The sequence below is a fragment of the Aegilops tauschii genome, chromosome 6, assembly GCF_002575655.3.
Source record: "Aegilops tauschii subsp. strangulata cultivar AL8/78 chromosome 6, Aet v6.0, whole genome shotgun sequence".
Taxonomy (NCBI): Eukaryota; Viridiplantae; Streptophyta; class Magnoliopsida; order Poales; family Poaceae; genus Aegilops; species Aegilops tauschii.
Window position 1 is genome coordinate 310455129 of NC_053040.3, and position 71474 is coordinate 310526602.

General features: G+C 46.8%; 3 protein-coding genes and 1 pseudogene across 4 annotated transcripts; 2 read left to right on the plus strand and 2 right to left on the minus strand.

Moving 5' to 3' along the window:
• Nucleotides 1-14945: 14945 nt before the first annotated feature.
• LOC109743003 (uncharacterized) lies at nt 14946-36860 on the minus strand (annotated as a pseudogene).
• Nucleotides 36861-36903: 43 nt separating this feature from the next.
• On the plus strand, nt 36904-42791 carry LOC109742996 (acetolactate synthase small subunit 1, chloroplastic). Of its 2 annotated transcripts, none has more exons than XM_020302092.3 (12): nt 36904-37209; nt 37358-37571; nt 39031-39114; nt 39225-39293; nt 39392-39475; nt 39594-39749; nt 40363-40449; nt 40722-40826; nt 40902-41024; nt 41106-41258; nt 41640-41705; nt 42406-42791. In XM_020302092.3, the coding sequence occupies exons 1-12, from the start codon at nt 37022-37024 to the stop codon at nt 42487-42489; spliced, it is 1413 nt and encodes a 470-aa protein (XP_020157681.1). In that variant the 5' UTR covers nt 36904-37021; the 3' UTR covers nt 42490-42791. The 2 variants fall into 2 exon arrangements, with proteins under 2 accessions (XP_020157681.1, XP_020157680.1); XM_020302091.4 differs by having other exon boundaries at nt 36909-37209; nt 37346-37571.
• Nucleotides 42792-47200: 4409 nt separating this feature from the next.
• On the plus strand, nt 47201-48121 carry LOC120966474 (uncharacterized). Its single transcript, XM_040392546.3, has 2 exons — nt 47201-47441; nt 47766-48121. The coding sequence occupies exons 1-2, from the start codon at nt 47319-47321 to the stop codon at nt 47853-47855; spliced, it is 213 nt and encodes a 70-aa protein (XP_040248480.1). The 5' UTR covers nt 47201-47318; the 3' UTR covers nt 47856-48121.
• Nucleotides 48122-54735: 6614 nt separating this feature from the next.
• LOC109742998 (outer envelope pore protein 37, chloroplastic) lies at nt 54736-58593 on the minus strand. Its single transcript, XM_020302093.4, has 6 exons — nt 57923-58593; nt 57598-57687; nt 56702-56872; nt 56524-56618; nt 55768-55888; nt 54736-55139 (listed from the first exon to the last, which is right to left on the minus strand). Exons 1-6 carry the CDS (start codon nt 58544-58546, stop codon nt 55008-55010), a joined length of 1233 nt encoding a protein of 410 aa, XP_020157682.2. The 5' UTR covers nt 58547-58593; the 3' UTR covers nt 54736-55007.
• Between the last annotated feature and the right edge of the window lie 12881 nt (nt 58594-71474).

Here is a 71474-nt window from a genome sequence, read left to right on the forward strand (position 1 = left end):
ACCTCAACACAAGTGTAGGTGGTTCTCTCTTAGAAAATGGATATGGGGAGTGTAGTTTCGTCTTGGTTGCTCTCTTTGGGGGTAGGTGGTGTGGGTGGGGTATATATAGCCATCAGTAAATATATAGCCGTTACAAACTTTATGCACAACTCGATGACACCAAAAGTAAATCTCGGTGAGACCGGCCAGTCTAAAAGATTCATACGTTAGACATTCTGGTGAGACCGGATGAATCCACTTGATGGCTCCGATATGTGATGACCTAAGCACTTGCATCATTTCGGTAATTTCGATTGGTTTCACTTGGTTATTCCGAAATGAACTCGATTGGGTACAGAAAGTTTGCCAGTGCACCTCGGTGGGACCAAATGCCATCTCGGTGGAACCGAGTTTCTATGGTTTAGGCTGTAGCTTTTTCTAGTGTATCTCGGTGGGTCTGGATGAGTATGTTTCGGTGGGATCGAGGATGTGAGAAAGTGGTTGGGGTTTTCTGGATCAATATCTTCAAGCACTTGAGCAAACTGACGCATGATCAAAACCTCACCCCTTTCTAATAGTATTGGTTTTCATATGAACTCAATGTGATCTCTGATCACTTAACCGAAAATGTAGAGTCTTGAAGATTTTTCCAATGCTTGTCATTAGTGGCTTGAGGGTTCCACATCTCCATCCATCTACAAGCCTAGGTTGAACTCTTCCTGAAATATTTTGGATGAAAATGTTAGTCCAACAACATGTATGTTGACAGGAATTACCAAAACCACCAAAGGGAGCAAATGTGCTTTCACCGGGGTAACCAGTTGTCATGACAAACACGGATACTAGCACCATTATCCAACCGTCTAGACGAACGTACAATCTATAAGCGGTCGCTTGCCAAGACGATGTTGCATCCACCCCCCCCCCCCCAAAATAGTGTCCTCAAGGTTGCCATAAGGATAATATCGAGCTTTGAGAACTTGTGCACACAAACTATCCGGCTCAATAACGAGTCTCCATGTTTGACATGCGAGGAGAGCCTGGTTAAACAACCTATAGTCCCGAAAATTCGCACCACCTTTGTTCTCCGGCTGAAGCAAGTGCTCCCATGCTCGCCAATGCACTTTCTGTTGACCCTTGGTTGAGCCCCAATATAAATTCCAGAGCATTCTTGTGAGATCATCACAGATTGAGGAAGGCAATTTGGAAACACTCATCAAATATGTTGGTAGTACTTGGGCGCCCGATTTGATTAATGGAAGATTTCCTTGCACGACGGGACTATTGAGTAATAAATAACATCAAACCAATTGCGGTTTGGATTTCAAAAAGCACAACCGTACGAACTTTTTTGCTGATAACTATGAGTATTGCAGAATTTTGTAAAAAACATTGAGTACTGGTTTGGTTAAATTTGTATCATTTTATGATAGCTACGGACTACACATCCGGGCCACATGGCAAAAGAGGAGACATGGGGTTAACGGTTGTTAGCCAAGCCGCCTCCACTTCAAGCTACCTCCTCCTTTGAGTGCATCGACGCCTTGTTCTTTTTGGCTCGCTGAGCCACCATGACAGAGAACTTAGTGTTGATTGTGGTGGGACAAAGGCTTTGTGTTTTGAGCACATCCTTGATCTGACCTTTTAAAGATCTCGTACCTGGCTCCAATTCCTGTAACGCTGCTCGGCTTTTGGGAACATCTGATTTCCTTCTCTGATCGGTCTGGCCAAATCTTAGTCCGTGATACGACCCTCCCCACCCCTCCTCTACCCACTGGTTCGCCCGCTTTTTGGTGTGTTGATTGAATTGACCCCCTATGGAGTGATCTCTTCCTTGCGAACCCAATCCATCCTCATCTACTTCATTTTGTACCGAATCCTTTCCAAACTCTTGCCTATGGAGTGATTAGAATCTCAGATCGATTCCGTCAGGCGATCGCCTTGGAAGCAGGAGCACTAATACGAGCGTCATTTTCTCCTTTACCCTTCAGTATGAAAAAAATAAAAAATCTTCAGAAAGGAGTTTGAAACCGCACAAAAAATTGTTGTCATAACCACTTACTCTCGTCTGTTTCTCAATTAAGTGCTTAAAAATTTCCAGGTACTCCATATGTGCATGACGTACTCTTTTATCATGATTTTTGGGACTTTTATTTAACTAGCAAAAGGGCCCGTGCATTGCAATGGGAGAAAAAATTTCATAATATCCAAAGGACATGACAACATTTTGCTGCATCATTGATAACATTTTGGCGAATATTCTATTCAATTTCATTAAAATTTTCTAATACACGAATTCTTTTAAAAAATCATGAACATTTTTTGATTTCTCAAACATTTGTTTTCAAAGTTATGAACATTTTTTGAACATGTGAACATTTTTTAAACAACTACGAACATTTGTTGAATCCACAAACATTTTTTGATTTATTGAACATTTTATTTTAAAATTATATTTTTTTAATTTTTGGAATATTTTTGAAGTACCAAATTATTTAAAGGAGAAAAAACAAAAGTGGAAAATAGAAAAGAAAAATTAAGAAAAATTAAAAACAGATCGCCCGCACATGGGGCGGCACAAACGGGCGCACCGCATCTTCTCCCAACGCGCAGAGTGCAGTATAGGAGTTCTCTACTCCGTGGGCTGGCCCAAGCGAGTTATTCCCCTATATGAAACTTTTTTTTGTCACTTATAGGTGACATCGGTGGGTAATATTTTGTAATCTTGGGGCAATTTATGTGACATACCGTGAAAAGCATTAATGACTTTATTATTAGATATGTCTAGATTTTACATTCTATATTAAAAGGGTACAGACGAGCCCTGGTCAACTCTCAACCAAAAGAAGAGACAAAAATTACCGATCATATCCTCTCTTTTTTAATTTGCAACCCTCTTGTGAACGTGCCCTCTACCCTCCTGTGATCAGCGTGAAGCTCCGCCGCGACCCTATGGTACCGTGGTGTGACGCCTCCGATTTGACCGTACACTAATCATGCACGCAAATGTGTACGATCAAGATCAGGGACTCACGGGAAGGTATCACAACACAACTCTAAAACATAAATAAGTCATACAAGCATCATAATACAAGCCAGGGGCCTTGAGGGCTCGAATACAAGTGCTCGATCACAGACGAGTCAGCGGAAGCAACAATATCTGGGTACAGACATAAGTTAAACAAGTTTGCCTTAAGAAGGCTAGCACAAAAGTAGCAACGATCGAAAAGGCAAGGCCTCCTGCCTGGGACCTCCTAACTACTCCTCGAAGCCGAACTCCACGTAGAACCATCCTCGGGATCTCTAGCTCCTGGACTCCAGCATCTGGTTGCGACAATCCGGTATAGAAAGGGGAAAAGAAGGAGAAAAGCAACCGTGAGTACTCATCCAAAGTACTCGCAAGCAAGGAGCTACACTACATATGCATGGGTATATGTGTAAAGGGCCATCTCAGTGGACTGAACTGCAGAATGCCAGAATAAGAGGGGGATAGCTAATCCTGTCGAAGACTACGCTTCTGGCAGCCTCCATCTTGCAGCATGTAGAAGAGAATAGATTGAAGTCCTCCAAGTAGCATCGCATAGCATAATCCTACCCGGCGATCCCCTCCTCGTCGCCCTGTTAGAGAGCGATCACCGGGTTATATCTGGCACTTGGAAGGGTGTGTTTTATTAAGTATCCAGTTCTAGTTGTCATAAGGTCAAGGTACAACTCCGGGTCGTCCTTTTACCGAGGGACACGGCTATTCGAATAGATAAACTTCCCTGCAGGGGTGCACCACATAACCCAACACGCTCGATCCCATTTGGCCGGACACACTTTTCTGGGTCATGCCCGGCCTCGGAAGATCAACACGTCGCAGCCCCACCTAAGCACAACAGAGAGGTCAGCACGCCAGTCTAACCCTATGCGCATAGGGGTCTGGGCCCATCGCCCTATGCACACCTGCATGTTGCGTACGCGGCCGGAAGCAGACCTAGCCCCCTTAATACAAGCGCGAGCTTACGGTCCAATGCGGCGCGCGCCACTCAGTTGCTGATGTCACGAAGGCTTCGGCTGATACCACGACGCCGGGATACCCATAACTACTCCCGCGTAGATGGTTAGTGCGTATAGACCAAATGGCCAGACTCAGATCAAATACCAAGATCTCGTTAAGCGTGTTAAGTATCCGCGAACGCCGACCAGGGCCAGGCCCACCTCTCTCCTAGGTGGTCTCAACCTGCCCTGTCGCTCCGCCATAAAGTAACAGTCGGGGGCCGTCAGGAACCCAGGCCCACCTCTACCGGGATGGAACCACCTGTCCTTTCAGCCCCCTCATCAAAATCACTTGCGGGTACTCAACGAGCCGACCCGACTTTAGTCACCACATGTGTCATGTATATAAAGTATATAGTATATACCCGTGATCACCTCCCAAAGTGATCACGACCCAGTAGTATAGCATGGCAAATGGACAAGAGTGTAGGGCCACTGATGGAACACTAGCATCCTATACTAAGCAGTAGGATAGCAGGTAAGGGTAACAACTGTAGCAACAATGACAGGCTATGCATCAGGATAGGATTAACGGAAAGCAGTAACATGCTAAACTACTCTAATGCAAGCAGTATAGAGAAGAATAGGCGATATCTGGTGATCAAGGGGGGGCTTGCCTGGTTGCTCAGACAAGGAGGGGTCGTCTTCGATGTAGTCGAACACACGAACAGCGACAGCGGTCTCGGAGTCTACCGGAAAGAAGTAACGGAGGGGGAACACAATAAATAACAAAGCAATCAAATGTAACACAAAGCAAGACGCGGCGATACGTTGTGCTAGGGGTGACCTAACGTAGGGATAGGTGATACCGGCGAAGGGGTGAAACATCCGGGAAAGTATCCCCGGTGTTTTGCGTTTTCGAACAAATGAACCGGAGGGGAAAGTTGTGTGTTTGCTATGCTAGGGATGTGTGGCAGACGAACAGACTGCGTATTTGGATTCGTCTCGTCATTCTGAGCAACTTTCATGTAGAAAGTAATTTCATCTGAGCTACGGTTTATTTTATATGATTTTCTAAAGTTTTTAAATCATTTTAGAATTTATTTAATTAATTTAATTCGAAGTTTAATTAATGCAGCAGCATGACGTCAGCAGTCAACGTTGACCGTTGACCTGGTCAACCTGACAGGTGGGTCCCACCTGTCAGGGAGCTGTTAGCTAATTAACAGTAGTTAATTAGGTTAATTAGTTATTAGGTTAATTAATCTTAATTAGTTAATATTAACAGGATTAATTAAGTTAATTAATTATCTTAATTATTTATTTATATATTTTTATTAATTAATTTTACAATTTATTTATTTATTTTTATTAACTATTTTTATTATTTATTTATTTATTTATTTTTATGAATTATTTTTATTATTTATTTATTTTTATTAATTATTTTTATTATTTATTTAATTCTTTTTTCTTTTTACAAAACGTTCTGGGGCTGGGCCCCGTTTTGCAGGCGACGCCCGAACAGACGCAGCGGGTGCGGGCGTCCGACCCGGGCGCGAGGCAGGCCCGAGCGTCGGCCGCGCGGGCCACGGTGAGGCCAGCCGACGGCGACGAGCAGTGGCCAAAACAGGGAGATGCCGGAGTACGGCCACGGGCGGCCTTGGGACCAGGCAGCGCACGGCGGGAGGGGTTGGTGACACGGCCGAGCGGCAGTGCGCGCGTGCGTGACGACGCGAGGAGCAGAGGCAGGACGCGGGGAGAGGAGGAGGAAAAGGCGGCGGCTCACGGCGGGGAGTAGGGTCCAGGGCAGCGGGCTCGATGGAGGTTGATGCGGCGGGGTCCAGCGACAGCGGGGACGAGGTCGAGGATGGAGAGGACGGCGATGGTGACGTGAATCCCGACGAGGTCGGGGAGGCGGCAGCAGCGAGCTTCAGGACGGAGCTCCAGGCGGCGGCTTGGTGCTGGGGACGACGTGGATGCAGCCGGATCCGTCCTGGAACGGGAAGGGGCGGCGGAGGCCGGCCGGACTTGCTCGTTGGTGCGGCGGAGGTCGGGGCCGAAGGACGTGGAGGCGCGGATCCGGCCAAGTCCGGGGTGGGGACGGTGGTGCAAGGACGGTGGTTCCTCGGGGCGGGCACACCGGCGGGGGTAGGGCTCCGGCGCGGGGAGCGTGGCAGCGCTGGAGAAGCGAGAGGGAGTGGGGAGGGGAGCGTGCGTGTGGTGGTTGCCCCGATCCAGAAGGGGATCGGGGAGAGTGGGGAGGGGGGAGATTGCGTGGGGGTAGCAGTGGGTTAGGGTTTCGGGGGCTAAGGGGAGTGTGGGGGCGGCCTGGGCCAGATGGGCCAGCTGGTTGGGCCGGTTGGCCCGGGGGGGTTTGGGGGTTTCCCTTTTTCTATTTTGTTTCCTGCCTTTTATCTTTTCCTTTTTTTTCCTTTTTTTCTGTTATAGTTTTGTATCCTATTATTTTAGTTTTAGATAAATATATACTTTGTTTATAAATTAGTATTTCAACTTAGCCCATACTCAAAAATTTCAGTCCTCAATAAATTAGTTTGACATTTTATTAATTACAAAAGGTATTTAAATAATTGTTTTTGCTGCTGTTTTATTCATCTCATATTATTTAAACATTTTATAAAGGTGTGGTTTCTCCACCATAATTATCTATGCAATATTTGGTTCATTCCGAACATTTTAATTTTAATTTTTGAAAACTTTGTTGTTTGCCATATTTTGAATTTGAATTTTGATCCGGTTTTGAACTAACGCGAGATTATCAACACTAACAGAGGTGACGTGGCATCATTAGCGTAGGTTTACTGTAGCATAATTATCCGGGCGTCACAATTCTCCTCCACTACAAGAAATCTCATCCCGAGATTTAAGAGGGAAGTAAAGGGGGAAGGTTCGGGTTACGAAATTCTAGGGAGTGTTCCTGGTCTTGGTTGTTCTTCTCGAAGAGGTTGATCCATTACATTGATATCTTCATTCTGCTGTTTCAGGTCATCATGATAAAGTTGTCGTCCTTTCTTCAGGAACTCCATCGTACTTACGACAGAGTAAGGGGGGTATTCTGGAAGAACGGACCTCTACAGGGTTTACTATCTGGTCAATATCATCGGGGAAGGTGGCGGAAAGTAACTCTCGATCTAAATCTTAAGAAAAGCCGAGAGCAAGTAAGAAAGTACCATGAGAAGTTTCAAACGGGTAGGCAATCGTTCGAAGCCTGAAACAAAGTGTGAAAGGGGTTCAAAGCAATCGGAATAAGTATTATGTCTGATGCCAGTATAGATCAGTAGGACGGTGGTCCGTGGATTACATACGAGGCCACGCGCGATGAATAAATTTGGGAACAAGGGGTGCACAGGAGAGTCAGGTTTCGATCCTGTGGAACTGTGGGTTATGGGCCCACCATGTGGGTAAAAAGTAGGAAGGGCGGTGACATCTTGCACGATCATGATAGCAAGGCATGTCAGAGGGTAGCCTGTCAGTTATATGTCAGCAGCATCGTCGGTACCAAGGCGAGGGACGAAGAGAACCATTTTCCTGCTCGTTGAAACGAGGCGGACCATTAGGCAAAGTTCTCGTCCATCGGTGGTTACCGAAATGTCACCAACAATAGTAACAGGGTCTTACTGACAGAGTTGTACACCGAAGTGTTTACATAAGCAGGAGAATATTACTGCTTAGATCATATAGATCACCAGAAAGGTTAAACCAAACAATGGAAAGGAAAATATGATTATCAGATTAAACAGAAGAATGGAAAGGAAAATGTGTTTAAACACATATTTCAATGGTATATCCTTCCCAAGGACAAGCCAAGCAAGATATGCATGACAGGATATAATGTAGAAAACTCTTTGGGGTAAGCGGAGAGAAATTTCAAGACATTACCCATACAACGGTGTTTGGATAATTGAGCAGGAAACATTTAGCATTGGGCTCCAAATGTTCTTGTTGAAAATCGGAGTATCACAAACATGCTTCGAGATAGCATCGACATGGTCATCAGGTGAAGATTAGACTTTGAAATCACAAAGGATCCATCAAGAATAGTTTGTAGAATAAGTCTTACAATTTCCTCACGGAAGAATGGATAACCTTGCTGAAAAGGAATCTATAACAATAGGGCCAACCGGCCAGGTGTGCTAGGCACGACATCACCTTACTGGGTCACATAAGACCAATGTTATAACTCTTGGAAATATGTTCCAACCATCATATCTGACCGAGATTCAGATCTGATTGGTGTCAGGATAACTCAGACTCAAGATGCCTGAGAAGAAAGGTGCAACACAAATTGTCGAGATGACATTGTAAGATTCTCGAGAATTGAACTATGGAAGCGAGTTCCGAAGAGTTCATCATTAAATCAAGGAGAGGGTGAGGGGTGGCTGATGGACTCAGCGACAATTCCTCCAGATTTCCAAAAGATGGATTTCCACAAGTATGTCAACAAGGAGATAACATTTGTCAATTTAAATGGTATAATGATGTATGCTCGAGGAAAACATACACAATTAAACATTGGTTGAAAGGTGCACCCGAAATATGGGCTGGGTTGCACGACCAACGTCGGAATGGTGATTCAATAATCAATAGTCTAAGAATGAACGTCTGACCATTAACTTCAAAGGAATAGGGTTGCTAGAAGGGCAGAATCCAAACAGCACCGCCCACTTGTTGGTACCCCGGTTGGAATCAACACGAGGACCCCAGAAAGAATGGTGATGGTGAGAAGTATCACCATACCAAGAATTCTGAAGAGGTGGTGAAATTCTCACAACATAGATGACATAAGAGATGTTAATGTTCCAAGGTAAAGAAGAACAATTGCTGGATAGCAAGGAACTCAAGGTATAACACCAAACACGAACAAGCTTGTGTTGGTGGGAAGGCAATAAAGTGGTCTATGATAACACAGATCATCGAGGGCAAGGATGGTATTTCTCATCATGAACTCAATTGATATCCTGGAAGAGCTCATAAGGTTGATGATGATCACGACACATATGCCGACAGGTTTCATGAAGATGTAATCGAACAGCGCCTGCTCAAGCAGAAGGACTGATGCAGCAAAAGATTATTGGAACTACGGATACAACACCAACTAGGAATCAAGCTTGCCGTTCGAGGTGAAACAATAAGACAAGGGAGATCGACATAAGCTTAGCTCATCGTTGAAAGTTGTGTTCCGGGAAGGACCGGGTAGCGTAGTTAAAAAGTTTTCACGATAATGATATAGCCGATAAGGCTAGGAATGACTTGAAGGATTATTAAACTCGTAAGCAACAAGAATTACTTAGAGTTATTGAATCGGAGTGCGGAATCGATTCACTTATCGGTGTTCTCGAGTGACTAATAACTCAGAGCCCGTGGAAAATTGGAATCAGTGAGAATGTAGCACTTGATGAAGAACTCATAAGAAGTTATGCAGTTCCATGATAATCTCGAGATACCAGGGGGTAATACTCGACGACAGATCAAGGTAGAGGTTGGACTAGGGTATTGCTCTGCAGAAGACAAGTGCTCAAACTTGCACGAGAAACGGGATCAAGGAGAAACATGGTCGGAACCACGTCCACGGATACCAGATGAACTTATAACAAGGGGATAATTATTTTTAAGAGAAGCTTCCATGATAAGGTATACATCGTGTCCATGGGCATGAACACAGGGTTCAAGGTCGACTCCCACTTGTTCAACGCATAACCTTTCATTCACCTCTCGTATTTCGAAAATGACATTAGTTGTTGAAAGTTTTTACCTGGTGCAATACCAGATAAGTATGACCCGTGTAATCTTTCGGGTTCACACGGATTAGGGAAGGCGTAGGTTCAACCCATCAGGGCATCTTAGGAATATATATCACAAACTTCGGAGTAAATATTACAAGCTCGAAAGAAGAGCATTGTTCAAAAATAGATGATACAATTTACCAAAGGCATTATATACCCATGGAAAGGCTCACAAGGTTATTCAATATGAAGGACACTGTCGGATAAAATCCAACAAAGGAACCGATGGTCCACAAGGGATCTGATGCGAGCATCGGTACTCAACCAGAGGAAGAAGAATGCAAGGAGATCTGATTATAGAAAGAACTGACTAACTCAAAGTTCAAGTGCAAAACAATTATGATTTCCAAATCATGGGGTCAGAAGCAACGCTCTGATCAAGGATGGATAAGTTGAGTAGGCTTAGGGGTACAATCGATGGCAATTTGATAGGTCGAGATCCAACTCACGTTTAAAATGACGTCTGAGCCGGAAGAATGAATTCTAGGATATGATTGAGGATTGCAAGCATTCGCAACAAATTGAATCAACGGACTCAAAATGATAATGACAAGAGATGCCAATAAGATTACGAGACTTATGGGATTAACCATAATGCAAGCAAACAAGAATTTCAAGAGCAATAGGCTCCTGAGGATTTTCGAAAGATCGAATAGTATTTTGAAGACTATTGTGGAATACTTGAATCAACTGGGATGACCGGATACTCGGTAAGTGCGAGAATTATCCGTAGGGGTATTCAGGTGACAAAGAACAGCAAGGCAGTAAGCTCAAAGGATTCTCGGAACAACAGAGAGAATTTCGGGGTATCTTGTAATAACAAGATCAACTGGGAAACATTGTATGAATGGCGAGTATACGTGGTTATCCATAGGAGTTTATCGATGAAAGGGAATTGCAAAAGCGATGAACACAAGTTCTCGGGTTATCAGCAGAGAGTATCTTCAGGGTCTTCACATGCAGCAGACGATCATCAGTAATAAGGGGCTCTCCGGGTGAAAGTGATAACGAGATCCTAATGTTAGATTTAGTAAAATTCACTTAACCCGAATAGAAGAGAGATCAGAGTCCCAGAGTATAGGCAAGGAGTAAAAGATCCTAATACCACCCAATGGCGACGTGGGCCCGTAAGCCACACAGCCATGTTAGTAAAACAATTTTCACTGACTAGACTCGACTTCGGCCAAGGAGTGTGGAAGGGGGATTCCTACAGGCAGTTGGCTCTGATACCAACTTGTGACGCCCCCGATTTGACCGTACACTAATCATGCACGCAAATGTGTACGATCAAGATCAGGGACTCACGGGAAGGTATCACAACACAACTCTAAAACATAAATAAGTCATACAAGCATCATAATACAAGCCAGGGGCCTCGAGGGCTCGAATACAAGTGCTCGATCACAGACGAGTCAGCGGAAGCAACAATATCTGGGTACAGACATAAGTTAAACAAGTTTGCCTTAAGAAGGCTAGCACAAAAGTAGCAACGATCGAAAAGGCAAGGCCTCCTGCCTGGGACCTCCTAACTACTCCTCGAGGCCGAACTCCACGTAGAACCATCCTCGGGATCTCTAGCTCCTGGACTCCAGCATCTGGTTGCGACAATCCGGTATAGAAAGGGGAAAAGAAGGAGAAAAGCAACCGTGAGTACTCATCCAAAGTACTCGCAAGCAAGGAGCTACACTACATATGCATGGGTATATGTGTAAAGGGCCATCTCAGTGGACTGAACTGCAGAATGCCAGAATAAGAGGGGGATAGCTAATCCTGTCGAAGACTACGCTTCTGGCAGCCTCCATCTTGCAGCATGTAGAAGAGAATAGATTGAAGTCCTCCAAGTAGCATCGCATAGCATAATCCTACCCGGCGATCCCCTCCTCGTCTCCCTGTTAGAGAGCGATCACCGGGTTATATCTGGCACTTGGAAGGGTGTGTTTTATTAAGTATCCAGTTCTAGTTGTCATAAGGTCAAGGTACAACTCCGGGTCGTCCTTTTACCGAGGGACACGGCTATTCGAATAGATAAACTTCCCTGCAGGGGTGCACCACATAACCCAACATGCTCGATCCCATTTGGCCGGACACACTTTTCTGGGTCATGCCCGGCCTCGGAAGATCAACACGTCGCAGCCCCACCTAAGCACAACAGAGAGGTCAGCACGCCGGTCTAACCCTATGCGCGCAGGGGTCTGGGCCCATCGCCCTATGCACACCTGCATGTTGCGTACGCGGCCGGAAGCAGACCTAGCCCCCTTAATACAAGCGCGAGCCGACCCGACTTTAGTCACCACATGTGTCATGTATATAAAGTATATAGTATATACCCGTGATCACCTCCCAAAGTGATCACGGCCCAGTAGTATAGCATGGCAAATGGACAAGAGTGTAGGGCCACTGATGGAACACTAGCATCCTATACTAAGCAGTAGGATAGCAGGTAAGGGTAACAACTATAGCAACAATGACAGGCTATGCATCAGGATAGGATTAACGGAAAGCAGTAACATGCTAAACTACTCTAATGCAAGCAGTATAGAGAAGAATAGGCGATATCTGGTGATCAAGGGGGGGGCTTGCCTGGTTGCTCAGACAAGGAGGGGTCGTCTTCGATGTAGTCGAACACACGAACAGCGGCAGCGGTCTCGGAGTCTACCGGAAAGAAGTAACGGAGGGGGAACACAATAAATAACAAAGCAATCAAATGTAACACAAAGCAAGACGCGGCGATACGTTGTGCTAGGGGTGACCTAACGTAGGGATAGGTGATACCGGCGAAGGGGTGAAACATCTGGGAAAGTATCCCCGGTGTTTTGCGTTTTCGAACAAATGAACCGGAGGGGAAAGTTGCATGTTTGCTATGCTAGGGATGTGTGGCAGACGAACAGACTGCGTATTTGGGTTCGTCTCGTCGTTCTGAGCAACTTTCATGTAGAAAGTAATTTCATCTGAGCTACGGTTTATTTTATATGATTTTCTAAAGTTTTTAAATCATTTTAGAATTTATTTAATTAATTCAATTCGAAGTTTAATTAATGCAGCAGCATGACGTCAGCAGTCAACGTTGACCGTTGACCTGGTCAACCTGACAGGTGGGTCCCACCTGTCAGGGAGCTGTTAGCTAATTAACAGTAGTTAATTAGGTTAATTAGTTATTAGGTTAATTAATCTTAATTACTTAATATTAACAGGATTAATTAAGTTAATTAATTATCTTAATTATTTATTTATATATTTTTATTAATTAATTTTACTATTTATTTATTTATTTTTATTAATTATTTATTTATTTTTATGAATTATTTTTATTATTTATTTATTTATTTTTATTAATTATTTTTATTATTTATTTAATTCTTTTTTTCTTTTTACAAAACGTTCTGGGGCTGGGCCCCGTTTTGCAGGCGACGCCCGAACAGACGCAGCGGGTGCGGGCGTCCGACCCGGGCGCGAGGCAGGCCCGAGCGTCGGCCGCGCGGGCCACGGTGAGGCTAGCCGACGGCGACGAGCAGTGGCCAGAACAGGGAGATGCCGGAGTACGGCCACGGGCGGCCTTGGGACCAGGCAGCGCACGGCGGCAGGGGTTGGTGACACGGCCGAGCGGCAGTGCGCGCGTGCGTGACGGCGCGAGGAGCAGAGGCAGGACGCGGGGAGAGGAGGAGGGAAAGGCGGCGGCTCATGGCGGGGAGTAGGGTCCAGGGCAGCGGGCTCGATGGAGGTTGATGCGGCGGGGTCCAGCGACAGCGGGGACGAGGTCGAGGATGGAGAGGACGGCGATGGTGACGCGAATCCCGACGAGCTCGGGGAGGCGGCAGCAGCGAGCTTCAGGACGGAGCTCCAGGCGGCGGCTTGGTGCTGGGGACGACGTGGATGCAGCCGGATCCGTCCTGGAACGGGAAGGGGCGGCGGAGGCCGGCTGGACTTGCTCGTTGGTGCGGCGGAGGTCGGGGCCGAAGGACGTGGAGGCGCGGATCCGGCCAAGTCCGGGGCGGGGACGGTGGCGCAAGGACGGTGGTTCCTCGGGGGGGGCGCACCGGCGGGGGTAGGGCTCCCGCTCGGGGAGCTTGGCAGTGCTGGAGAAGCGAGAGGGAGTGGGGAGGGGAGCGTGCGTGCGGTGGTTGCCCCGATCCAGAAGTGGATCGGGGAGAGTGGGGAGGGGGGAGATTGCGTGGGGGTAGCAGTGGGTTAGGGTTTCGGGGGCTAAGGGGAGTGTGGGGGCGGCCTGGGCCAGATGGGTTTGGGGGTTTCCCTTTTTTCTATTTTGTTTCCTGCCTTTTATCTTTTTCTTTTCTTTTTTCCTTTTTTTCTGTTATAGTTTTGTATCCTATTATTTTAGTTTTAGATAAATATATACTTTGTTTATAAATTAGTATTTCAACTTAGCCCATACTCAAAAAGTCCAGTCCTCAATAAATTAGTTTGACATTTTATTAATTACAAAAGGTATTTAAATAATTGTTTTTGCTGCTGTTTTATTCATCTCATATTATTTAAACATTTTATAAAGGTGTGGTTTCTCCACCATAATTATCTATGCAATATTTGGTTCATTCCGAACATTTTAATTTTTAATTTTTGAAAACTTTGTTGTTTGCCATATTTTGAATTTGAATTTTGATCCGGTTTTGAACTGACGCGAGATTATCAACACTAGCAGAGGTGACGTGGCATCATTAGCGTAGGTTTACTGTAGCATAATTATTCGGGCGTCACACGTGGTGGCCTCAGTACGCAAAGCGTAAGGCCAACTCCACCGCGCGATCCCAAACGGACGTCCATTTTGTCCGGATTCTGTCCGTTTGAGTAAGGATTTGGGGTCGTGTCCGGGCGTGTCCTGGGATGCGGTGGCCGTGCGCCCAGCGCGCGGCCGCATCCATTTGCCCCATCCTGTCCGCGTCTACTTAAAAAACTAAAAGCAACGTTTCAAATGCCAAGCCCTAGTTCAGGCCAGCGGCCCCGGTTCATCACGCCGGCAACAGAGCGAGCGGCCTACACGTCCATCGCCGGCATCAGCCAGCGGCCGGCAACACAGTCAGCCTCCAAAATGAATAGTTGTCCTCGCCGGCAACACAGCCGGCCTCCAGAAATGAATGTTTTTCTCGCCGGTACACTGCCAGCGGCCCAGCGGGCGGGCGGCACCCATGCCAGCCTCCAAAAAGGAACGGCCGACGCCGATCGGACGACCTAGTTCAGTCCTTCGGCGTCAAGCATCTCCTTCTGCCTGGCATCAAACCAGGCCCTCGTCTTCTCGCTCATCTTCGACAAGTCCACGCTCATGATCGCAAGGGCCACCTCCTTCGCTTTGGTGGTGGCATTGGTGGCCTCGATGTCGAGCTGCCTCTGCCTGGCCTTGACGTTGTCGGCCTCGATGTCGAGCTACCTTTGCCGGGCCGCCTCCTCCATGTCGAGCTGCCTTTGCCGGGCCGTCTCCTCCATGTCGATCTTCCTCCGCTTGGCCGCCTCCTCCATCTCAAGCTTCTGTCTTTGAAGGTCCAGGTATTGCTTCATTTGCTCGTCCTTGCTTTGCCGCTTCTTCTCGTCCCTCACATCCTTTTGGGACATCATGCCATGCAAAGTCTCATGCAAGGCCATGGATGAGGCATCACGTATGTCGTCAACCTTGGAGTTGGTCTTGCCCCTCGGCCTCTTCAACGCCTCGCCATCTCCACCTCCGGTGAACTTGGTCGTCTTCTTGCCTCTCTTCCTTTGCAGTTCACGGTTTTTGTTGAGGATATAGACCTTAGAGTCACCCGCCAGGAGGGGCCGGGTTACTCTTCGGATGGTCATTGCCAGAAGCCTGGAGCCATGTTTCAATACGATGGGCCAGAGATGGGCTGAGACCCGGATATGGCTTAGGGCCTGTAGTTACAATCATTATTATAGTAGACTTGTAGTGTAAGGCAAGTATAGTTTAGAGTCCGAGCCGGATGTTCTTATGAGCCGGCCGGGACTCTAAGGGCTGCTGGGCGTCAGCCTCCCTATATAAAGGGACGACCCGGCAGCGGTTCAAGGGCGACAACAACCTCATCGAGAGCCGGGCATAGCTGTTTAGCTCCCTGGCGATCGTAACATTAATCAAGATCACCTCAAACTGGACGTAGGCTTTTACCTTCACCGTAAGGGGCCGAACCAGTATAAACCCTCGTGTTCCTTGTCCCGCATAACCCCTTCAAGCTTCCTGGTTGCGATGGCTCCACGACTAAGTCCTAGCTCGAGGACATCTGCCGTGACAATTCCACGACAGGTGGCGCCCACCGTGGGGCTCGCGCACGGTGGATTTGAGTTCTTGAAGGGCAGCTTCGAAGGGCTCAAGGGATACGTTGTGGGCCGGATGACCAAGACGCGTCGCGGCAAGCTCTACATCGACGATGCGGACTGGGGCCCCGACGCCGGCTCAATTGAGTACGGGTACCGGGTCCCCTTTGGTGCAATTCATGTCTTCATTGGCAAGATTGCTGAGCCAGGCCCCGAGCCGGATCTCTGCGCCGACCTCATCGAAACGGCTCAGCGCGCACAACCCGCCCGGGCCCGGCCTGCCTTAAGGCGCGCTTTTGTGGGATGCATCCATGGAGGGCCCTCTGATCCATCCAGGTCCGGTGATGAGGCGGCCGCCGGCTCTGGCGGCGAGTCGGCCACTGATGAGTCAAACTCGTTGTACCAACTTCAAGATGGCAGGCTCATGGGTTGTTCCGATGGCGACAGTATTCCGGGCCTTTTTGAGCCGCCAAGTCAGGTCGGAGTTTTTATGGCTGGAGCACAGCCTGTTCAGAACCCCGCTGCTGGATCGGGAAACCCGGTGCCTTCTCCGGCTCAGGTGCTGATGGATCTCACGGACAAGATGACGGCCCTGTTAACCGCCGCGGTTGACCCGGCGGATCAAGCTCAGCATGATGCGGAGGTGGCATAGTTAAAATTGGATCTGGTAAAAGCTAAAGAGGATCTGGCAGCAGAAGGAATCAGGCTGGCTGCGGAGCGGGCGGCTCTCGACGCCCGGACCCAGCTGATTCAGGCGCAGTCCTTCCAACTCATGATGGATCAGAACGCGGCCAACGAGGTCATGAGAAGGAGGCATCGGAAGGCCCAGTCTCGACTCCCGCCGGTTTACGATCCACGCAATCTCTTCAACACGCCGGGTGCAGGGTCTAGTAACCCGCCAGGGGTCATTGCGCCCGGGTCTGGACCCCTTATTCAGCCACGAGTGATGGGGCCTCCCCAGGTGCCCCCTGCCCCGCCTCAGTATGTGCCAATACCCCCGGGTCATTATGATAACCCGCTGGAGAACATGGTAGCTGCGGCAGCACGGCTGGCGGCTCTCCCCGTTGACGGCGATTCTCCGGCGGCCATTGAAACCCGCCGGGTCAGGGAACTCCTGCAGACGGCACTAGCGCAGCAAGAGGCGTACTCCTACAGCCGCGACAGGATCCACTCGACCCCCCGTCCAGGCCAGAGCCCGAGTTACAGCCGGCACATGGTCTCAGCAACCGGTTCCAGTAATGTACGACACCATGACCCGCCCCCTGGCCATGGCCCGGCTCATAATGGAGCCTTCTACGCAACAGACCAAGCGCGGCAAGAGGCGGAGCAGGCGCCTCAATTGACGGCTTATCAGACCCCCCCCCCCCCGGCTTATCCGACGACGTCCGTTGATGTGGGAATTTCTACCAGGACCGGGGGTGTCCCTTGTTTGGTACCAGCCATCCGTAATGAACGTCTACCTAAGGACTTCAAGGGCCCTAGGAAGGTGCCTAACTATACAGCGGACTTACAACCCGCAGCATGGATTGAGAGTTACGAGATGGCTATGGAATTGCTGGAGGTCAGTGAGGCGGCCATGGCCAAATATTTCACCATGATGTTAGATGGGACTGCCCGCACGTGGTTGAAAGGGTTACCGCCGAACTCCATTGGGTCTTGGGCTGAGCTGAAAGCCCGGTTTATTCAAAACTTCAAAGATACCTGCAGGCAATCTATGTCAATTGTGGATTTGACTAACTGTAAGCAGCAGGAGGGTGAGTCCACGACCCATTGGGTTCGCCGGGTCAAGGAGATCATACATTCGTCAGATAAGATGGATGCCGGATCTGCAGTCTTAATGTTGGAACAGAACTGTCGCTTTGTGCCCCTTAAAATGAAGCTTGGGCGGCTCAAGCGCGACTGCACCGATATGGGTACCCTAATGGCGGCTCTTGTCAAGTACGCCGATTCCGATGGTACCAAGGATCCCCCTTCAGACGATGAAAGGGCAGGGAAGGGAAAGAAGAATGGCAACGGCAAGGGTCCTCAGTTTAACCCGGGGAACCAAGGAGGAGGCAAGCGTAAGGCCGATGGCAGCCTAGAGTTTGTAGCCAACGCCAACTCCCAAGGTAATAATCAGCGACGCAAGGGGAGGCCCCCTCCCCGAGGCGGCGGGTCAGGTCCAACGCTGGAGCAGCTGTTGAATGAACCTTGTCCAAGGCATGGCTCTAGAGAGAAGCCGGCGACTCACCTGTGGAAGGATTGCGCGATCATGAAGGCCTTTAAGAGCTACAATGGCCCGGGCGGCGGCTCAAATTCCGGTCCTCAGAACGGTCAAGGGGGCTTTAATCAACAGTCTGGTCAGGGTCGTCAACAGCAGCAGGGGGGTTATCAGACCAACCCAAAGCAGCTTAGCGGTGGACAGTATCATGTGTTCACCACCAGTTTGTGCAAACGGGATCAGAAGCTTCACAAAAGAGTTGTTCATGCTGTTGAGCCGGCGGTTCCACGCTACTTACGGTGGTCTGAGCAGCCTATAGTGTGGAGTAGGGAGGATCACCCTCCCCGGGTGGATAACCCGGGCCACTTGGCCTTAGTGGTGGCTCCTCAGGTGGGAGGCTATAAGTTCACAAAGGTACTCATGGATGGAGGCAGCAGCATCAATATCCTTTATTATGAGACTTTCCGTCGCATGGGGCTAGTCGATAAGAACCTCAGCCAGTCAAACACTATCTTCCATGGTGTGGTGCCCGGTAAGTCGGCTTATCCAGTCGGCAAGATCGAATTGGAAGTGGCTTTTGGTGATGAGAACAACTACAGGGTGGAGAAGCTGACCTTTGAGGTGGTCAAGATAAGAAGTCCATACCATGCTATATTTGGACGGCCGGCTTATGCCAAGTTCATGGCACGGCCGTGCTATGTGTACTTACAGCTCAAAATGCCGGGTCACAACGGGACTATTACGGTTCACGGCAGCCGAAAGGTGGCTCTAGAGTGCGAGGAAGGAGACGCGGCTTATGCAGAGTCTATTTGCGCTACAGAGGAGTTGAAGTTTTACAAAGACAATGTTGACCCAACAGATATGACCTCTCTGAAAAAGCCAACCACGGAGAATGAACCAGCAATGAAATTTAAATCAGCTGATGAGACTAAACTTGTTGATTTCGTTCCAGGTGACTCGTCTCAGCAGTTTAGCATCAGTGCAAATCTGGACCCGAAATAGGAAAGCGCTCTCATCGAGTTCATCCGTGAGAATAGGGACATCTTCGCATGGAAACCTTCTGACATGCCAGGTATACCTAGAGAACTCGCTGAGCACACTCTCAATGTTGATCCAAAATTTAAGCCGGTTAGACAGTTCCTTCGACGGTTTAACGAAGAGAGGCGGAAAGCTATTGGTGAAGAAGTAGCCCGGCTCTTGGCGGCCGGGTTCATTGTTGAAGTTTTTCACCCGGAGTGGTTGGCTAACCCGGTGCTCGTACTCAAGAAGAACGGCACTTGGCGGATGTGTGTGGACTACACGGACTTGAACAAGGCGTGTCCGGCTGATCCTTTTGCTCTCCCCCGTATTGATCAAATCATTGATGCTACGGTAGGTTGTGCACGCTTAAGTTTCTTGGATGCCTATTCCAGGTATCATCAGATTAAGATGGCAGTTAAGGACCAGGAGAAGACGGCGTTCATCACTCCCTTTGGAGCCTTCTGCTATGTGTCTATGCCCTTTGGACTCAAGTGTGCACAGGCGACTTACCAGCGTTGTGTACAGAATTGTCTTCATAAACAGATCGGGCGCAATGTTCACGCTTACGTGGATGATATTGTGGTTAAATCCATCAAGGAGGAAACCCTGATAGATGACTTAAGGGAAACCTTCGATAATCTCCGGGTCTACAAGATGATGCTTAACCCGGCCAAGTGTGTTTTTGGTGTTCCTGCAGGCAAACTATTGGGCTTCTTGGTTTCTGACAGAGGCATTGAGGCTAACCCGGAGAAGATCAAGGCCATCACCTCCTTAGCTAAACCGGCGTGTATAAATGACGTTCAGCGTTTGGCGGGTCGTATCGCTGCTTTAAGCCGGTTTATAAGCCGTTTGGGTGAGAAGGCTATGCCCTTATATCAGTTGATGAAGAAAACTGATAACTTTGTCTGGAATGATGCAGCTAATACCGCTTTTGAGGATTTGAAAAAGCAACTGGCAGAGCCCCCCGTCCTTGCTGCTCCGGTCGATAAGGAGCCCTTGCTACTGTATGTGGCGGCAAACACACGAGCCGTCGGTGTGGCTATTGTGGTGGAGCGCAAGGAGACGGGTAAGGAGCATCCGGTTCAGCGGCCGGTTTATTATGTCAGCGAGGTGCCTATTGAGTCCAAGCAGCGGTACTCGCATTGGCAGAAGCTCGTATATGGTGTGTTCATGGCGAGCCGGAAGCTCAAGCATTATTTTCAGGGTCATCCCATCACTGTGGTCAGTTCTGCCCCTCTTGGGGATATTATCCAGAACAGAGAGGCTACAGGGAGAATTGCTAAGTGGGCTATAGAACTTGGACCTCATGGCCTCAAATATGTGCCACGCACTGCTGTTAAATCTCAGGCTCTGGTGGATTTTATCAATGACTGGACAGAGTCACAAGTGCCTGAGCAAAGGCCAGATAACACTTATTGGACTATTCACTTTGATGGGTCCAGACAGCTGGAGGGCTCCGGGGCTGGTGTTGTATTGACTTCCCCTAAAGGTGACAAATTCCATTATGTGCTACGGTTGATGTTTCCTTGCACTAACAATGCGGCTGAATACGAGGCTTTGCTCCACGGTCTTCGGGTGGCTAAGGAGATGAGCTTAAGCCGGTAAGGTGCTTTGGTGACTCAGACTTGGTGGCTCAACAAGTATCAGGCACCTGGGATTCTAAGGATCCTCTCATGGCGGCTTATCGCCGCGAGGTTGATGCCATTGCTGGGCACTTTCAGGGATACCAAGTGGAGCACATTGATCGCAGGAAGAACGAGGCGGCTGATGCTTTAAGCCGGCTAGGCTCCCAGCGAAAACCGGTGCCGCCTAACACTTTCTTGGATGTCCTGTATAACCCTTCGGTTCGGTTGCCTACAGAGGAGGACTTGGCTATCCCTGACCCGGAGGCACGACTGGTGGCGGCTCTTCATGTCATACCAGACTGGACAATGCCATATCTGGCTTATATAACCCGGGGAGAGTTGCCTGAGGAAGAAACTCTGGCCAGGCAAATAACCCGGCGGGCTAAGTCAATGATTGTTATCGATGGCGAGTTGCATCATCGCAGTGTTTCAGGGGCATTTCAGCGTTGTATCTCTCCTGAGGAAGGTCAAGAGATCTTGCGCGAGATCCATGAAGGGGATTGTGGCCATCATGCCGGTTCAAAATCTCTTGTGCCTAAGGCTTTCCGTCATGGTTTTTATTGGCTGACGGCTCACGCTGATGCAGAGGACTTGGTCAGTAAATGTGATGGTTGCCAAAGGTTCTCACGACGGGCTCATGTGCCGGCTCAGGAGTTGAGGATGATCCCAATCACTTGGCCCTTTGCGGTCTGGGGGCTTGATATGGTTGGGCCTTTTAACGGTCCAAGGATAAGAAGACCCACCTCTTGGTGGCAGTTGACAAATTCACGAAGTGGGTGGAGGCTGAGCCAGTTAGCAAGTGCGATGCAGCCACAGCGGTTCAATTTATGAAAAAGGTGATTTTCCGCTTCGGCTTTCCGCACAACATCATAACTAACAATGGCACCAATCTATCCAAGGGCGTTATGGAAGAGTTTTGTCAACGAGAGCATATCCGACTTGATGTTTCCTCAGTGGCTCATCCCCAATCCAATGGTCAAGCTGAGAGAGCTAACCAGGAGATTCTGAAGGGCATCAAGCCCCGGCTTTTGGTCCCTTTGCAACGGACGCCGGGTTGTTGGGTGGAGGAGTTGCCCTCTGTCTTATGGAGCATCAACACTACTCCTAACAGGTCTACAGGCTTCATGCCTTTCTTCATGGTTTATGGAGCAGAAGCAGTCCTCCCCAGTGACATCCGTCACGATTCACCTCGTGTGGCGGCTTATGTTGAGACGGATAATGAACAGGCGCGCCAAGATGCTCTGGACTTGTTGGACAAACAGCGTGATGTGGCAGCAGCCCGTTCAGCGATTTACCAACAAGACCTGCGCCGTTATCATAGCCGCCGGGTCAAATCCCGGGTCTTCCAGGAGGGCGACCTTGTGCTCCGGCTCATCCAGGATCAAACAGATGCACACAAGTTATCCCCACCTTGGGAAGGGCCCTTTGTGGTCAGCAAGAACTTGCACAACGGGTCATATTACCTCATTGATATTCGGGAGCATAAAGATTCGCGTAAATCTGAGGAGGAGACCCGTCGGCCGTGGAATATAGCTCAGCTTCGGCCTTACTACACTTGAGCTACCGGCTCTTGTGGTGTACATATTTATCTCAGACATGTATATATCATGATAAGCAATAAAGCAGGACCTCTGTCCTTTTTTCTCCTCCAAATATGCGTGTGTTGCTTCTTTACATGCTGACTTAAAGGAGGATCCGGCTTATGGTCGTATTCGAATCTAGCCGTAAGCAGTAAGGTCACTTGGGGGCTTCCTGTTCAAACATGGGTCGTATTCGAACCAAAGAGAACATAGCTGTCGATACCCACTTGATTGGCAAAGTGCCGAGCTCATTGGGAGGTTACCTTTGGTCATATTTGAATCATAGTTTAACCCCTCTGAGAACCGATGTGGATCGTATTCGAATCAGCGTCGTTAAACAATTTTAAGAATCACTTGGGGGCTTCCTGTTCAAACATGGGTCGTATTCAAACCAAAGAGAACATAGCTGTCGGTACCCTTTTGATTGGCATCGCCACACCCACTGGGGGCTATATGATCGTATCCGAATCTTAGCTTAACCCCTTGGGGCCGGGTCTTTGGTCGTATTCGAACCGGAAGCCCCTAAGTTCTTCTGCTTTTTCACAAGTTTATTCTGAGGTGTGCATGGCCGGGTCTCACTTGCCGGCTTAACTTTGGTTTACAGTGTTAGTTGCACGTCATGGGTGTCATTAAGGCAAGTAAAATCAGAGTTAAGGTGTCAACCTTGCTGCCCGGGTTATTTAAACCGAAAGATGCATACAGGCTGTTCAGTGTGTTATTTTGGCTATGTTCATAGTATACTTAAGGACCAGTCTTTTTTGATTCATCTTCCGGGTTATTTATCTCAAACACCTGATTCTCAGGGCGGTAAGCCGCCTCGAGACTTGTGATTTGCCTTTTCTATGCAGATACTTCAAGGCACCTTTTGAGGTTGAGAAGAACATAGGGATGATTATGACCCGGAAAAACATCAAAGGGATAAATTCAAAAGGCTTTCGCATTTAAAAACGTGCACGATGGCACGGCAGAGATAAACTGTTGCACCTACTCTATTACAATAATTCTTCAAGTCTAAAAGATGGAACAATGTTTGATAAGCCGCCCGCTAACTTATGACGCCTGCTGAGTTGAAGTCCCGGGCTCATTCCTGTATTCTCCTCCGGCCGATCCCAAGACTTCGAAGGTTGATGATTTCCAGTTGATGCCGCTGAGAGCTTCGAACTGGGCTTCTTCGTCAATTAACCCGGCCGGGTCAATCTCCGGGGCGAAGGTGTGCTGACGAGCCGGAGGAATCAGATTAAGAGTTTCATAGCGAGGGGTTGGAATCCTCTGATTCTCCGCATTGTACCCCGGCTGATACTTGGTTAAGTCGGTGTCGTTCCCGATGAGGGTGGCCACCGGGCGTACAACCTTCACACATGCCGCGAAGTCCTTCTGGTCGAAGGCTGAGCCGTCTTCCTTCAGGCTTGGGTAACCCAGGGCGATGTCTGCCGGGTCTAGCTCCGGCAGGAATGCCTTCGCCCGGCTCAGTGCGGCGATTGCTCCGGCTCTCGCAGATGCTCGTCGTAGCTCCTGGATCCGCTACGGCAGGACTGCGAGCCGGCGCAGGACTTCGGCTAGATGAGTTGGCACCTCGTTGGATAGGGCCACCACAGCTAAGGCACGCTGTGACCCGGTGTAGAGCTGTTCCACCAGGGTGTACACGGCCTTTAACTTGGTGACCACACTCTGGTTAAGGTTGGCGCTTCTGGGACCTGTTTAACAACATCAGATAAGCCGGTGACAAGGATGAATCAGGAGATGTAAACATTCTAACATGGATGAAAGCCGGTGAGGCGACTTACCGAAGATGGCGGCTACCATTTGGGAAACCTGGCGCTTTAGGCCGGAGAGCTCGGCGGTTTTCTCAGAGAGCGCCTTCTCTGCCTGTTCCGCCCGGGTCACCAGTGCGGCTTTCTCCTCAGCCCAGGCCTTCCGCTCAGCATCAAATTCGGTCTTCAGCTTCTCTTGAGCGGCGATGCTGGAGACAAACTTGGCGTTTGCCTTCCGGGTTTCCATTTCCTGTGTCTTCAGCCGGCTCTTGAGATCCGCAAGATCCGACTCTAATTTTTTGCCAACAGCCTGCATATATTTCCGGGTTATTAACAGTCATTATATAAGTCCCAAGCGCTTTCCAAGCAAAGACACTTGGCACTTGGGGGCTAATGGATATTGAACGTATCTATCTACGTACTGCCGGCTCAATTGAATAAGCCGGGACCTAAGTCTACAACATATTCAAGTATAAGTCGTCGACTTGGGGGCTAGCATGACAAGGGTCACTATGCAGTAAGTAAGAAGACAGCAGAAGGATACCTCAGATTTTTGTTGGATCTGATTGACCATGGCGATCTCGGCGTCCCGGCTCTTGTGAACTTGGCTGATGTAGCCAGAGACAAGCTCTCCAATGCTCAAGTCGGTGTAGCTGGAGAGGTCCAGATTCACCCGGTGGGGCTGCAGCAACTCCCCCTTCGCGGAGCATTTGGCCAACGCGGTCGGTCTCCCCGGCTCAACGAATTCCGTCCGGGTGATTACCACGTCCGGGTCGTCTGCTGGTGGGGCTGAGCCGGAGGCCTCCGGGTTAACCGACGCTTCGGTTGTTGTTTTGGTAGTTGGGGCAGGGGCTTCAGGCGCCGTGTCCATTGGAATGGTGGCTTCCGGGGCGGAGGCAGCTGGCGGCTCTTGAGCCGTCGCCTCCGGCTCGGGCAAGTCTGGCACTCCGGCTGACCTGGTCTTGTTCGCTCTTTTGGTGAGCTTTTCCTGGGCACTGAAAAGGCAGAAGTGTTAGGCATACAAAGAGTAAGTACAGACAGATAATGAAAGGAGATTGTTATTACTCGGGTGCAGTTTTGAAGGCCGGCAGACTTGACTGCATGGAGTCACCCGAAGAGGGGGAGGTCTCCTGATAATTGGAGTCAGAAGAGTTGAGTGGCTGACGGATAACACCCGCCAACGGATGAAAGGGGTACAGGTGAGAAAAAACCTCAGTGCGATGCTTTCTGGTTGCGTCGGGTAACCCGTCGGAGAGGTCGGTGTCTTTGCGGGCCCGGGTGTGACTCCGACTTTCGTGAACCTGCTGCTTCAAAAGAAATTGAGGGTCTTGATGAGCTAATGGATGTGAAAAGCTTACTTTCCGGGTTACTCTTCGGACTTTCAGCTGTGGCAAAGGCTCCGAGTCGGAGGAAAGTGACATTACCTCTTCAACCACTGGGTTACTGGCGCCGGTGTCATCCTGTCAATGAGCAAATGTTGATAAGGCGGACAGCAACAAACAACAAATATGGCAAGAGTTTTAAAGGTTTAAGGATTACCTCTGACTCGGAGCTGTCGCTTAATTGCAGTAGCTCCGAAGCAGTAGGTCTGCTTCCCTTTTTGCGAGGGGCGGCTTTCTTGGCGGCTTTCTTTGCTTTCCGGGCCTTCTTGGCCGCCTCATGGTCATATTTAGCCCGCCAGAATTTATCATCAGCCTGAAAGGTACAATGATTGATTCTTAAGACGGTTCAGTTGAAGGTAATATGCAGATGAAGATAAAGGTTAAAGTCAGCGGCTTATCGCTGGGGCTGGATTGATCTTGTAGAAGGGGGCTAGCCCGGTTCTTCCGCAATCTGCCAAGCTCTCGTTTAGAAGAGCCTTGGTCTCCTCCTCAGCAACATCTTCTAGAAGATCATTGCGACTGTGCCTCTGCGGGTCATCCTTTCGCCCGGTGTACTCACACATTAAGCCGGGGCGGCGGCTCAATGGGATCACCCGCCAAGAGATCCAGACCCGGACCAGGTCAATTCCATTCAGACCGTTGCCTAGCAGGGCCTTGATCTTATTGATCGTTGGAAGCAGAGGCTGGTGTTCCGCGGCAGTCAGTTTGTCGGATAGCGGATGAGTTGGCTCTAGGCGCGTTGGGCGAAAGCCGGGCAGCGGGTTCTCCTCAGCCGGGGACGTATCTTGGCAGTAGAACCAAGTCATATTCCAGTCCTTAGGGTGGCTCGGCGGCTCTGCGTAAGGGAACACACAGTCCCTACGCCGCTGGATGGAGATGCCGCCCAATTCCAGACTTGGCCCGTTGGCACACTCATTCTGGCGGTTTAAATAAAACAGCTCTCTGAAGAGCAGCAGACTCGGCTCTTCTCCAAGATACACTTCACAAAAGACTTGGAAGTTGCAGATGTTGGATACGGAGTTGGGTCCTATATCCTGAGGCCGAAGGTCAAAGAAGTTGAGCACGTCCCGGAAGAATTTTGAGCCGGGCGGTGCGAAGCCCCGGCTCATATGGTCCGCAAAGATCACTACCTCCCCGTCCCTCGGCTGTGGTATTTCTTCTGACGGATCAGGGGCACGGTAGGACATCACTTCCTTCTTGGGCAGATATCCGGACTTAGCGAAATTGGCCAGGGTCTCGTCAGTGACGTTGGATCTCATCCAGTTACAAGTGATGGGAGCCTTGGGAGGCATGGTGAAGGTTGGGGGTCTATGATAAAGAGAAAAGTATCCGGGTTAATTATAAGCCGGAGTTCTATCATTCAAACTAAGGTGACGGCTTATGAAGGGGACTAATGATATATATTCAGATATGGTGGATTATTTAAGCCGTAGGAGCATTCAGAGTAAGTTGGTCATCTACGACTTACCACAGTTAAGCCGGAGGATTCTACGGAGCGTAGTTTTCTTTAAACCGGAAAGTTTTATGGCGCATGTTTTCCTTAAACCGGAGATGTAAGCCGCCAAGATTCAAGGGCTGCAGTTTTTGCTAAGTGTGGTAAAAACAGGTTTCACATATTGCAGTAACTTTTTTGGATCAAGATGGTCGGGTGAAATGAAAATTTTCTAGACCTAAAAAACAGAAGCAGAAGAAGTTCTTGAGGATTGAACATGGTTCTTATGCAGTAAAAAGAGGGTTTTTTGCAGGTCAAATGGATCTCAAACATCTACCGCACTGACTTTATGCGAGGTTAAAAGATCAACCGAGTGTGGTGACTACAAGAGCTACTGAGGTTTGCGGAAATGGTGATGAACGCGAAGAACACAAGATGAACCCTACAGTAGATCTATCTGACAGGGCAAAGGAGACTCACCGGAGTTGGAAAGAGCGGAGGTCGCTGCCGTGAATCTGGTCCGAATCAGGGTGATGCAACGGCCGGGTTGATGAAGACCAGGGGCGCGACGGCGGCGGTAGTGGCGGAGCTCGGGCAGAGGAGCGACGGCGCGAGGAGGAAGAAGGAGAGCGTGAGAAGAGAGCGTTGGGCCGGCCTATTTATAAGGCAGAGTCATAAGTGGGCGCGAGATTCAAGGAGACCACGGCGTGGTTATCTCCCCCTCACGACGCCTCGATTTTTGGAAAGACAGTAAAAGCAAAGATCCGTTGCGGATCCGGCGGAGTAAAAAACGGACTTAATGGAGGATGACGTCACGGCGGATTATCCGGAGTCCAGAGGATGACGTCACTCCGGGTTATGGCTTTCACATGAATGGTGAGCCGGAGATTTTCTCTGTTGGCAGAGTTGAAGATTGACATGAGCCGGCTCAAATCAATCTGGGGCCTAATGTTGAGGATATAGACCTTAGAGTCACCCGCCAGGAGGGGCCGGGTTACTCTTCGGATGGTCATTGCCAGAAGCCCGGAGCCATGTTTCAATACGATGGGCCAGAGATGGGCTGAGACCCGGATATGGCTTAGGGCCTGTAGTTACAATCATTATTATAGTAGACTTGTAGTGTAAGGCAAGTATAGTTTAGAGTCCGATCTGGATGTTCTTATGAGCCGGCTGGGACTCTAAGGGCTGTTGGGCGTCAGCCTCCCTATATAAAGGGACGACCCGGCAGCGGTTCAAGGGCGACAACAACCTCATCGAGAGCCAGGCATAGCTGTTTAGCTCCCTGGCGATCGTAACATTAATCAAGATCACCTCAAACTGGACGTAGGCTTTTACCTTCACCGTAAGGGGCCGAACCAGTATAAACCCTCGTGTTCCTTGTCCCGCATAACCCCTTCAAGCTTCCTGGTTGCGATGGCTCCACGACTAAGTCCTAGCTCGAGGACATCTGCCGTGACAATTCCACGACAGTATTGGTCCTTGAACTTAGGGCAATTGTTGATGATCGTCCAACAATGCGTAAGAGTGAATGGCTTGTCATTGTGCCAGGCCTTGAATGCCTCCAAAGATTGAAATGCCTACACCACATGATCAACAACAAGTGAACATGCAAACATATACACGGCCGAAGTCTCATGGCCGTAGCAAGGAAAGGGCTAGAAAGAGGAGAGCATACCATGTCCCCAACTCCGAGACCACTCACGGGTCGTGCTTCAACGCTCTCAAACGCGGCGCAATACTTGTTGCACTCTTGTTGGATGAACAACCATCTTTTTTGAATCGAGCCGATGTCACGGTTGCTTGTAATTTGGTAGGTGTCGGGGATATACCCCGCGGTATGACCCGGCCGGAAGTATGACCCGGCCGGACTTGGCGCTTCACCGATGACCCGTCGGAGGACTGACGACTCACGAGCCTGACGATTCATGGATGGCCCCGATGGCGGGTCAGATAGAAGACAAGGCCCAAGGCCCAGAAGGCCGGCTCACGTTTATGATGGGCCGGCTTAATAAGAAAGGGATGACAAATGTTTCCTTTCGAGGAAGCAAGACCCGGACTTGTATTCAACTTGCAAGAAAAGATAGACTAGTACTAGTCCTATTAGGACTCCACATGTAACCCGCCCCTCTAACTTATATAAGGAGGGGCAGGGCTCCCCAAGAGGGACAAGCAAGAAGAAACGATCTCTAGGGCTAGACACCGAGAGCCGGTTCCCGGCGACTCTCCCGTGATCATAATGAGACCTAGCCTCAAACAGCATGTAGGGTTGTTACCGGATGATGTTTCCCGGGGCCTGAAGCTGTCTAAATCCCTGTCTTATGTTGCGTCTCTCGATTCCGCCCAACCCCTCTCAAGCTACCACATAGATGCGTTGGCCTCGCGACTAAGCCCTCACACCAAGGACATCTGCCGTGACAATTCCACGACAGTTGGCGCCCACCGTGGGGCCGCGCACGGTGGTGTTGAGTTCTTGGAGGGATTTCTTTCAGGGATCTAGAAGCTTGCGATTGACCAGGAAAAGAAGAACCGGCATTGGAAAAAGTATGATTGAAGAAAGTAGGGTTTGCTATTGAGCTGCCGCCTACAACCGCGGCAAGAAGATTACTGTCAATGGTTATGTGCGTCGGCGTCAGGCAAAGATCCAATCTACATCGAAAACAAAATCAGGTTAAAAGAAAACTCGGTCAAAGCAGATATGATCAGGAAACAGAGCCAGTCACGACCCGGATTCTTTTGACCCCAGCGGCCTCGTTTCGAAGTGCCTGTCCCCGCCGCCTCGCGTGCGCTTCCGTGGCTTCCGAGTCGCCGCCGTCTTATACACCGCAACCCGCCGGGGCTGCTTTCCGGCTCTACTGCGGACCTTGTTGACACGCCGCCGCGCCTGCAGTGTTTTCTTCTGCTGAGCCGCCCAAATCGGACCTTGCTGATCCGCCCGCCGTCAGCCGCATTGGCTGTTGAATGGAATTTATCCTCAGTTTAATCTATAAGCTGAGGCCGCTTCACCATCCACACTTCGCCGGTGTACCTGGTGGACGCACGTGCCGGTTTACAATGATACACCACGGCCGTGTCCGCTCGGACGCTGATGCCGAACGATCGTGCACAACCTGTGGTTCGATCTACATCAACTCACCTGGACCACGCCCGCGGTTGACTTGTTGTTCGCACGGTTTACCATGCTCGCAGCCGACTCGTCCATCCGCGCCGCCTTACAACGCCATGGACGATTTGCCCGTCCGCCCTCGCGGCCGGCTCACACGTCTGCGCCGACTTACGATGGGACGGACAACTTACCCGTCCACCCCCGCGACCGACTCTCCTATTCACGCGGCTTACCGCACCCGCGATTGGCTTGCCCGTCCGCGCTGGCTTGCAAGGCCGCGGCCGGCTCACCCGAGGACAATTGTTCACTACATCAACATACGGCCGACTCACCTGTCCGCGCCGGTTTACAACGCCGTGGCCGGCTCTCACGACCGCACCGGTTTACAGTGCTACGGTTGACTCTCCTGTGATTAACTTTATGGCGGATTACTTCCGGCCTAGACACATCAGGTGTTATTTCTCCTATGCATTTTCTTAGTATACTTTAATTACTATGAGCACAACTACTCTGCTCTACGGTATTTTCATATGCAGGAGAATTATTCATTACAAAGTGGTGTTATGCCACGGAGGCACGTTCGGCGGTACCGCACGGCTTCACGAACTGGCGTGTCATAATCCGGATTACGTCAACGCGCCGGCCGACTCGCCCGTCCGCGCTGCATTGCAGCACCACACACGACTCGCCCGCCCGCCCTCGCGACCGGTTCACGAGTCCGCATCGGCTTACCACGAGGAGGACAATTTGCTCGTCCGCACCGGTTTACAACGCCGCGGCCGATTCATCTGTCTGCTCTTGCGGCCGATTCACCCCCCGCGGCCGACTCGCCCGTCCACATCGGATTACAGTGCCGTGGCCGGCTCATCTGTTGCCCGGGCGAATCAGGTGATATTCATCCAAGTTTGTTCTTAATACATAGTATTTTTGTCAAAGAGCAGTTTATCTTTGCCTTGGTCTGTACTATTGTTGATGCAGGACATTTGTTCACTACGTCAAAACAAACATGGTTGACTCGCTCGCGCCGGTTTACAGCGCCGCAGCCGGTTCATCTGTTTGAGCTGCCTCTGATGCGGCGGTCGTCTTTTCCATCCGTCTATTGCGGCCTGGTTTACATCGACACACCAGGACTGCATCTGTCTGCATGAGCGGATTATTGAATATGAGCAAGTCACTGCTTGGGAAGCCCGGTTTTCTTCCAACAGCTTGGAGGAAAATTGTCATGTGTCATCAACCGCCGTCTGCACTGGACGGCTCAATGGGCAGGCGCACAAGTCGCCGCCACTACAGTTTGGTTAAATTCAAAAAATATCCAGTTGGAAGGAACCATTGGCCGAGTTGCTGACACGGCTCATACGGGATCATTTATAACCCGCCACAGTAACCTCAACCTTCTGTGGATTCACATTGCGCTATCAACATCAATGATATACACCTTATGCTATGGTCAATATGGAGAATCTCAAAGCCAACTCCTCGAGTCGTCTTGAGACTCGGGGGCTACAATGATATGACTCGGTAGCATTGGTCGGTTTCAATGCATTCAAGAACTCCGGGTCATTGGAGGGGAAAATAACCCGGTCCCGGAGGCTACCGCCATATTGGTAAAAAGTTTAAAGGCCGTCAGAAAATTTCCGGCTTAAAAAGAATGATTCCGGTTTAGATCCGGCTCAAGAGACTTGACATCTCCCACAAAGCATTGAAGCTCTTAAATATCCGGTTTAAAATCCGGTTCAAGGGAAATTCATCTGCCACAAATTTTTTAAGCTCTCAAATCCGGTTCAAAATCCGGTTCAAGGTAAATTTGTTTATCACAAAGCTTTGAAACTTTCAATATCCGGTTTTTCCGGTTCAAAAAGAATTTATCTCTCGCAAAAGTTCGAGTTCTCAGGAAAAATTAAAAGGACCAAAAAGAGTCTGTTACAAAGCACAACCTAAACATAGGTACCCTGCTTTAATGACCATTGGGAGCTGATCGTATTCGAATTTAGCTTAACCCTTTTGGTGTGACCCTGATCGTATTCGAATCAGAGTCGTTAAATATTCTCATGATCACTAGGGGGCTTCCTGTTCAAACATAGGTCGTATTCGAACCAAAGAGAACATAGCTGTCGGTACCCTTTTGATCGGCACACTGCTAAACTCACTAGGGGGCTTCTTGATCGTATTCGAATCATAGCTCAACCCCTTTTGGGTCCGACGTGGATCGTATTCGGATCAGCGTCGTTAAACAACTCTCAAGGTCATTTGGAGGCTTCCTGTTCAAACATAGGTCGTATTCGAACCAAAGAGAACATAGCTGTCGGTACCCTCTTGATCGGCAACGCCAAAGCCACTGGGGGCTACATGATCGTATTCGAATCCTAGCTTAACCCCTTTGGAACGGTTTACTGATCGTATTCGAATCAGAAGCCTTGATTTTCTTTTTGTCTGGTTTAAGTTTTTTGAACGCAGTCTTTTGGGTTTTTGAGACCTTTTGTTCATATCTGAAGCATATATGAGTAACTTCTACTTAACCCGGCTCGACTTTGGACGATAAGTCGCCAGCATGTGACAATCATAAACATTTGGAAGTTTTTGCTTCTAAAGATTGGGTTATCACCCTTGCTGCACAGGTTACATAAACCGGCAGTGAAAATTCAATATCACAGGTATAATATTATTATTATAGTTAATATTATTATTATAGTTATGTTTCAAAGTTATGATTCATAACAGGCTTATCTGTGACTCCTTGTTACACATCAATGGTTATATGTGAGATATTATGACCCGCCCTGTGGTAAACCGCCAAGGGATCTTGTGATCTAATTATGTGCAGGATAAGACTACATTTGGGTGGTTACCCGCCCTGGTTTTTGACGTTAAGTCGCCAGGGCATATGTTGTTTAAACTCTGCAGGATTTACAGAGCTATGACTTACATAAATGATTAAATTCAAGCCCATCATCTTAGATTGAAATTGGTGTCTCAAAAGGGTTATCAATTCTTGATTTTCTCAAAGGCTATAAGCCGCCGGGTTGTACAAATTCCGGCTTACAATGGAGGCGTATTAAATCGCCATCGGCCAAGAGCCGCCGGGTATTTAAACTCCGGATTGACTTATCAGCAGATGAGGTATTCAAAGTCGCTTTGGCACAATGGCTATTATTTTATCAATGGATATGATTTATTCTACAATGGAAAGAATAGTCCCGAGTCGCTGCAGGCTTACGACCCGGCACTTGGGGGCTACATATTTAAATTGAGATCACATCAAATATGCAAGTCCCATGTCACTGCCAGCATGCACCATGGCACTTGGGGGCTAATGCAAAGTCATTTTTACTGGCCTTATTGAAGACCCGACTCATCACATTGTAATGAGCCGGCCCTTGGGGCTACCAATTGCTCCTGTCAACAATTCAAGGTACACAAGTTTAAATCCATTATATTGAAAGGTCCACTACTCAGTTGGAAGAGTACAAAGCTCTTAACCTTATGGACGTGGGTTCGGGCCCCATGGAGAGGATTACAGCATATGGTATTCTTTTCAAGGAAATATATATAAAGTCCCAGCTCAATATTATCTTACTGAGCCGGCCCTTGGGGGCTACATGTTGCTGCTCAAGTCTACATCTACAAAGTCCCTGCTCATTATTACCCGGCCCTTGGAGGCTACACCGGTTGAAGTTTTGTGAGCATAAGACAATTACAAGTCCCAGGGTTGATGCAAGCATGACAACCCGTCACTTGGGGGCTACAGGTAACACGGATATAAGGAGAAATACTTTCAAATTCTCAGTTTTTAGCACATCAGATTGACCCGGCGTCACCAATCATTATGACCTGGTATCTGCAACAACCATAGCCCGGCGTCATCAACAATTATGACCCGGCGTCGGCAACAATTATGACTCGGTGCCATCAATATTTACAAACCGGCAATTTTGGTAATATTAAACCGGCAAGTTCTACATCTTTAAACCGGCTGAATATCAGATGAGTATTTCAAGACCAATATTTCTTAAGCCGGCGCTTTGAAAGCCGACTCAAGTGGATTATTCTTCACAATATTTCTCTACAAGAGACCAATGTCAGCAAATTGACTCTGAAGCTGGCTTATTGACCCGAACTTTTCAAAAGAAGTATCTGGATTTTTTGCATTGACAAAGTTGAAACATATCTGCTAAAGAAGATTTATTATGAGATCATGGACCAATACATATCAACAAGGAAATGTCAAGGACTTAAGGATGATCAGGTGCCGTCTTACAAGAATATTTAACCCGGAGCATAACCTGTCAAATTTGTTCTTGTGTTTGTTTTACAGGATCAGTTTAACATGGATAAATCCAAAATTAAACCGGGGGCTAATGTCGGGGATATACCCCGCGGTATGACCCGGCCGGACTTGGCGCTTCACCGATGACCCGTCGGAGGACTGACGACTCACGAGCCTGACGATTCATGGATGGCCCCGATGGCGGGTCAGATAGAAGACAAGGCCCAAGGCCCAGAAGGCCGGCTCACGTTTATGATGGGCCGGCTTAATAAGAAAGGATGACGAATGTTTCCTTTACGAGGAAGCAAGACCCGGACTTGTATTCAACTTGCAAGAAAAGATAGACTAGTACTAGTCCTATTAGGACTCCACATGTAACCCGCCCCTCTAACTTATATAAGGAGGGGCAGGGCTCCCCAAGAGGGACAAGCAAGAAGAAACGATCTCTAGGGCTAGACACCGAGAGCCGGTTCCCGGCGACTCTCCCGTGATCATAATGAGACCTAGCCTCAAACAGCATGTAGGGTTGTTACCGGATGATGTTTCCCGGGGCCCGAAGCTGTCTAAATCCCTGTCTTATGTTGCGTCTCTCGATTCCGCCCAACCCCTCTCAAGCTACCACATAGATGCGTTGGCCTCGCGACTAAGTCCTCACACCAAGGACATCTGCCGTGACAAATCCACGATAGTAGGGCTCAAACATCTTCCTTTCATGGAATGTTTTGTGGACTCTCATCCAAAAAACAATGCCCTTTTGTTGCGCGCCGGTCCTCGGATGTTGGCTAATCTCCATCTAAGCTTGGCAAATCAACTTGTCCTCATCTTGTGTATATGAACCCGTGCGAATGCTCTTCCTCTTCTTTTGTGCTTCCGCTCATTGGGTGAGCTCGTCGATGAACAATGGCGCACCACTAATATCAACGTCATTGCCTTCTTCTTCTTCTTCATCACCATCACCTTCGACATAGATGTCATCGTCTTCATGCCACGAGTCACCATGGTCGTAGTCAGCACGGTCGTCGGCCTCTTCATCGGGGACGTACTCGGCGCGGCCATCCTGACTTTGGGTCTCCTCGGGGGTCGTAGGCACGGCCATGCCCACCCTTGAAGATCACGTCCTCCATGTACTGGTTGTAGAAGGGGTCGTCGACCGTTGGCGTTGGGGTTGGCATTCCGTCAAACAAGACGCGGGGGGCCGGCATGGTGCCTGTGAACGGTGCCCGTGCCTGCTTTCTTTGCATCTCGACGGACGGCCGCCCGCCGCTGCTGGACCCAGGCGTGACGTTGAGGTCGATGACGGCCGCGGGGCGCGGTGTGGACGGCACGAACAAGCCCACGTCCGGCGACGCCGAGAAACGGGTCTGGCCGTCGTGCCTTTGCGCAGGAAAGCCGGGCGACATGGGCGCGACGCGCGACATCGGCGACTGGCAGTGCGTAGGCCAGGCGACCGACGAGCCTGTGCTCGCCGGGCCGACGACCGCTGCAGGGAACCCGGCCGGACGGCCCATGCCAAGCATGAGGATGGCGTGCGCTTTGGTGACGAGGTCCTCCTTCTCGTCGGCAGCGGCCTTGCGCCGCGCGGCCTCCAGCTCCTCGCGCTGGGCGGCGAACTTGGCCGCGGCGGCATTGACCTTGACGAGCGCTCTCCGTTCCCTCCTCTTCGCCGATTCCGCGTCCAACTTGGCGATCTCCTCCGGCGTGCACTCCGACCGCGGCTTCCTTGGCGCCTTCTTCTTCACCTTTGCGGGCGGGTCGACGGCCAGGCCGCCGGAACTCGGCGGGGCGTCGGCCATGGACGGGGGAGAGAGGGGGCGGCGGGAGGGACGTGGGAGGGTTTGGGGGAAATGGCGCCAAATGGGCGTCGGGGGTTTTGGTTTCTCCCACCGACAGGCGGGCCAGAGAAGGACAAGCGCGCGCGTCCCGCCCGTCCGCGCGCTGTCCGTTTCACCCCAAAACCGGCGCAAACTTGGGCCGGGGATGGGTCGAAAGCGGACACAAAGCGGACAAAAGTCCGTTTGCGCCCGCGCGTTGGCCCGTCTCGTTTGTCCTTTTTGCCCCAAACGAACGGGATGGACAGGATAGGGTCGCGCGGTGGAGTTGGGCTAACAAAACACCCCGGACAGAAAAAAGCACAGCCACGCTGCACGATTGTAGTACACGACAATGGATCCTCAAAAAAAAGAAGTACACGGCAATGAGCAAAAGCTAACACGCGGGAACAACTTTTGGCTGTTGCGCTGCCTTTATGTGTTTCGTCGGGGCAATACAGAAACGACGAACTGGCACGCCGCGTGCGTGTGTCTTTCTTGCGCAAACATGGCTTTGCTCCTTTGCCACGATCGGACAACTGCGGATTCGCCTCGTTTTATAGCTCACCATCAGCAGAGAGAGAGAGAGAGAGAGAGAGGGGGGGGGGGGGGGGGGGATATACCGAATTTGGTGCGTGGCCCCAGCGCACCCGGCCCAACCTGGCCACCCGTGGCACATCTCGCGTATCACGCTGGCAGGCACGCCGCAAGCCACGCGCGGCGGGGGTCAGTTTCGTAATTCTCCCCCTCATAAACCCTACTTTGCTGTTAAACCAACACACTGTCCTGTCCCGTCCCGCACTTCCCGATAGCCACCAACTTCGCCCTCGACAACCATCCATGTCCGTCGCCACCGCCCACCACCTCCGCCCGTCGCCACCGGCGGCCCGCGACCGCCTCCCCGGGTGCGCCGCGCGCGCCTCCTCCTTCCGGCCCCTGCGCCGCCGCGGAGTCGCCGCGGGGGCGACCGCCGGCGGCGAGGCGACCGCCGCCGTGTCGGCGGTCAACACGAGCGCCAAGAGGGATCCGTAAGCGCCTCTCCCCGCCGCAATGCGACGCGGTCTCCGTTTCTGATGCTTCGCGCATGAATCCCCTCTTGCCGCGCCCGGTGTTCCCCGCTGCGCGCGTTACTCTTTTGAGCTGACTTTTGATGGGAGTTGCTAGCCGGGACTGCAGGGTGCGGCGCCACACGATTTCGGTCTTCGTCGGGGACGAGAGCGGCATGATAAACAGGATCGCCGGGGTCTTCGCCAGGAGAGGCTACAACATCGAGTCGCTCGCCGTGGGGCTCAACAAGGACAAGGCGCTCTTCACAATCGTCGTCTCCGGGACGGATAGGGTGCTCAAGCAAGTCATTGAGCAGCTCAATAAGCTCGTCAACGTCTTGAATGTGAGTCCGCAGTTCCAAATTTTGAACCAGTTTATTACCCCGTATATGGTTCGGACGAGGACAACATTTGGATTTCATGCCACTTGGTTTCAACAGCCTTCAGAAGATTTCACTGACTTCAAATTTTTCTTTCAGCTCTAGCAATATAGTACTCCCTCTGTAAACAAATATAAGAGCGTTTAGGTCACTAAAGTAGTGATCTAAACACTCTTATATTTCTTTACGGAGGGAGTACAGTATAAAGTGCCAGAGCATAGCAGTTTCTAATTTAGTCATAAACACCTTAGCCGTATTCTGCGGTACCCCATTCCTGTATATCTTACAAGGTGTACACACATACATGCTTACTGAACCAAAGACCTAGGCATAGCATGGTAGTACAAGGCCCTGTGATACTGTGTTGTAAAACCAGTACTCCATTAGAGAGTTGAAAAAAAGTAGTATTCCTTTACAGTATGCAAGAAAAGGTAAATTTATGTGATATTAGTCTTTAAACGTGTAACAAAAAAAAACTCGACTGGTGGGGGGAAGACCGCCCCCATGGCTTTGCACTAAGAAGAATCTCTTATATTTCTTTATGGAGGGAGTACAGTATAAAGTGCTAGAGCATAGCAGTTTCTAATTTAGTCATAAACACCTTAGCCGTATTCTGTGGTAATACTCCATTCCATTATAATCACAGCTTCAATAGTCATTTCGACATCAGATAAAAGCTCTTTTTGTGATATTAGTCTTTAAACGTGCAACCAAAAAAAAACGTGACTGGTGGGGCTTTGCACTAAGAAGAATCTCTTCCTGGCCCGGTCAAGAAAAGGCCCTGAGGGCCGGCTGCCCGGACGCGCCACATGTGGGCCCTTAAACGTGTAATCAGTTGATAATTTTGCAACAAAAAGTGTAAGTTGAGAAATTTACTCTTATGTCTATACAGATGTGTCCTGGTTGTGTAGTGTGTTGTAAATTTTGTTTGTATGTAAGGAAATACTGTTACTTTGATCACTGCTGTACCTTGTCTTCTGTGATGTCGAGCATACATTCACATGGTTATAATCCAAGTAATGAGCAGTTTGTATGTTTGGTAAAAATCACTGTGTTGCATGGAATCAGGAGTATTAAGTTGTTTCCATATAACCTTATCATAATTGTTATACTGAAGATGCTTAAAAAGAAAGGACTCACAGATGGAAAAATTTATTCTGCCATTGTGCACATACAGGATATCCAAAGAAAACAGCTATTCTAACAAATCTAAGCTGATTTCATATCACCTTGCATAATTGTCTGTTGTCTGCTTATCGTTCCTACCATCTAGATGAATTAAATAGTGTGATGTGATGTTTTCCTTTTTATCCCAAGCATTGGTATGTTCCTGGTTTGCAGATTTCTTTTCTTATTGCATGTTGTTCTGTGATCATATAAATGTTTGTTAATATATATCGTATTTGAATCCAATAAATTGCAGGTTGAAGATCTATCCAAGGAGCCTCAGGTTGAACGAGAGCTCATGCTTATAAAACTCAATGTTGAACCAGATCAACGTGCTGACGTAAGATGCTGTTGACTTGTATCTGCATAGTCACTGAATTAGTATATTGGTACTTCCATACACAGTTGCAACAATACTCTTAATGTGCTGTTTCTTCTCATGGTTGATAGGTCATGTTTGTAGCTAATGTTTTCAGAGCGAAAGTTGTTGATATTTCTGAGAACAGCCTAACTCTGGAGGTAAAAACTCTTGATCTCCAACAGTTCTACATATGGTATATGTGTTCCTTGTTTTATGCCGGGTGAAGCCTTTGATGCTTATTTGATCAATGCTGTAGGTAACTGGAGATCCTGGGAAAATCGTTGCGGCACAAAGGAACCTAAGGAAATTTGGGATCGAAGAAATTTGTCGAACGGGAAAAGTATTTTCTGAATCATTTGCTGCCTACATGCATGGGCATATTTTTCTGAATCATTTGCTGCCTACGCCCACGGGCATATTTTCTTCATTAGCTAATTTTTATCTCCCAACATTGTTAGATTGCTTTGAGGCGTGAAAAGATCGGAGCAGCTGCTCGTTTCTGGGGGTTTTCTGCTGCTTCTTACCCAGACCTTGTAGAAGCATCGCGCAAAAATCCTCTTACCTCTGTGAATAAGACGGTTAATGGCAGTTTTGATCAATCATCCAGTGCCGGGGTATGTTTCTGTGCTTATATGACTAACTCCATGTTTGTTGCCCATTTCCTCTTGTTCTTCTTGTCCTGTTGTAACCGTTATAAAAGGGGCCGTGTAGGCTTTAGGAGTACCTGTAAGGACACTGCTGTTTGCAGATTAAATACTTGGTAAGCTATGCTTGAGAGATGCCTCTTGTGTGTGGATAATGCAAGAAAGATTTTCAGGTGCAAGAAAAGAAAGATCTTGCGAACTGGTATATCTTTAAGAGTTATTTAATGCAAACAAATGCAACTAAACTTCTTTGCCACCAGTAGAAATCCCAGTGTAGCCATCGCTCCATAAGTGATTCTTTTTAGAGAAAAATTAATTTGTATACCTGGTTATAGGAAATCAAAAAATAGAAAGAATAGTAGAGTTCATACAGCGAAACTGTGGAGACCTGCATTCATATAAAACTGAAGACCACACTTAGGAATCACCACAAAGACTTTAAATGTGCAACCGAAGCAACATAACTGAGTAAAATATTTCCAGACTTGCAGTAAACATCTGAGATACACTATTACAGTATGTATGTCTATTGCTACTGATTCTTATAAGATGTGGTTGTTTTGACTTTGAACTGTGTGTGCAGGGTGATGTTTATCCTGTGGAACCTTATGAGAGCTTGTCCATGAACCAAGTACTTGATGCCCATTGGGGTGTTCTTGATGATGAAGATGTAAGTTCAAAGAATTCCAGTTTTGCAAAAGAAACATCATTTGTTTTTTAATTAAAATGACCTATAGTCTGCATGCACTGTTTATTCAAAGCTGGATCTAATTCTATTTTGACTGCAGTGTGTTCTCATTTTGCATCTTCATTTATTTTGCAAACGTCAAATATAAGCGAAGGCCTCTGTAGCTTTAAGCATCACAGTGCTTAATCGACATGATAATATGTGCTGTAGTAATGGTGCAGCTTCTAAGCTAATGATGACTTTGTTTGGTACAGTCAAACGGGCTTCGCTCACATACTCTCTCCATCCTTGTGAATGATTGTCCTGGTGTCCTCAACATTATAACAGGGGTCTTTGCTCGCAGGGGGTACAGTATACAGGTTTGTCAAAACTTCTGTTTATTTTTGTTGTGTATGGGCCAGGCTTGTTATCAATGAGACCGTACTACTGCCCAGAGCCTTGCTGTTGGCCCAGCTGAAAAGGAAGGCATTTCACGTATTACAACAGTTGTTCCTGGAACTGATGAATCCATTGAGAAGTTAGTTCAGCAGCTTTACAAGCTTATCGATGTACATAAGGTAAATGACATGCAATTTGTTAGATCAATCATTTGTGCTAGCAAATACTTTGGGCTAATGCAAAACATGTGACCATTCCAGGTTGATGATTTGACTGACTTACCTTTTGCCGAAAGAGAACTGATGGTTATCAAAGTATCTGGAAACACTGCTGCTCGGAGGGAGATACTAGATATTGGTAATATCTTCCGGGCAGAATGTGTGGATCTTTCTGATCACACAGTTACGCTACAGGTGAGCTTCTTTCATAGTTAGGTATCTGTCTGTCTGATGTTTTTTCTAACACACCATGCCCTGATTTGCTCTTTTATGGGAACAGTGATTTGGTAGTAAATATTTTGGGTTTCATCTCCATAAGAGTGGCTGAGTTTTCACGTTGGCTCGCCAAGCCTATCACAACCCTCCTCCTTTACCCGGGCTTGGGACCGGCTATGCTGAGACAACATAGACGGAGTTGTTGTTGTAGTGATTTGGTAGTAAACTAGTAACAGGATGAATTGTTGGCATAAAAAGATTGAATGTTTGACATGACTGCAACTATTATTCTGCTTTATGTAAGGCTATTTAATCACTGACAAAAACTCTTGCATAATTATACCTTCTGATACTTTGTAGCTCACTGGGGATCTTGACAAGATGGTTGCACTACAAAGACTGTTGGAGCCTTATGGCATATGTGAGGTATGTCGATTGTTTTCACCTCTTAGTTGTTGATTTCTTGTGAGTGGGAACAAGTAGTTCTAGATGAGCTTTTCAGTATTTTTCTTCCGTTTTGCTGCCCTATTGATGATGTGAAATAATGTGAATTTCATTCTTGTAAGTCGATTGTTATGTGATGGAATCTAAGTTTGCAAGTAATTTCTGTCCACGTATTTGAGCACGCATTCTTACCATGATAAATGCTTGGTATTGTTTGTCAACATACTCAGCAGTCAATTGGAGTTTATCAAAATAATTAATGGAAAACATTTCTACTAGATGTTAAGTTTTGTCTGCAGCCTGTGATGAGGATTTCAGGGTACAATTGTAGGTCCCTGGAACAACTTCGAGGCGATTCTGTGTCAGTTAGAGAAAGAAGGACAGTAGTGCATTCTATAAAGATAAACAATGGAAACATCTCTAGATGTTAAGACTAGTTTGCTGTCTGTGCTGAGGATTCAGGGCATGGCAGGACTTTTTTTTTTTGGCACAGAGTCATTTTCAATCATCTGGACATGCATTTATACCTGCAATATGATGTGCTAATGTTGTTCCTATGCTCCCTGGAACTATAAATCTTATGTTCCACATGTAACAGAATGATGTATTTGTGTTCAACCACTTTTTATTTCTTGAAAACTAACCGGATGCTTTCCTCTCTGTGGTGTTCCACACATGGCAGGTTGCGAGAACAGGCCGGGCGGCACTAATCCGTGAATCCAGGGTGGACTCCAAGTACCTCCGCGGCTACTCTCTTCCACTGTAATAAGAAGTCATGTGCAACGACGACCCAAGAAGGGTCACTTGGTTTTGGTTGAGCTGAGCAGAATGTGTAGGCAGCTCAGCTTTTCGTGCGGCTGTGGTCTTGTTTAGGATGACTTGTTTCCTCTGTGGTAATGTGTTGACTTGTCGAATAAATTGCTCTTGGTAGATGCAAGTCGAGGTTTGCCCATGTATTGCACCGACAAGCAGAATAAGTACATGCCTCCTTTTCTTGCTTTGCTTGTAATCTGTAACTGTCAGTTGGAACCATCTGCTAAAATGCACTCTTCAAGCGTTTGTGGTGTATCGCGTACTGAGTGAATAAGGGCGGTGATCTACCTTGTTGATGCCGGTTCGGGAGTAAGAAGACCGTCGCCCGCTAGGAACTTCAATGTGATTTTTTAAATTTTCCAGAGCCTGTTTGTACTGCGTGTTCGGCCGGGTAGCCACGAGCAAAGAGGTTATTCACATGGAGCTCGACATGTTGGCTTTGCTCCGGTACGAGCTCGACTGTCGCACGGCCTACACCTTCGTGGACCACTTCGCCAGGTACAGCAAAGGAGAACAAGACTTGGGAGGTTCGGCGGTTGGCGCGTTACCTCGCCCAGACAGCGCCTCCTCGACTACGGATGCCTGCCGTCGGCTATCGCAGCGTCGGCCTTCTTCCTCGCCAGGCTGACCCTCTCTCTACCCGACGGCCAGCCAAGCGCCGCAGTGGAACAAAGATTACGAGGAGCTGACTGGGTACAAGCACATGGACCTTTTTGACGAAAAGCAAATCAGCAGCATTTCATTGATGAAGAAGAAGACATTACAAAGCTCAAGATGAGCACACATCCAGACCTCATCGCTGGGATTCGATTTCTGCCTTGTACAGGATAAACCCAGATTCGATTGTCTATCCTTCAGTATACCGATGATACGATCATCTTTATGGAGCATGACTTGGCCAAAGCGAGAAATATGAAGCTAGTGTTATGCTTATTTGAACAATTGACCGGTTAAAGATTAACTTTCACAAAAGCGAATTGTTCTGCTTTGATAGAGCCAATGACGAACAAGAGGCATATAGGCAATTGTTTGGGTCCGAATTGGGGACTTTACCTTTTACGTACTTAGGTATACCAATCCACCATCGTAAGCTGACAAACAGAGAATGAAAGTGCATCGAGGACCGTTTTGAAAAGAAACTGAGTTGCTGGAAGGGCAAGCTCATGTCATACGGAGGCCGATTAATTCTGATTAACTCGGTTCTCACGAGTATGCCTATGTTTCTTTTGTCATTCTTCGAAGTCCCAATTGGAGTTAGGAAAAGACTGAACTTCTATCGATCACGATTTTTCTGGCAGAGCGATGAATTAAAAAGAAAATACCGACTCGCCAAATGGATATCATCTGTCGACCGAAAGACCAAGGGGGTCTTGGTATTGAGAATCTTGAGGTCAAGAACAAATGTCTTCTCAGCAAGTGGCTGTGGAAGTTATTGATTGAGACTGATGCCACTTGGGCGCATATCCTCCGTAACAAGTATCTTCACTCCAAAACTTTGACACAGGTGACAGCAAGGCCGACTGACTCACCTTTTTGAAAAGGGCTTATGAAAGTCAAATTAACCTTGTTTAATAGGACAAAGTTTATTATTGGCAACGGTGCTAGTACGTGATTCTGGGAGGATACTTGGCTCGGAGAGACCCCCCTTGCCATTCAATACCCGTCTCTGTATCGTATTGTTCAACGACGTGAGGCGTTCGTTGCAACGGTACTTCAATCCAACCCCCTTAATATTCAGTTCAGAAGGACGCTTGTTGGCAATCATTGGGAAGAATGGCTCCATTTAATAAGTAGACTGATGGAGGTTCAGCTATCTCAACAACCCGATAAATTACGCTGGAAGCTTACTAGGTCTGGAGAGTTTACTGTTAAATCAATGCATGTTGATGTTATCAATTCAAGCTCGATTCCTAGTTCCAAACATGTTTGGGCTGTCAAAGTTCCTTTGAAAATCAAAGTGTTTATGTGATTTGTCCATAAACAAGTAATATTAACCAAGGACAATTTGGCAAAGCGTAATTGGACAGGACCTACTAGGTGTAGTTTCCGTGATCGGGATGAAACCATCAAACAACTTTTTCTTGATTGCCCGTTAGCCAAAGTCCTATGGCGGACAGTCCATATTGCATTTAATATTACTCCACCGAGTTCTGTCAACACGTTATTTGGAACGTAGCTTAACGGGATAGAGCCCGAAACAGCGAGACATATTCGCGTAGGAGTTTGTGCTTTATTGTGGGCAGTCTGGAACTGCAGAAATGAATTGATTTTTAACAGAACAACAAATATTCATTTTTTGCAGGTTATTTTCTGAGCCACTGCGTTGATCCGTATGTGGTCGCTACTCACTCCGACGGAGGCCAGGGAGCGTTTGGTTACTGGATCTATCCGCTGGGAGATGGTAGCACGGGATATCTTCAACCGGTTTGGATGGTGGTCATGTAATATGATAGACAATTAGTTTACCTGTCTCTCTTATGCCAGCCGGTTGTGGCTTTTTATGGCCAGTTTGTTTTTGGCCCTTTTGGCTCTTTGTGAGCTCTCTTTTATTTTCGTTCTGAGACTCTAAGACCTTGTTGAACCTATTTATTTTTTAATAAGTTGGTTGTATGCATCGTTCTGATGCAGAGGCCGGGGAGTCCCCCTTTTCGAAAAAAACAAAAAAAGGATAAACCCAGATCCTCGTTTCCTGATCTTGCCATTGCAGTACCTATATAGCTTGCGCTGAGCTGCCTGTAGGAGAACAGTAGAGAGAATTAGAGAACAAACTTTAGGGGGTGTGCAACCGTTGTTTATCCCTGCTGTGTGGAAACTTGTTGTGCCACCCAAAATACATGTCTTCCTCGCAAAGTAATGACTAGAGATAACCTTAGAAAGAGGCACATCATTAAGCCTCTAGACTGTGCATATTGTGCAGAGAATGAAACCAACTTCCACTTATTCTTTGAGTGTATAGTAGCCAGGAGTATATGGTCCTTTCTTGGTGAATTCTTCCAAACACGGATAGGCACAGATTTTGAATCTGTTGCACGTTTCTAGGTTTCTAACAAGAAAAACTCTGCATTAAATACCATTAGTTTTGTTGTCCTGTGGTGTTTGTGGAAACATAGGAACTCTATAATTTTTAACAATACCATTTGGACTTCTATTACCCAGATTTGGGGTTTGATTATCAGAATGCTCAAATTCTGGGTTGTCCTATCTCCGGAAGCAGGGAAAGCAAAGCTGGAGGAATTCCTGAGCTCTCTGACAAGCTTCGTTCGGCAACCCCTGCGGATCCTGAGTGGCTGACAATGAGGAAGAATGAGGTCGATTCTCGCTGGAGTAAGCTGAGAATCTCGGGGGAGGACAACGGCTTCCAATCCTGGGCCAAGAAAAGAGACTCGATGGACAAGGACGCCACAAGCAGCCCGGTGTCAACTCTCATGCCTTGCTGGTTGCCGCAAGCTACCTTGGCGCCGCCCTTCAAGTTCAGGAGATCTGGAGCCCCGGTCATGATGTGATGGAGCTTTCAAAAGATGCGTGTTGCTGTGTTTTACTCGCTGCCTTTTGTCCCACCCCCTCCTGACGCTTGTGTCGTACAAAAAAGGGTTTTAGTTTTCTCTGTAAGTTCGTTTGGACCTAGTAAATTTGCTGAACCCCACATGTTGGGTGTGGGTTCCCTCTTTTAGGTTTGTAATGGAAACGCTGAATACTGTATGTGATTTCATTCTGGCAATGGAATCAGGGAGAGACCTCCCTGTTCTTCTAAAAAAGAGCACTTGGATCTTGCCTTCCAATTGACATTCATATGCATGTGCATTTGGAGTTCCTGCGATGCAAAAGGAACTAAGTTTTGCCATGCTTGCTTGGTCTGAGTTGCGAGTTGCAACATGAATACATGCAGCGTAAATCTCAAGATTCACATTTGTACTGTTCTTTCAATGTGATTTACAACAATCAATATATACGCCTTTTCCCTAACTCGTATGTGTTTTCAACTAATTAAGGTTACACATGACTCATCAAAAAGAAATAAAAACAATATAATGATAAGGCTGCGTGTCTATTCAGTGTGCTCTCCTCTATACATGTCATTTTTAAAAATTTATTGATAATTTCATAACGATCGCATTGTTTTTCACCTTTTGCAACATGATTCCGTCAAGTTGCATAAGTGCATCTTGAGGCTGAACCATCCACAATAAGAGAGGACTTCTTGCTTGCATTACAATAGAGTGGTCGATCCATTTTCATAGTCTGATTGCTTGGGGGCCATTGATCTACGAGTGAAGAAGGGAGATATGGACAGATCTCGGAATAGCTTTATTGTTTGTGAGATACTCCCTCCGTCTCAAAATAAGTGTCTCAACTCTAGTACAACTTTGTACTGAAACTAGTACAAAGTTGAGACACTTATTTTAGGACGGATCTCGTGGAATAACGAAATTCTTCTATTACTCACATTTGAAGAACCCATTTTTTTAAATAGATTTTTTTAGGGAATTAAAAAAATAGATTTTAGAAAATAGATGAGAACCCAAAAATTTGTAAGCCATGTGGTTGGATATGGTGGCGAATGGAGGGGGAAAGGCCCACCCACAGCCCACAGGAACATGAGACGCGTAGCTAGGCCCACGATGACCCGCCAGACAGCGGAAGGGAAGGCAACAGGAGGATATTTCTTTCTCTCAAAAAAAGAAAGGAAAAAAGGGCAACGGGAGGATCGAGAAGGGGCGAGGGTGGTTGTTTGGACGGAGTTGGGGACTTGGGGGATCGATCGATCGGAGGAGGGGCGGCGGGATGACGCGGGGGAAGCAGAAGATCGACGCGCAGCGGAAGAGCGCGGAGAAGAACCAAAAGTCCAAGGGGTCGCAGCTCGAGGCCCGCGCCGTCGGCCTCAAGGTCGTCTGCCCAATCTGCAAGGTCAGCGCACGCGCTCTCTTCTTCCTCTTCCTAATCCCTACTATCTCGGCACGGATCTGAAGCCTCAGTCAGGGTCTCCATCCGCATCCGATCCCGTGCGCGCTGTCCTGTTCCCCTTTTGGGCTAGTAGTAATTCTGGGGCAGAGTAGATGATGGCGAGTAGCCGATCTGAATCCTGCAACCAGCATGATAAGATCATACGAATCAAGTTAGAAAACCGGATATACTCCTGCTAGCTTTACATGGATACATGTTCGTTCCTCGTGATTGATGCAGTGTCAACTTATGTACTGTATATAACATTACCTATATATGTGTGTGCAGGCGCAACTGGCCAACGAGAAGCAGTTGATTGATCACTATGGATCGAAGCATCCCAAGGAGAAACCTCCAGGTCCATCAAATGCAGAGTGACTGATGCGAAGCGGAAGCATGAGCTATACTTTGACTGTTTCTGAGGGTGTTCAATCTGCTCCACACTTGGACGACTTGAGCCTCAGCTTTACCCTATGTAATGCATGCATTTCCTCTTGTTCCAGGCAAGAACCTTGATGATGAGCATGTATTTGCCTTCTGTGAGCATCTTGTCGAACTGTCAGCATACCTTCAAACTGTATGTGGTGCAATCTTTGGATAAGAGAATGCTAAACTCTCAATTATGGCATTCTCCTGTTGCGCGATTTGCTGTCTAAAGAGCCGAAAAATGAATGTTTTCCTCGTTCACGTGTTTGTGTGTGGTATATACAGCAGCTGGAAAATGAATTGTTCTGGTTATTCGAAACAAAAAGCATGTCCTGAAGGGAAGTGATGACATACAAACTTTTTTTTGGGTGGTGACATACAAAAGATAAAAAAGCACCACAGAAACAGGAATGATGTGTTACATCCCAAATCAGGGTACTACCATAATTGATATGGGTTTTCAAATTCTAAACAAGACTTCAAAGTACGGTAAATTGCTCCATTTTTTGGTTCCACGCATTTGAGGCAATTGTATTGATTTGCTGTGTCCCTGGAGCTGCATCATGCCGAGAATCATCCAAATCATAGACGGTCTCCGGGGTGCTTCACTATGATTGACACCAGCATGTAAACATACGAGAAATGTAAGCAGTAAAACAGTCGGTACAGATTACAAAGGAAGCCGCTGTAACTTATTCCATGCAACGACCTGATGGGATGATTTGTTCTTGTAAAGTTTGCTCGCGGCCTTGCCCACCTCCCTTCTGCGCCTTGATATGCTTTGTGATGGTCTCAGCAACACAAGCTACAGTACTGTTTTTTTTTTTTGAAACGGATTTTCATTGATTAAGAAGAAGAGAGTTGCCTGGTTAATTAGAGGAAAACCGGGCGAAAACCAAGATTACAAACCCCACATGGGGCATTCGTGGACGACTTGGCCACAAACGCCAAACAGTCGACCAAAGCGTCGATGACAGGACAGCTCCGATTTTGCTGACGAGTTTCACAGGAGAAAGTTGCAAGATTCGCATCGACCTAGTCCAACGCAACATCCGGAGAGCACCGTCCACTGAAAACCGCCCTCATGGAGTCATCATTGCCGCAGTGGCCCTGCCGCCCGCAGCTCCGACTTCTCTGTCACAGCCAGAAATCAGCATAGGCACATCCATTGGCGCACCGGACCTTCGACATCAGAAGGACAAGCCGCGACCCAGCTCTGCTCGCCACCATCGTCGTCACCACACACATCACAACACCACACCCACCTCGCATCATCGGTTGGCCACCTGCCAACGTGATGCCGTGTATGTCCAGCCCAAGGGAAGCGTGGAGAAGGATCATCGGTCTTCAAAGCAACGCCCCAAAGGGGGAAACGCCGCGGGGGCGACGTCGTTGCCCAACCCAGATGGGTCTAGGCTTTCGCCCAAAGAACCAGATCCGAGAATGAAGCGTGTCGAAGAAACTCCACGACGGCGCCTTCAAGAAGGGAAACGACGCCCGTAGGTGCCGCCACCGCCGGCCGGCAAGAGCCGGGCAAACTTTCGCTCGGAGTAGACTTGACAGCACATCCCCACGCCACCGACGACAAAGCGCTGCCGGCCCGCACCGCCACTGGCCCACACACCTCCTGTGGGATGACGGCGTCACCACCACGCAGGAGCCACCCACCTCTCTGCCAACAAAGCGCTAGCGAGCCAGACCCAGCCGCAGGCCAGATCAGGCAACCCGCCACAGCCACACTGCCGCAGAACAGACCAAAGACCAGAACGCCGAGCACCAGGACCAAGAAGGGGGGCTGCCACCCCGCCCAAACACGTCGGAGAGGACAAGCTGAGAGGGAGGGCTGCCACCCCATCCCGAACTCGCCGGAACGAGCTGCCGAGCCAAACCCGCGCAACCCGTCGATCCGGCCACAGCCGCCCAGATCGGCGAGCCACCGCCACAGGACTGTCGAGGAAGCCTCTAGAAGCCGGCCTGGTGCAGATCCGCGCGGAGACGAGCACCTACATGGCAGAAGGGGAGCTGCCACGCCACCCTGGCCGCCGAAGAGGCGCCGCCGGTCGAAGGTCAGATCCGCGAGCCAGCAGCTGCACCGCGGAGAAGAAAGAGGCGCCAACCCCTTTGAATCGCCGGAGATGAGGGCCGCTGCGAGCAGTCGCTGGAACTACCGCGCAGTGTAGCCGAGGTGGACCGAGCCTCCCCCACCGAGATCTGCCGCCGCCAGGCGAGAACAGGGCCCCGCCGCCGCCGTCCGCCGCGCGAGCTTAGCTCGGCGGTGTCCTCCGGCGACGGCGAGGGGAGGGAGAGCGACGAGGAGGGTAGCCGGCGGCGCGGTTTGGGTCTTCCGCCTGTGTCGCCAGGGCGGCGACGCGGGGGACGAGAGGTGGGGTGGGTGGGGGGGGGGGGGGGGGTAGCTACAGACAAAGGACACGATGCCCGTGTGCTCGTCAGTCAACTTCATGTTCGATGGTTGATCTTATTGTAGATGTCTTATCTGCATCTCACACAACCTCAAATCGTACCAAATACAGTACTTAAGAAATCCTAGATCGAGGAAACCTCCTTCTACTACCAGTGCCTCCTTGACAAAGTTTTCATTGTCAACCTTGATGAACCTCTCTTTCTGATATTCCAATCCAGGGATTCCTAGCATGGATTATTAATCACCCAAATGAAATTAATTACCCGCCTGAAGCTAGGGTTGCTGAATGCATATTCTGTGAGGAAAAAGACCTTGCTGGTCGATGTATATGGGTTCAGATTCTAACCAGGTACGACGCCACCATCTCCAACCACAAGAACCCATGAGCTGGAAAGGGGAGAGGCTGAAGCTGATGCTCGCAACCCAAGATCCTACTTTGGCTTCGCTTTCTTTTGCTCATGGGTTCTGTAATATAAAAGTTAAAGGAGTTGATTCAGTGTTATGCGAAGAGAACTTCTGCTCTCAAGCTCTGGATGAAGTAGGCCCCCTGTAGAGTAGCTTTAATTTCCCTGATCAGTGCAAGACTTGTATGTGACTGGCTTTCGTTCTGCTTCAATTTATAAAATTGGGGCAGGGGGGCAACCCCTTTCGTTCAAAAAAAATTACACGCATTACTTCGAGGTGCTAGAGGCCCAGAAAAATTCCAAAAAAAAAGAGAAAAAAAGATATGTACGAAAGGTTGAATCTTAATTCTTCATTCATGTACACAGGAAATAAGTCTGTTATATATGTTTCTGTGCATACTTTCCCGCCTTATTCGACCGCGTAGAGACATGGAGCCTGCTCCGAACACACCCCCATACACCACTTCTAGGTACAGCAAACCGGACAAAGCACACACTATAGAACAAACCTGACTTATTAGACATGAAAATTGGATCATCCTGCTCACACCTCTGCTCGGATAATGCGTGGATACTCACGAAGCACCATGAAGCCGATAGTCAATGCCACTGACCCGAAGACCGTCACCTTTAGACCAAGGAGGAGTCTTCCATAGACCTCCCACACCTCGGCTGCCGGGAGGCCAGTCTTCAGCTCATGGCAGCGCCCCCAGCCTTAGCAAAAAATGTAGAGGGCACTCATTGTAGGGTAAGGAGTGCGCCGGTCCACATATATAGATTTCATTTGGTGTGAAATTGTAGGGTACTGTGTTCTGAGAATCTCTTGATTGGGATGTCAACCCCAGTCCCCAGACCGAGTCAATTGCAAGAAACCACAACATTTGCGGCTAGGTTTGCAGAAAACCACCAACTCGTTAATCCGTTGCAGAAAACACCGGAAAATTTGTTAAGTCGTTGCAAAAAACACTGATCGGATGATTTGACCCGTTTAATCACTTTTTTACAGGTGGGGCCAGATTGTAAGGAATTGACTTAGCAAAAAAATAACACATACACCCCTAGATCTAAAAAACAAAAGCAATCAGACCCTCCCCATGGAACACAGACGCCCTATCCACTACGCGCCCGCCGCCGCGCTGCTGCCATCCGTCCGGCACGGTGGCGCCCAGGCCGGGATGCCGGCACGACGGCTCAGGGCTCCCGCTGCCGCCGCCCTCGCCGCTGGAACAGCCGCAATGCCGCCGCCGCCGGCCGCTTCGCTCCGCATTCTCCAATCGGGAGGAGGTAGCCGCCGCGCGCCCTCGCAGCTGACTGCACCGCGCCCTCGTAGCTGACCGCGCCGCCGCCGCTGGAAGCCCACCCGCCGCCCTCTCTCCATGGCGTGGACGCCCTGAGCCGCCGTGCACTGCTCCTACCCGAGCTTCTAATGTGGACGGCGCCGGAGGGGCCTCTGGTTCGAGCTCGTCCTCCTTTGTGGAGGAGGGCGACGGAAACAACTTGTCCAACAGGTGGACTCAGCTCGTCGCCTGCTTCCCCTCCACCCCCACCCTTGACCACGTCGGAGGAGGGTGCTGCTCCTCCGCCTCGGCTCCCGGCGCGTGCTCCACGACGCCGACCCGGCCGCCATCGTCGCTGCAGCACCGGCAGGCCAACGCCTCGGAAACGAGCGCACCCCAGCTGCCTCCTCGTCATTTGCCGCGGCCGTAGCCGTCTCCGACGCCGACGAGGGCGTCGCTGTACCAGACGGCAGGGCCAGTTCTTCGTGGTTGTCAAGGGTGGGGGTCTGATTGCGTTTTTTGTAAATATCTAGGGGTGTGTGTGCTAATTGTTGTCCAGTTAAGCTCCTTACAATCCGGCCCCACTTGTCAGAAAATGATCAAATGGGCCAAATCACCCGATCAGTGCTTTCTGCAAAGAGTTTAGTGAAATTGCGGTGGCTTTTGCAACGGATTATCGACTTGGTGATTTTCCGCAAACCTAGCCGCAAATGTGGTAGTTTTCTACAATTGACTCCCCCAGACCATCACATTACATTTTCCTAAATATTGTGTTTATAGGATATACTCCCTCCGTTCCAAAATAGATACTCATCTTTGTACTAAAGTTAGTACAAAGTTGAGTCATCTATTTTAGAACGGAGGGAGTAGTCAACTATACGATTATACCACAACCGTAAAATACTGTGCATGGGGATCTTTTTCCAGGGTACTACCCCTCGGTCCCTGCTTAAATGGCATTTATGTATTTCGAGATTAGCTTTGACCATCAGTTTAAACAGTAAAATATGAGTTATGTGTTGCAAAATTATAACTTTGTGTCAATAGTTAAAATAATTTTAATCCTTATAATTTTTATGACATATGATGACTCATATGTTACTGCTCAAATCGATTATCAAAGTATCATTACAAAATACTGACTCATATTCCCTCCGCCCTTGAAAGAATATGTTGGAAGCACAATAAGGCTATAAGAGGTATCATATCAGATTTTTGCCTAGTTTAATGAGAGAGGAGAGAAACAAGCTATAAACTTACAACCGGTTGTAGCACATGTTCCAACACCCTTTGCCGGGGAAAAGATGAGCCACATATTAATTACACATCATGCAAATATGACTTACTATTGTATAAGTGGACAAAGATGACGTGTCAACTTCACATATTTCGTTGTGGGCTGTACTAATAGAGATGGAGGGAGGCGACCACTCCCCATGGCCCGTGCTTTGCTCTTGGTATCATTTCATAACGAAGATGTTGAGATGACACATAAGGAGAGCTTCTGTTAATGGAGACAGCCTTTTATGTGACGATAGTCGTTTGACCAATGTAGCAAGAGTTATATATCACACACAAAAAATATTATTGGAAACTTCAGGTCTTATATTTATTTCTTGATGGTATATTTTTTTGTGGCATACAAATTATATTACATTAGTCAAACTGTCAATCTAAGGATACACCTGGGCCTTTTAAACTGGAAAGAAGGGAGGACATGACTGAAGAAACAACGAGAAGAACAGTTCTGACAAAGCAACATCACACGAAGTATATGAGGTGAGGTTTCAATACTACTAGGCACGAGGAGGAGGAGATTAGCCTTGACGGGCAAGAGGTACCTAGAAGGACACCTATAATATTTGTGATCGATGTTGTCGAAGATGATGATATTGATGAAGATGTGAGTCATCAAATCAAAATTGGATTGATAAAGTGGTGCTAAGCTTTTGGTGACAAGAGCACCACAAAAGCTAAAAAGCAGGTTGTATATGATAAAGATTTAATTGCGACGTTGTATGGCGCAAATGTTGGCAAACTAAAAAGCAATATGTCCAACAGTTAAAGTGTAGCAGATATGCGCATGTTGATATGTGGCCACATAAGAAAGGATTTGATCTGGAATGATGATATGAACTTTGCTTCAGTTACACCCCCTAGAAAAGTTTGCGGATTTCAGTGCAGATTAAAGGTATAGCTAGAAAGTACCCCTTCAATCAAAAAAGTACTTCATAGTCTCTGTATCCAGGTTTGATCTGCAAGCTAATATGGCGATAATCTTTGGAAGTATAACTTTAAAATTCATGTAAACTTTTAAGGGGTGTACCAAAACAAAACCCTGATGATATACATGATACAGTTGGATAACACCAACTGAAGAGAAGCTTGTCCAACATTATTGTCTGAGATGGTTTATAAACATATACAATGTAGAACTCCTGAAATGCCGATGCCGGCGCATAGATAATGTAATAGAGGTCAGAGTAGACCAAATTTGACACAAGCAGTCCGTAACAAGAGGCAGGGATGCGTGAAAGTTACCTATGCAAGTGCCAACCCATGAATAAGTTCCGATATCGTATGGGTTTCAACTCTAACCTACCCCAACTTATTTGAAATTGAAAGGCTTTGTTGTCGTTGACATTGCACTAAGCCAAAGGTCAAATTCCAGTTCACGGTACCATGGACATGCACCCTTAGCCTCGGCTCAACCTCTACCAATTACGAAGTTAAAAAATGACACAATTGAATCTGTGAATTACCAACTACAGGGACAACATCCATACTAGGGAAGCTTGGTCCAGAAATAAATAAATTATGAGACACTAACTTCCTACATGAAGCCAGAGTGGACTGGTGGCCATTATGTACAATAAACCAAAATACATGATAAAATAGCACGCCTTGCGGAATGTGTATCCATTGGTGACATATGCACCTTACAAGAATAGGTCAGACCAAGCCTCGGTACCCGGCAATGTATCAGAGGAATGCGTCCACTCTACAGATCCCACCTTTTCTTCACTCGAAATAGTAAAGAAGGATTGCGAATATTATCCTGGGGCACCTGAAGCATAAACTGAACTTTCATCTTCATAGGTGCAGTCTTTGCTTTGCCCTCTTCTTGCCCAGCCTAACATCCAAAACTATGTGTTCAGGTTCATGGATAGATCGAAAAGGTCGTGCATTTTTTAAACCGAAGACGAATGATTTGACAGTTCAAATGGATATATGATGTGAAGTCAGGCTTTGGCTGTTGCAGAGATAAGTGTTAAAACAAAGCTCTGTTACAGTCTTAAAATACTCGCAAACAGCTCTGTTACCACATGCCTCAATGGAAGACCAATCATAATTGTCAAAGCTTAAACATGCAGTACATGAAATATTGCTGTATCTAATGATTGTTCTCTCAATAACATGTGCTTATGCTATACAAGGATGGTTCAGGTAACAAAAACAACAATCAAACTTAGCAAGCTCGTGTATTCCAGGGTTCAGAATTAAGTAAAAGCTGCATATCCAGACAGGCAGACACGATCCTTATGTCGATGTTAAGAAAAGAAGTATTAGAGCTCTGCTTAATATGACATAGTAAATTGACAAGCCCAGCTGAAATATTCAGACGAATCGGGTCTTTTAGCATGCAACCATTAAGAGATAGGAAAAACTGAGTTGCTAATTCTGCCTATTTCTAATTCACACACTCCAATAGTAAGTGAGACAGGATGATGAGCAAAACTGAGTTGCCAAAATGTACATACCCAGATGGAAGCCCATCCAACTCGCACCTCTGAATCATAACCAGCTTTCAGTTTGTAATTTTTACCAATTGTATGCTTATAAACAGCATTCCATTCATCAGTGTCGAAGTTAAAATGGTAGCTGAAAGGAAGAGAGAAATCAGCACAGAAAGATTCGCTGGAAAATAAGCTAACTTCAAAAGGACACATAAGATTTATGTCCAATACAGATTCTTGCCTACTTGCAGACTATATTTCACATTTTGGTTAAAGTTTTAGTTTGGCAACATGTTGTTCAAGTCCTCCTTATAAACTGGAACTATATGTCAAATAATTGTAGGAAATAGACCAACCGAAGCAAATCTCAATATCTGACATTTCTAGAGAGAAGAAAACTACTATAGACAATTAATTAAGTATGCCAAAGTTAAGAGCAGTTAACACAATAGCCTTCACTGCTCTATCCCGAAAAAGGCACACAGAACATGTTGCATTTTGCAGTATTAAGATTCATGAGTACCCTGCTGTCCAGGTCATCTTGTTAACATCGGAGCCCCTGAAGGTAGGATTATGAACATGCTTGGTAATTGCAGAATCTTGATGGGTGTTGTGCACAGAATTACATAAAAACGTGGAGAACTCAATTAGCACATGTATTATTAATAGAAACTTGGAGGATTCAAGACCAGACACATTAATACTGTAGAGATTTTGGGAGAAGAAATGGTCAGTGGATACATATGCTAATGAGCAAAGCAACAAAGACAGTATGCTGACCTTAACTTATCAGAAGAACCAAAACGCCTTTTGAAGTCTAGGGATACTGCATTGGAAGGCAAGGAGACGCTGGGAACTAAAGTTAATTCATTGTCCTGCCATAGAGAACGGACAAATCGAATCAGATAAAACAGAAGGTCCGAAAACTGAACAAAATACAACATTAGACATAAATCACCTTATAACAATATCTTAGATTCAAATCATTTTCATTGTATTGAGCAGTAAGAATGCCGTCTAAAAAATCAGTTTTCGCAATCCCATACACTGACAACATTTTTTGGTCTTCTTCATTTGTCCTCTCTTCCACTGAAACTTGACCAATTGGAAAGTGGAGTGTTGCTCTTGGCTGCACAGGTATCAGGGTTAACTAAACAGTTGACAGAGTTTTATTCCAAATTCTAGGAAATATGCACAGATTCTTGTTGCTAAGAACATATGTCTACAGCATTCACAAACATCTTTCAGCTTAGGACACATACTCTACTGAGTATAAACAAATATAGCAATGAAACAAATAGCACATGATTTCATACCTTTAAAAATAATATACGACCACTCAATGTTTTCAATACAATAGCTAATGTTTAAAATCTGAAATAGCACCTAAAGGAGCTACGATCTGGATATAGGTGGCCTCACAGATCATGCACGCTCTACTGCATGCATGAGTAAACAATAGAGTACAGTTGTAAGCTGTAAGTTACTACCTCCGTTTCTAAATGTAAGGCGTTTTGACAGTTTAAGTTAAACTCCCAAAACGTCTTATTTTAGATTAGAAACAGAGGGCGTACTAAACAACATGGACTTCCAGACCAACTTTTGCAAACATTTTACCACTATTCAATCTTTTCAATATACTAGCAAATTATAGTCCTTTATCTCAAGTGGCATATATAATTTCTGAGGAATGAAGGAGTGACAACTATAATACATTTTGTGCTAACAAAGTAACAATGATCAAATTTGTATTTTAAGGTAGAAAATGAACCTTGTTGGAATTGCTCATCCGCACAATACATTTATTCTAATCAAAGAAACATAGAAAAAGAAAACATGTATGTGTGTACTCACCAAACCACTGTAAGGGACCAAAGATGATATCTCAAGTCTATAAGACGGGTCACCCAACCTAGTTCTTACTGAAACTTCTCCTTCTTGCTCCTGAGAATATAACAAGATGCCATTAGAAAGAAAAAAGAAGTATGTAGCAGAACAAACTCAGGAGACTAAAGGTGTGAAACTTTATCAGTAAGTGAAAAGAATATACAGATACACTTTCCATCGTCAAAAGTAACAAGAACGCACACACAGACACCATAGGTCCTTGAACGAGAATTGCGTAACTAAACAACGTTGAAATGGAGGCGCAGATTTCAATATAGAAGCGCTATAATACCTTGACATCGTGCGAGGCGCGAAGCTGGACGGCGCCACCGGGGAGCGAAGCGTTACCACGGAGCAGCGCGTTGCGGCCCTCAACGTCATACATCGCGGAGAAGTGCTTGGTGACGAACGACAGCACCGGCGCCCCGAAAAGCTGCCGCGGGTCCTCTCCGTGGCCCTGCTGGTCGCTCTGGAACGACAGCCGCAGCTTGGCGAGGCCCCCCGCGAGCTTGCACGACACCTTGTGCGCAAACAAGGCCTCCTCGCTGTCGTACTCCGTGGTCACCCGCAGCCCCGGCCTCCTGTACCGCTGCGCTGGAGCCACCACCGTCGGCTCCGGGGGCGGGGGTGGTGGGGGAGGCGGGGGAGGGGGCGGCGGGGGAGGGGGAGGGGGCGGGCAGAGGAAGGTGAGGGGGCAGCGGAGCCATGGAGGCAGATTGAAAGGGTTAGGGTTCTTGGGGGTGGACGAGGAGGAGGAAGTGGTGGCGGTGGCGGCGGCCATGGGCGGAGGAAGCGAGGGAAGCGGCGGGGTGAGCGGTGTGAAGAATCGAATGGAGGAAGAGGCAAGTGGAAATCTTGTGGGGTCTGGGGTGCGGACTGCGGAGGGCTTGGAAGTTGGGAATTCTTGGCTATTCATAATTAGAGCCTTATTCTTCTGGTTCTGGCTTATTCTGGAACAAATATGCTTCCTCACTTCCTCACGACAAGATTGCAATGTGTGTACATAACAGTATATACAGCACAATATACCAAATCTGGTCCCGTGACCGCTCACGTCTTAAATTTCCTATTGCACAATTGGATAGTACCTTAATTATCCTCTTTCATAATCAGATGTCTCAAATTACAAATTCTCAAATTCATATAATTACATGCAACGTAAAACCTAATCTAAATCTTCGTCAGCGTCACGCCCGTGTCCATGTCTGGAGGCCGGCTAAGCCCCTCGGAATGAAGTTGCGGTCGCCGACGAGGTAGAGTAGGACATGGGACACGGACCGGCTCACGAGACTCGAGGCGCCGCCGTCTCTCATGCCCTACTCTTCCTCGTCGGGGCCTGTGGCCTGCACGTCGCCGATCAATGTGAGGTCGACGATGGATCTGTCGTGGTCGGATCCCGCACGTCCACCACGAGGCGATTGGGGCGCCATGGGTTGCAGGTCACCCATAGCGGCGTTGTGTGCGCGCCCACCTCGTTGTGGTCTGTCACGGCCTCCCGTGCCCTCTGCCTCGCATGGCGGCCACGCTGCGCTATAGCCTTAGCGGACGGGCCACATGGTTTAGCTCCGAGTCAGCGCACCAACGAAGGGGTTGCGCCTCCGCCACAACGTTTGGATGCCAGACGGACCGCACCATCTCCGGCGAGGCAGCGGCGATCCAAGCGTCATTTGGTCTGATGCTATGGATTCCCGCATGATCGAGTCAGACTGCTGTTGGGCGTTCTTCTCGCGGGCGCGGTGTAGTGCAGAGGGCCATCTCCTCCTCAAGCCCGCGTAGGATGAGCTCCTAGTCTGCAGATCGGGTGATGGAGGACTTGGATCCGCTGCCCGACGTACCGAAGAAAGCCGGAGATCGCCTGATGGGAGCTTAGGAGCAGAGCTGAGTGGAGTAGAGTTCCTAGGGTTCTATTCGGGGAATGGATGGGGACGAATATATGTGGGGTCAGGGGTGGACCAGCATGGGCCATATCGGACGTGGCAGACGCACCCGGGTGCACCCGGAACTCCCCATATCCGGCCTAGATTTGGCTGAATATGAGGAGTGCCAGTCAGCCCAGCGTTTCGGGCTAGTATGAGGGGTCCGTTTGGGTCGTGTTTTTTTTACCGAACTGTGACCGGGCCATCCACCCGGGCGTATAGGGAGGGTTTAGGGAACCCTACTGTAGATGCTCTAAGAGCCGGACTTAGCAAATCCGGCTCTCTCTAAACATCTGTGGACGTGTCGGTTTTAAGCTCCTACTTGTTCATGCATGCAGTCATGCTTCTCATTTTTTTCACTTATATATTTGGTCACTTACCTGTGATCGATGGAGAAGAAAAGAGAGAAAAGAATCAAGAAAGAGAAAGAGGTGGTCTGGGGGTGAGCCGTGTCCTACGTGATGGGTTGATCAGGCGCGTGCACGGGCCCTCATATGCTCCCGATTTGGTATCAATATGAGGGTTCGCAGACAGCGCTAACGTATAGTGATGATAGGAGAGCATTTACGACGGGATTTAGCAAATGCGACCCCCATAACGTCTGCGGGCGCGCCTGGTCAGTGTCCGGGCGTGTCCGTTAGGCCCTACTTGTGTCACAACGCAAAATTTTCCAAATTTTAGGATGTGCATTTAGAAGCATTGCATTTTATTATTTCAGTGCATATTTCATGTTTGAAAAATTAATTGACCAATTCTTAAACCCTAAAACAATTTGGATTTTAATTAGAGGCCATATTAATTTTTCATTATAAATTGTATAAGGGCATGAAAGTAACTTTCAAATATTAATATTAGTTATGTAATCGAATGATTAAAAGTAGTTTGGATTTGGGCAATTCAAACTATAAGTAAATCCTGGGTTTAAAAAAAATGAAAGGTAAAAAGAAAAAGAAAAAAGAAAAAAGAAAAAAGAAAACGGAAAAAGAAGAGAAAGAGAGAGAAATAATAATAAAAAGTCCCAAACGGACGGCCAGTCAGGCCAGCGTAACACGCGCGCGTTCGCAAAAGAAAGAAATGAAGGGGTATGCCCTAGATCTAATCCCATCTATTCGCGTGAGATCCAACGGTTGTCGTCTCACCCGCACACTCACTCACTCACACACACACTGATAGGCGGACCCACTTGTCGGCCTCATCGTCTTCAACCTCCGCTCGAAGCCCACGCGCCCACACCCGACCTTCTCACTCGCCGCGATCTCACGTTCGTGCACCATTGGAGCTCTTTGGGTGTGCCACTGAGAATAATTTGAAGTCATGTTGTCAAGCCACCTGGTTCCTGCACCAAGTGTGATTCCCATGAAGGTTCCACCTGCAGCTGAATCTAGCAAATTCCTAGACATAAAGTTTAGTCCTGCATAGAAAGTTTGCACTAGGACAATTCTTTAGTATAGTTTTTATCCTTTCCCAAGCTTGAGCAACATGCTCTTGTTCAAGTTGTTTAAAATTCATTATTTGATTTCTCAATTGTATGATTCTGTAGGAGGATAAAATTTTCCAATGAAGGAATCTTTGCATTTTGTCCAAGAATCAATTATATTTCTAGGCAAAGATAATAACCACACCTTAGCTATGCCTCTTAAAGAGAAATATTTTTTTAATTATAATCACTCTCCACTTCTTTACATTTATGCATATCACACAAGTCAACAAAGTTGTTGAAGTGTTGCTGGGGATGTTCCCCATGGTTGAGAACCGACTATTGTTTGACCTGGCAAAGAGCCCATAGGCCCTATGAGTCATCCCATTTTCCGGGTCACGGTGAGGCGATAAGGAAGGGCCAAAGTGTTGGGAAACGTTGCATGAAAAACAAAAAAAATCTACGCACACGCAATGGTCTATCCATGGAGATGCATAACAACGAGGGGGAGAGTGTGTATACGTACCCTCGTAGACCGTAAGCGGAAGCGTTTGACAACGCGGTTGATGTAGTCGAACTTCTTCTAGCTCCGATCGATCAAGTACCAAACGCATGACACCTTCGAGTTCTGCACACGTTCAGCTCGGTGACGTCCCTCGCCTTCTTGATCCAGCAAGACATCAAGGTAGTAGATGAGTTTCGTCAGCACGACGATGTGGTGACGGTGATGGTGAAGTGATTCTCGCAGGGCTTCGCCTAAGCACCACGAAGATATGACCGAGCGTGTAAACTGTGGAGGGGGGCGCCGCACACGGCTAGGTGATGACCCACAAGTATAGGGGATCAATTTTAGCTCTTTTCGATAAGTAAGAGTGTCGAACCCAATGAGGAGCAGAAGAAAATGACAAGTGATTTTCAGTAAGATAATGTCTGCAAGTGCTAAAATTTAAGTAGCAGAGTAGTTTGATAGCAAGATAATTTGTAACGAGCAAGTAACGATAGTAGTAACAAAAGTGCAGCAAGGTAGCCCAATCCTTTTGAGGCAAAGGACAGGCCAAAACGGTCTCTTATGATAAGCAAAGCGTTCTTGAGGTTACACGGGATTTTCATCTAGTCACTTTCACCATGTTGGTTTAATTCGTGTTTGGTACTTTGATAATTTGATATGTGGGTGGACCGGTGCTTAGGTGTTGTTCTTACTTGAACAAACCTCCTATTTATTATTAACCCTCCCGCAAGCATCTGCAACTACGAGAAAAGTATTAAGAATAAATTCTAACCATAGCATTAAACTTTTGGATCCAATCGGTCCCTTACGGAATAGCGCATAAACTGGGGTTTAAGCTTCTGTCACTCTCGCAACCCATCATCTAATTGCTACTCCATAATGCATTCCCTTAGGCCCAAATATGGTGAAGTGTCATGTAGTCGACGTTCACATGACACCACTAAGGGAATCACAACATACATACTATCAAAATATCGAACACATATCAAGTTCACATGATTACTTGCAACATGATTTCTCCCGTGACCTCAAGAACAAAAGTAACTACTCACAAATGATAATCATGCTCAAGATCAGAGGGTATTAAATAGCATATTAGATCAGAACATATAATCTTCCACCAAATAAACCATATAGTAACCAACTACAAGATGTAATCAACACTACTAGTCACCCACAAGCACCAATCTATAGTTTCGGTAACAAGATTGAACAAAAGAGATGAACTAGGGTTTGAGATGAGATGGTGCTGTTGAAGATGTTGATGGAGATTGCCCTCCCCGAGATGGGAGAGTTGTTGGTGATGATTATGACGATGATTTCCCCCTCCGGGAGGGAAGTTCCCCCGACGGAATCGCTCCGCCGGAGGGCAAAAGTGCTCCTACCCAAGTTCCGCCTCGAGCCGGCGGCGCTCCGCCCCGAAAGTCCTCTCCTTATTTTTTAGGTCAAAATGACCTATATAGCAGAAGATGGGCACCGGAGGTGGGCCTGGGTGAGCACAACCCACCAGGGCGAGCCGGGGCTCCCTGGCGGGCCCAGGTGGGTTGTGCCCACTTGGTGGGCCCCCTCTGGTAGTTATTTGCTCCAATATTCTTCATATATTTCATAAAAATTCTCCGTGAAGTTTCAGCTTGTTTGGAGTTGTGCAGAATAGGTAGCCTGATGTAGCTTTTTCAGGTCCAGATTTCCAGCTGCCGGAATTCTCCCTCTTTATGTGTACCTTGCATATTATGAGAGAAAAGATATTAGAATTACTCCAAAAAGCATTATTATGGATAAAAACATCTTAAATAATAGTAGGAAAACATGATGCAAAATGGACGTATCAACTCCCCCAAGCTTAGACCTCGCTTGTCCTCAAGCGAAAACCGAAATCGAAAAACATGTCCACATGCTTTGAGAGAGAGGTGTCGATAAAAACAAAATACGGACATAGAAGCATCATGTAAATTATTATAACAGCAACAAATTTAAACATAAGACTGTTGTCATAGAACTTTTATCATATACTTCTCATGAATAAGTAACAGTTCATCACACAATCGAAGTATAAAGCAAAAAACTCTATTAGAAACCAACAAACTATGTTCTCTGTCAACTTTGCAACTACAATTCATCATCTTTTCAGGAAGGGTCACGTATCGGAGCCTTTAGGCAAGTCCTACTCAACCATCATATAGTCTTCTATGATTGCTAACACTCACCGCGTATACATGAGCAAAACGTTTCAACCGGACACATAGAAAGATAGGGGCTTATAGTTTTGCCTCCCAACGTATTCACCTCAAGGGTGATGTCAACAATAATAACTCATGCTACCTATATTCAACTGGACATATGTGCCTAGATCTTTCCTCACCACATGATGCTTGGCAAAGGAGAAAAATAAAAAGGAATAGAGAGAAAACTTTGACTCTTTGCATAAAAGTAATACATAGAAGTAAAAGATAGGCCCTTCGCAGAGGGAAGCAGAGGTTTCCATGCGCTTATTTGTTTGTATGCTCAACCCCTTAGTGCAAAAGAACGTCACGTTGCATTGCCCCTTGTGATAGCGACCTTTATTATGCAGTCTGTCGCTTTTATTCTTCACCATCACAAGTTCATGCAACACTCAATTTTCTCTTGCACTAAATGATCTCACATATTTAGAAGCAATTTGTATTGCCTTTTTGCACCGATGACAACTTACTTGAGGGATCTTGCTCAATCCCTAGGTAGGTATGGTGGACACTTGAAAATAAGATTTGGGTTTAAGGGTTTTTGGATGCACAAGTAGTATCTCTACTTGGTGCGGAATTTTTGGCTAGCAAAGATAGGGGGCAAGCACCACATGTTGAAGGATCTATGACAATATGACTTCTATGTGAATATAAACAAACATAAACCATTAAGTTGTCTTCCTTTGTCTGACGTCAACAATTTTGGCATATAATATTTTGATGCGGGCTCACAATCACAAAAGATTTCTAGGATAGTATATTTATATGTGAATCTTCTCTTCCCTTATTAATTTTTTTCATGAGTTGCATCATTGACTAATACTGTGTTTGTCAATCTCTAATAAAATTTTCTACTTATATTTTTCCTTATGTGGTGCCATCACCTACCACAAGATTAGTATATGATCTTCTTGATTTATTTCCTTTCCTTTTATTTATATCCTTTCTTTTTATTGCAACATGAAAGTAAAGAAAGCAAAAACTCAAACTAACTTTATTATATATCTTGCACACGATTACAAGGATAGATTACTAAGCAAGCTCTTGAAAAGAAAGGATCGAACTAAACTTTTATTCATTCTAAAGCAAAAGATCGAACTAAAATAGTCAAAGCGAAAAGATAGTGGGGATGATACGATACCGGGGCACCTCCCCCAAGCTTGGCGAAAGCCAAGGGGAGTGCCCATACCCGAAACTCAGTTTTCCTTTGGTGGTGAAGAAGATGGTGGTGGTGGTGATGGTGAAAAAGTAGAGGGTTTGCCCTTCGCTTCCTCCAGCTTCTGACGGAGAATAAAATTATCTATCCTCAACTCGTCATTATCTATCTTGAGTTTTATTATCCTCTTGCATAACGCCTCCATGCTTTCGTTTTTGAACCGGGAAGGAACCGATTCATCTTCGGAGGTCCAGCTATAGTGCCTCTCATCCCCATAGGATTTGGGGTTTGCGATGAAATCAACAACATAGCTCTCACCCTCAAAGTCTTGAAAGAGAACATAAGATTTCTCCACGATACGGTGATCAACAGGTTCGGGGAGTATACATAGATTTTTTTTTATCTTGGAGGACAAGCATAAGGTAGAAAAACAGAGTCCGGAAGGTGTCCCAGGTGGGCACAACCCAACAAGCATGGCGCGCCCTGGTGTCTTGTGCCCACCAGGGTATGCTTCCTGGAAGTTTCTTATTTTCCTATTTTTCTAAATATTCCAAAACTGACAGAAAATATTTTTGTGGATTTTTCGGAGTTCGTTTACTTACCGTATCACGTACCTCCTTATTTTCACGATTCTGGAGTGTTCCGGAAGGACTCTTTTATGTGTTCTTCCGGTGTCAAAGTTTGGATAATATTACTTTCAACATTAATAGGCGTACCTGAGATATAATGTTTTATTCGTTGCCCATTGACAACCTTCGGGTTAGTACCTTCGGCATTATTTATTTTGATGATTCCAGACCGATAAACCTCCTCGCTAACATATGGGCCTTCCCATTTTGAGAGGAGTTTTCCTGCAAAGAATCTGAAACGAGAGTTGTACAAAAGGAACATATACTCCGACTTTAAACTCATGCCTTTGGATTCTTTTGTCATGCCATCTCTTAACTTTTTATTTGAATAATTTTGCATTTTCATAAGCCTGGTTCTCCATTCATCTAATGAGCTAATATCAAATAACCTCTTTTCACCAGCAAGTTTGAAATCATAGTTGAGCTCTTTGACTGCCCAATATGCTTTATGTTCTAACTCAAGAGGCAAATGACAAGCTTTTTCATAAACCATTTTATAAGGAGACATACCCATAGGATTTTTATATGCTGTTCTATAAGCCCAAAGTGCATCATCTAATTTCTTAGACCAATTCTTCCTGGACCTATTGACAGTCTTTTGCAAAATTAATTTTATTTCTCTATTGCTAAGTTCAACTTGACCACTAGACTGAGGATGATAAGGTGATGCAATTCTATGGTTAACATCATACTTGGAAAGCATTTTACGGAAAGCACCATGAATAAAGTGTGAACCACCATCAGTCATTAAATATCTAGGAACTCCAAACCTTGGGAAAATAACTTCCTTAAAGCATTTTAATAGAGGTGTTGTGATCAGCACTACTGGTTGGAATAGCTTCTACCCATTTAGTAACATAATCAACAGCAACCAAAATATGTGTATACCCATTAGAGGAAGGAAAAGGTCCCATGTAATCAAATCCCCAAACATCAAATGGTTCAACAACAAGTGAATAGTTCATAGGCATTTCTTGACGCTTACCGATATTACCTATTCTTTGACATTCATCACAAGATAAGATGAACTTACGGGCATCCTTGAAGAGAGTAGGCCAATAAAATCCAGATTGCAATACCTTGTGAGTAGTTCTATCTCCAGCATGATGCCCTCCATAAGCTTCAGAGTGATATTTCCGTAGGATTTGTCCCTGTTCATGCTCAAGTGCACAACGTCTAATAATACCATCTACTCCTTCTTTATAAAGATGTGGGTCATCCCAAAAGTAATGTCTTAAGTCATAGAAGAATTTTTTTCTTTTGTTGGTATGTAAAGCTAGGTGTTAAATATTTAGCAACAATGTAATTAGCATAGTCAGCATACCAAGGGGTACTATGAGCAATATTTATTGCAGCTAACTGCTTATCAGGAAAACTATCATCAATAGGTAGTGGGTCATCAGGCACATTTTCAAGCCTAGATAAATTATCAGCTACGGGGTTCTCAGCTCCTTTTCTATCAATGATATGTAAATCAAATTCTTGTAGTAAGAGAACCCATCGAATAAGTCTAGGTTTAGCATCTTTCTTTTCCATAAGATATTTAATAGCAGCATGATCGGTGTGGACAATTACTTTGGAATCGACAATATAAGGTCTAAATTTATCACAAGTAAACACCACTGCTAAGAATTATCTTTCAGTAGTAGCATAATTTCGTTGAGCACTGTCTAGAGTTTTACTAGCATAATGAATAACATTCAATTTCTTATCAACTCTTTGTCCTAGAACAACACCAACAGCATAATCACTAGCATCACACATAATTTCAAAAGGCAAGTTCTAATCAGGTGGTTGAACAATAGGTGCAGAAATTAAGGCTTTCTTGAGTGTTTCAAAGGCTTCTAAACAATCATCATCAAAAACAAAAGGAATATCCTTTTGCAAAATAGTAGTGAGAGGCCTAGAAATTTTAGAAAAGTCTTTGATAAATCTCCTATAGAAACCAACATGACCTAGGAAACTACGAATACCTTTTATATCTTTAGGACATGGCATTTTCTCAATTGCATCAACCTTAGCTTTGTCCACTTCAATACCTCTTTCAAAAATTTTATGACCCAAGACAATGCCTTTATTAACCATTAAGTGGCACTTCTCCCAATTCAAGACAAGATTTGTTTGTTCACATCTCTGCAAAACTCAATCAAGATTTCTTAAACAATAATCAAAAGACTTCCCGTAAACAAAGAAATCGTCCATGAAAACCTCAACAATCTTTTCACAAAAGTCAGAGAATATAGCAGTCATACATCTTTGAAAGGTAGCAGGTGCATTACATAAAACCGAAAGGCATACGTCTATAAGCATAGGTTCCAAAAGGACAAGTAAAAGTGGTCTTTTCTTGATCAGGTTGAGAAACAGGTATTTGTGAAAAACCAGAATATCCATCAAGGAAGCAAAAATGTGTGTGCTTAGATAATCTTTCAAGCATTTGATCAATAAAAGGCAGAGGGTAATGATCTTTTCTAGTTGCTTTGTTTAATTTTCTAAAATCAATTACCATTCTATAGCCTGTAATAGTTCTTTGTGGAATAAGTTCATTCTTATCATTAGGAAAAACAGTTATACCTCCTTTCTTAGGGACACAATGAACACGACTTACCCATCTACTATCAGCTATGGGATAGATTATACCTGCCTCTAGAAGTTTTAATATTTCCGTTCTTACAACCTCTTTCATCTTCGGATTTAACCGACGTTGGTGATCAACAACAGGTTTAGCATCAAGTTCCATATTAATTTTGTGCTGACATAGAGTGGGACTAATGCCCTTTAAATCATCAAGAGTATATCCAATAGCAGCTCGGTGCTTCCTTAGAACTTTCAATAATCTTTCTTCTTCATGTTCTGAAAGGTTAGCACTAATAATAACAGGATATATCTTCTTTTCATCAAGATAAGCATATTTCAAAGTGTCTGGCAATTGTTTTAATTCAAACACATGATCGCCTTTAGGTGGAGGAGGACCTCCTAGAGTTTCAATAGGCAAATTGTGTTTAAGCAGAGGACGTTGTTCAAAGAAAATCTTATCTATTTCATTTCTTTCATGCGTATGTAAATCATTTTCATGGTCTAGCAAATATTGTTCTAGTGGATCAGTAGGAGGCACAACAATAGAAGCAAGACCAATTAATTCATCTTTACTAGGCAATTCTTTTTCATGAAGTTTTCTACTAAACTTGGAAAAATTAAACTCATGAGACTCATCACCAAAACTAACACCGACAGTTTGTTTCTCACAATCTATTTTAGCATTAACGCTGTTCAAGAAAGGTATACCATAGATAATGGGACAAAAGTGATCTTGTGGGGAACCAAGAACAAGAAAATCAGTAGGGTATTTTATTTTCCCACACAAGACTTCAACATCTCTAACAATCCCAATTGGTGATATAGTGTCTCTATTAGCAAGTTTAATAGTAACACTATGTCTTCTATCTCTACGGGTGCTATGTCATTCATAATTTCTTGATATAAGGGTAAGGAATAGCACTCACACTAGCACCTATGTCACATAACCCATGATAACAACGATCTCCTATTTTAACTGAGACAATGGGCATGCCAACAACAGGTCTATGTTTATCTTTTTTATCAGGTTTGGCAATTCTAGCAGCTTCTTCACAGAATTAAATAACATGCCCATCCATATCTTCTTCCAAGAGATCTTTAACCATAGCAATACTAAGTTCTACATTGATTTGTTCATCATGTTTAGGTGTTCTAATATAGCTTTTGTTAACCACAGTTGAAAATTTAGCATGTTCCTTTATCCTAACAGGGAAAGGTGGTTTCTCAATATAAGCAGTAGGAACAACTGGATCAACATTATAAATTATGGTTTCTTCTTTAATTGCTAACTGGTTCTTTAATTTATTCTTTAATAGGTGGATGATATTTAAACCACTTCTCTTTAGGGAGATCAACATGAGTAGCAAATGATTCACAGAAGGAAGCTACTATCTTAGAGTCAAGTCCATATTTAGTGCTAAACTTTTGAAAAGCATCGGTATCCATAAAAGATTTAACACAATCATACTTAAGCTTAATACTTGACTCTTTACCTTCTCGAGTTCCCAATCTTCAGAGTTGCGTTTAATCTTTCCAAAAGATCCCACCGGAATTCAATAGTCTTCTTCATAAAAAAACCAGCACAAGAAGTATCGAGCATGGTTTGATCATTACGAGAAAGCCAAGCATAAAAATTCTGGATAATAATTTCTCTTGAGAGCTCATTATTGGGGCATGAATATACCATTGACTTAAGCCTCCCCCAAGCTAGAGCGATACTTTCTCCTTCACGAGGCCAAAATTATATATATAATTTCGATCACGATGAACTAAATGCATAGGATAATTTTTTTAGTGAAATTATAATTTCAATCGATTCCAATTCTAGGATCCAATATCATTTGCATAGCCTATACCATGCCAATGCTTTTCCCTTCAAAGATAGAGGGAAAACCTTATTCATAACTTCATCCCTGGGTAAACCTGCAAGCTTGAACAATCCACAAATTTGTTCTACATATATCAAGTGCATATCAGGATGTTCGGTTCCATCTCCTGCATAAGGATTAGCTAGCAGTTGTTCTATCATACCCGAAGGAATTTCATATTCAATATTTTCAGTAGGTGCAGTAGGTTGAGGGGTAGCTAATTTTGGTTCCGGTCGCGGTGAAGATACCCCAAACAAACCCCTCAAAGGATTGTTTTCCATAGTAACAAGTGACAATAAATTTCAGCACACTATATAAATGTTTCCTTACCCAATTCCACTTACCAAAGGCGCTTCACTCCCTCGCAACGGCGCCAGAAAATAGCCTTGATGACCCACAAGTATATGTTAGGTAACATAGTAATTTCAAAAAAACTCCTACGCACACGCAAGATCATGGTGATGCATAGCAACGAGAGGGGAGAGTGTTGTCCACGTACCCTCGTAGACCGACAGCGGAAGCGTTATCACAACGCGGTTGATGTAGTCGTACGTCTTCACGATCCAACCGATCAAGTACCGAACGTACGGCACCTCCGAGTTCTACACACATTCAGCTCGATGACGTCCCTCGAACTCCGATCCAGCCGAGTGTTGAGGGAGAGTTTTGTCAGCACGACGGCGTGGTGACGATGATGATGTTCCACCGACGCAGGGCTTCGCCTAAGCTCTGCAACGGTATTATCGAGGTGTAATATGGTGGAGGGGGGCACCGCACACGGCTAAAATATCGTATATCAAGTGTGTATAGAGGTGCCCCCTGCCCCCGTATATAAAGGAGCAAGGGGGAGGCCGGCTGCCCTAGGCGCGCCAAGGAGAGGGGGGGAGTCCTCCTCCTAGTAGGAGTAGGACTCCCCTTTCCTAGTCCTACTAGGAAAAGAGGGGGGGAAGGAAAAAGAGGGAGAGGGAGAGGGAAAGGGGGCTGCGCCCCCCTCTCCTAGTCCAACTAGGACTCCTCCTGGGAGGGGGCGCGCCACCTCCTGGCTGCTGCCCTCTCTCCCCTCAAGGCCCACTAAGGCCCAATACTTCCCCGGGGGTTTCCGGTAACCCTCCGGCACTCCGGTTTAATCCGAAACTTCTCCGGAACACTTCCGGTGTCCGAATATAGTCATCCAATATATCAATCTTTATATCTCGACCATTTCGAGACTCCTCGTCATGTCCGTGATCACATCCGGGACTCCGAACAACCTTCGGTACATCAAAACATATAAACTCATAATATAACTGTCATCGTAACTTTAAGCGTGCGGACCCTTCGGGTTCTAGAACTATGTAGCCATGACCGAGACACCTCTTCGGTCAATAACCAATAGCGGGACCTGGATGCCCATATTGGCTCCCACATATTCTACGAAGATCTTTATCGGTCAGACCGCATAACAACATACGTTGTTCCCTTTGTCATCGGTATGTTACTTGCTCGAGATTCGATCGTCGGTATCTCGATACCTAGTTCAATCTCGTTACTGGCAAGTCTCTTTACTCGTTCCGTAAT

Bases quoted from the DNA above. Each gene is read 5' to 3' on its own strand.
- LOC109742996 (XM_020302091.4), top strand. From the start codon at position 37,022: ATGTCCGTCGCCACCGCCCACCACCTCCGCCCGTCGCCACCGGCGGCC. The intron at 39,476-39,593 runs GTATTTTCTGAA...CAACATTGTTAG, and splicing joins AAATTTGTCGAACGGGAAAA to ATTGCTTTGAGGCGTGAAAA. The intron at 41,025-41,105 runs GTAAATGACATG...TGACCATTCCAG, and splicing joins AGCTTATCGATGTACATAAG to GTTGATGATTTGACTGACTT.
- LOC120966474 (XM_040392546.3), top strand. From the start codon at position 47,319: ATGACGCGGGGGAAGCAGAAGATCGACGCGCAGCGGAAGAGCGCGGAG. The intron at 47,442-47,765 runs GTCAGCGCACGC...ATGTGTGTGCAG, and splicing joins TCGTCTGCCCAATCTGCAAG to GCGCAACTGGCCAACGAGAA.
- LOC109742998 (XM_020302093.4), bottom strand. From the start codon at position 58,546: ATGAATAGCCAAGAATTCCCAACTTCCAAGCCCTCCGCAGTCCGCACC. The intron at 57,688-57,922 runs GTATTATAGCGC...TTATATTCTCAG, and splicing joins GCGCCTCGCACGATGTCAAG to GAGCAAGAAGGAGAAGTTTC. The intron at 55,889-56,523 runs GTCAGCATACTG...TCTTCCTTTCAG, and splicing joins GGTTCTTCTGATAAGTTAAG to CTACCATTTTAACTTCGACA.